This window comes from Staurois parvus, unplaced genomic scaffold (genome assembly GCF_062004578.1).
Source record: "Staurois parvus isolate SC_StPar_1 unplaced genomic scaffold, SC_StPar_1.0 ptg000432l, whole genome shotgun sequence".
NCBI classification, from domain to species: Eukaryota; Metazoa; Chordata; class Amphibia; order Anura; family Ranidae; genus Staurois; species Staurois parvus.
This window is the reverse complement of record NW_028318228.1, coordinates 1102073-1174161: the sequence shown is the minus strand read 5'-3', so window position 1 is coordinate 1174161 and position 72089 is coordinate 1102073. Positions and strand designations below refer to the sequence as shown.

At 43.7% G+C, this 72089-nt stretch overlaps 1 protein-coding gene across 1 annotated transcript; it reads left to right on the top strand.

Annotated features, from left to right (window-relative positions):
- Positions 1-29075: 29075 nt before the first annotated feature.
- On the top strand, positions 29076-61931 carry IDH2 (isocitrate dehydrogenase (NADP(+)) 2). Its single transcript, XM_089687626.1, has 11 exons — positions 29076-29304; positions 48478-48569; positions 50157-50322; positions 51973-52133; positions 52236-52379; positions 52923-53059; positions 54949-55100; positions 57226-57338; positions 58553-58650; positions 61408-61503; positions 61584-61931. The coding sequence occupies exons 1-11, from the start codon at positions 29196-29198 to the stop codon at positions 61669-61671; spliced, it is 1356 nt and encodes a 451-aa protein (XP_089543752.1). The 5' UTR covers positions 29076-29195; the 3' UTR covers positions 61672-61931.
- The last annotated feature ends 10158 nt before the right edge of the window (positions 61932-72089 follow it).

Here is a 72089-nt window from a genome sequence, read left to right as displayed (position 1 = left end):
TATTCCTGCTATTCTTCATACTAAACAGACATATTAAAGCTGAACTCATATAAACATTTATGCTGCATATAAACTTTCAGTTAAAGAAGTTTGGGGTGACTAAAAAACAAAGATGCATAATCACTTGGCCAGCTCTATGCCCGAGTACTGAATGATTACATGACTGCCAATCCCTCAGTTTTCAGTCAGCTTTGAGCAGAGAGCCGTGACTGTCAGTCACTGGCTCTCTGCTTTGCCCCTCCAGCACTCACTGGAGTGCCAGGCTGTGGAGGGAGCAGGAGCAGCTAGCATCAGCTCTCAGCCATGCACTGAAAGCTGGAGTCAACTATCAGTCAGACATCTGGGAGGATCCCAACATTATTGTCAGAGTCCTTCCAGAGCATGGAGCAACCCTGTGACGTCAGCCAACAGTGGACTTTAGCTCACTGATGGCTGATTCTGGGTCAAAGAAGAGCACATGTAAGTGCACTCTTGACCCAAAAGAGAAGTATGATTAAAATCATTTTGGCCATACTTCTCTTTTAAAAATGTTACTCAATAATCAAGGATATAAACCAACATTGTGAACACCAAATGCCTTTGCAAACCCAGTTATTTCCTTGTAAAAATACTAATGATATTATCCCATTTATTTCCCAGCTGCTGGATAATATTATCCTGGATATTTACCATATATTAATATAAAGCAAGAAAGAGTGGCAAGTCAAGATGTGCCATGCTGATAGACTCATACCCAAAAAGACTGAGTCCTTTAATAAAATCAAAAGGTACTTCAACAAAGTATAAGTTTAAGGGTGTGCACACTTATGCAACCATATTAATTTAGTTTTTTTTTACTTCCTACCACCTAAAAGATTTCAGTTTGTTTTTCATTTGAGTTGTACAGTTTATAGGTAACAGTAAAGGTGGAAAAAGCTCTGAAATTATTTATCTTTGTCTCCTTTTTTACATCACAGAAACCTGACATTTTAAAAGGGGTGTGTAGACTTTTATATCTACTGTATATACACACCAGCCACTTTATTAGGTCCACCTGTTCAATTGCTTGGTAACACAAATTGCTAATCAGCCAATCGCATAGCAGCTCATCAATGCATTTGGGCATGTAGACGTGGTGAAGACAACTTGCTGAGGTTCAAACCAAGCATCAGAACGGGGAAGAAAGGGAATTTAAGTGACTTTGAACGTGACATGGTTGTTGGTGTCAGATGGGCTGGTCTCAGTATTTGAAAAACTGCTGATCTACTGGGATTTTCATGCACAACCATCTCTAGGGTTTAAAGAGAATGGTCTGAAAAAAAGAAAACATGCAGTGATGCAGTTGTGTGGAGGAAAATGCCAGAGATCAGAGGAGAATGGGCATTTGATTTCAGCTGCAACACTCAGATGGTAGGGTCAGAATTTGGCATAAACAACAGGAAAGAATGGATCCATCCTACCTTGTATCAACGGTTCAGGCTGGTGGTGGTAGCGTAATGGTGTGGGGGATATTTTCTTGACACTAGCAAGGTGTACCTAATAAAGTAACCGGTGAGTGTATTCTGTATATGTATATATATATATATATATATATATATATAAAAGCATTCAATAATATATGTGGTCAACTATTATTAATTGTGCATTAAAAAGTAATAATTCAATTTGAAGAGATGTGGGAGAGGCCCACCCACTACAGGCTGTGTACAGAAATCTACAGGAGGGGTGGAGACAAGACCAGTCACTCTGTACAAGGTGAGAGAGCAGCAGTGACCGGTCTTTATTACAGGAAGGAAAAGTCTCACACTGGATTACTGCACAGATCTGGAAGAAATATACAAAAAACACCAAGATTCATAGAACACAGATAACTCTTATATGTAGACAGTGTTTGCTTTTTCCACAGCTTAGCTTTCAGTACAATGTGAAGCAGTTTTTAACTTTCAGGAAATTTGTCATGCCTGGTCATTACCTAGACCTGGGACCCCAGGAAGAAGAAGAAGGGGGGGTTGCATGTGCCCAAGGCTCCTGCTCCATGCCCTGTTGTAGAGAGACCACTAAAAGAGCAAGTCGCTCTAGGAAGTTGATTTACTAAAGGCAAATAGATTGTTCACTTTGCAAGGGAAGTTGTACTTTGCAAGGGAATTTCCCTTGGCCTAGTGAATGAGGTGAAGCTCTGCAGACTTATGTTATCCAATCATGTGCAAGCAAAAATGCAGTTTTTTTTTTCTTGCAGGTGATTAGGTGTTCTTTACAACACTAGAACTTCACCATATTCAGTAAACTTTGACGCAAATTCCCTTGCAAAGTGAACAACCTATTTGCTTTTAATAAATGAAACCCCTGATGTCAAGAATGAAATATGACCGACTTATTTGAAGGAGCTAGCATGTACGTATTCAAAGATGGAATGAATAATTTTCTTGCAACTAATAATGTTCAGAGAGATGATTTTGTCACTGTGCTGCTTCTCCCTTCATTGTCCAGTCACAGGCTGGGGCTGGTGTTGGATGACTTGGGCTCAGAGGAAGTGGGTTAATTAATGCTGGTCATCACACTGACGACATCTAAAGGCAAAAAAATATTGCAGAGTAACTTTCTGAATTGAAGGTAAATATTTCTTCAAAAGCTGGTTTTGTTACTGGATCTTTTAATGAGCTATTTATTTTTATCTTGTTCTTCTTCTTCTTATTATTATTATTATTATACAGGATTTATATAGAACCAACAATTTGCACAGCACTTCACAATATAAAGGAAGACAATGAAGCAACAATACAGTTCAATACAAGAGGGTTAGGAGGGCCCTGCTCCTTGGAGCTTACAATCTAATAGGGAGGGGCTGGTGGTATAAAAGGTAATAACTGTGGGGGATGAACTGATAGGAGGAATAGAAGATTCGTTTATTAGCTGAAGGTAGGATAGACTTCCCTGAAGAGATTGGTTTTCATAGATCGCCTAAAAGTGGGCAGAGTTGGTGATAGTCTGATAGATGGGGTAGAGAGTTCCAGAGGATAGGGAGGCTCTGGAGAAGTCCTGGAGATGAGCATGGGAGGAGGAGACAAGGGAGCTAGAGAGCAGGAGGTCGTGGGAGGAGAGGAGAGGATGGTTTGGGTGATATTTGGAGACAAGATTGCTGATGTAATTTGGGGCAGAGTTATAAATGGCCTTATATGTTATTGTTAATGTTTTGAATTTTATCCATTGGGCAATGGGAGGCCAGTGGAGGGATTGGCAGAGAGGGATGGCATATATGGAACGGTTAGTAAGGTGGATGAGTCTGGCAGCAGCGTTCATGATAGACTGAAGAGGGGATAGCCTGCGATGAGGTAAGCCAATGAGGAAGGAGTTACAATAATCAAGGTGAGAGATAACCAGGGAGTGAATGAGTTGCTTAGTGGTTTCCAAGGTTAAGAACGGCCGTATCTTGGAGATGTTGCAGAGGTGAAGTCATGTTATTTTGTAATGGAGCTCACCTTTAAATCCCCACTAAATGCGGTATTCAAACTGAACATAGCTTCAATGGGCTAAGTGAACAGTCTGCTTCTTTAAGAAAATCAACCCAAAGACAGGAAACAGATACTTATTAGGAAGATATATGAATACAAAATCAAACTTAGCAACAGAAAAAGACAAGTTATCAAGAGTCAAAAAACAGAGATAATGAATTACAAAGAGCCTCTGGGCTGCAAGCTGGGCTGTCAGTGTGATAATAGAGGAAAGGATGAGCACTGACACAGAATATTTAGGGATGACAGTTACTGAACTTCACATTAGCAGCTCTCTCATCTCAAAGGAAGAATATTGGCTGAGTAGTGTAAGTGAATATAACAGCCTTCCTTAGTTCTGGTTCCCACTGATGCAGTGTGGAATTCGCAGCGATTCCTGTGCGTTTCCCGCACCAAATCACAATCTCACTTTGTTTATGCGAACTGCTGCTGATATCAATGTTAAAATGATATTAAAAGAAAATTTTTAATTTAAAATAAATAACAAACACGTTATACTTACCTGCTCTGTGTAATGATTTTGCACAGAGCAGCCCCGATCCTCCTCTTCTCGGATCCTCCACCGACACTCCTGGCCCCTCCCTCCTGCCGAGATCCCCTCAGAGAAAGCTTGGTCTGGAGGCAGCCAAGCAGGCTTGCTCTGGGGGCACCCAAGCAGGCTCGTTCCTGAGTCGCTACTCTGTGTGCCCATCAGGGGCAGACTGACAACTCATGGGGCCCCCAGGCAATAGGGGATCATGGGGCCCCTGTGTCCTTGCCCAAACTCAAAAAAGACTATGAAAAAGGTACCAGGGGCATCTCATGGGGACCCTTGCTGGCCCCCCGGGCAATAGGGGATCATGGGGCCCCTGTGTCCTTGCCCAAACACAAAAAAGCCTATGAAAAAGTTACCAGGGGTATTTCATGGGGCCCCCTACTGACCCCGGGCCCTCGGGCAGTGCTCGGGTTTCCAAATGGTCAGTCCGCCCCTGGTGCCCATTCACATACAGAGCCATGGCTCAGCCCCATCCCCTCTCTCTCCTCATTGGCTCACTGGCTGTGATTGACAGCGGTGGGAGCTAATGACTCCTGCTGCTGTCTCAGCCAATGACCCCAGAGAGTCGAGGCTTTTGTGCACATCGCTGGATCGTGATAGAACTCAGGTAAGTATTAGGGAGGCTGAGGGGAGAGCAGTACATAAAAGGTTTTTAACCTTCATGCATAGAATTTCAGTCTTTACAATCACTTTACATTAACAGCACCCAAAAAACAGGTTGCAAACCGCAGGCTGAATCGGATCGCAAGGGTGTGAACACTCATGCATTCTGATTCCAGTGTGCCAAAAAACAGTACCTGCACCTTTTCCGTAAGGGTGTGGTGTGATTTGAGCCATACAAAATGAATGGGCTCAAATCGCACTGCAAAGAATCACGTGATTTGAACAGGAATGTTGTGCGATTCCTGTTCTGAATCACATGCAATTTCCTTACCTCCTCCCTATTGGTTTGAAGTCCGCAAGGAGTAATTACCACCATCTTCTCCCCAACTCCTTCCAGGTGCAAGTGTTGGGGAATCTTCATTGGATGGCATGGGATGGCATAACTCCACATGCACAGGAGCCATTCAACCCAGCACACAGGGACTGTGACCGTGCTGACCCATTGGTCTAAGATGGACATAAATATGTAAAAACTGTCATACCTAAACATCAGCTTTATTTCCAGTTACCAAACTTCAAAACAAAAAATCTATTCCTATTTCATAAAATATTTCACAAACCTCCATATTCATATTTGGCTAACCCTTCATACTCACGTCACCTTATTCCACCTATGCTTGTGTCACCTCCTGTAGTGAGATATCACATATAGAGATGATGACTTTTTTAACTTTGACATTTTGTTCTCAGCTAAGGATTATGTTTATTTGTCTCTCTGCAGCACTGAGCATATTTTGGCATCCATTGTACAGAAAAATGCTGGCATCTGTTCAGCAGAATAGGTAATGATGTTAATTTGGGCACAAAGCCAAAGATCTTCAAATCAACGCAAGAGTAAATTTCTTCATACTTATCAGCATTGCTAAAGGTAGCTGCAAGGTAGGGCTGGTGCAGATGGTGTGGTGAATATGTAGGTGTGTGCTATCAGCATTTGCATCTATATCTAAAGACGAATAATCATAAATTAACCACCTCCTTAATACTATAATTACCCTATAACACAATCAACACCTTCCCCTGAAAGTGTACAAAATTAAATAAGTGACAGTGTATTTACAAGATTCTCCAAAAAACAATAATCCTTCAATCACCTTAATCCCCAAAATTTTGCAAAAAAATATGTAAATCCACTACAAATATAAAGTCCACTAAAATTCCTTTTCAAGTCCACTAAAAAATCCAATCAATTCTTCCAGCGATATTCATAAAGTGTCCACCTCAAAAAAAAAGAAGATTCATATAGTGCATTACCTTTTATAAAAGGTGGAGTGACGTCAAGACGTTTTCCCGGAACCGGAAGTTGCCTGACGGCCATTTTGGATTAGGGAGAGATCGTGCAGGTGCACCTGGACTATTCCCTGGATGACCATGAGATTCCTTTACTCCCTAAATATGCGATTTTAAAGGCTTTTACAATGTGAGCAGTTCTAAATAAAGTCCATGTTGTAAATTACATTGGTGGTATTACACTATGTTTTATATGTTTTTTTGGAGACACTGTGAGCAGAGTGTCTAAGGAGTCCATAGAGTGTTGTGGCTACAGGATACAGCAGAGGAAAGATCCTTCAGAGGTCTAGCCTGTGGAGTTCCTGGATCATTATAAGCATACTATATTGGGATGGTTGGTAAGGGTACCCTTACTGCAAATAGAAGTGCACACTATTTGAATCTGTCTTGGTTTTGATGTGGCACTAAAAGAGTGTTATATACACTGATTTGTTTTTCACTGATTCACGTTTGGTTCACGTTTTTCACTATTTTCACCTATATTCACTGTAGGAAGTATTTGAAAGTTTTTAATAAAGATATTTATAAAAGGTAATGCACTATATGAATCTTCTTTTTTTTGAGGTGGACACTTTATGAATATCGCTGGAAGAATTGATTGGATTTTTTAGTGGACTTGAAAAGGAATTTTAGTGAACTTTATATTTGTAGTGGATTTATATATTTTTTTGCATTATATATTTTTTTGCATTATATATTTTTTTGCAAAATTTTGGGGATTAAGGTGATTGAAGGATTATTGTTTTTTGGAGAATCTTGTAAATACACTGTCACTTATTTAATATATCTAAAGACGCACATTACAGAATAAATAATGTCCTTTAGTGCTACTTGATGTATCCTACTTTTAAAACTTTAAATAAACTTTTTTTACTGTTACAAAAACGAGTGTAAAATCATATAATGTCTGACCCAGCTCAGCAAAATAGAGAGCCCCCTTCTAGAAATGGTATAAGCATTGTATTTTCTTCTGCTATGCCCACTGCATGGAAATCTGGTATAGCCGACCATCTGTTCATGAATGTTGCTGTGTGGGTACCCATATATCTTAGTGGTCAGAATTCAGTCTGCTACATGATGCACAATAGCAGAAAGAAAACTCCTCCTACACGCTTTAACAAGTGCTCTGCTGAAGTCACAAGATTGCTCTAACTGCTGATGAGAAAAGTTAAAGTTTGGGGCTCTACCAGTGTCCGGATCACAGCCAATTTTTGGAATTATCCAACGGGTGTTTTTATCCATCTACCATTGGAGGCCAGTTTGATCCTTTGACATTATTAAGTGTCCAGGTCCATGGCATGCATTTGGATTCTGTATTGCGCCTTTTGATCCAACCTTAACTGGGGGTCAATTTCATCCAGTAAGAGGCAGAATTTTTTGGGTGTTGGTGATGGTGGATTTTCTTCATCTTCTTGACCAGATTTGAAGCATTTATAACAACATTGATGTCCCATTAAAGGAGCTTATTCTACGTTATATCTCCTTCGCATGTGTATTGGACTTGTCATTTGCTCCATGTATTTGCACTCATTTTTTGGTTATATGTAGCGCCGCACTTTTATGTTTTATTACATGCCATATTGTAGTTTAAAACGGAGTTCCTGCCCCCGGCCCCCCCCACCAACAAAATTAAAAGTCAGTAGCTACAAAAGGAGATATTCATCTTTGTATTCCATTCACTTTTGTATTCCAGCGCATAGCCTTTCCGTTGCTTCAGAGCACTGCGCCGTGGCTATGGACTCCCAACCGCATGTGCGGGAGTGACGTCATCACGGCTTGGCCATTCAGACAGGCGGAGTTCAGGAACCCGGAATGAAGATTGGGTGAAGATGGAAGCTGCTGGAGGGCTTAGTTTTATGGTACGTCCTTTATAATGTGCTAGAATGCGATGCAAGGGGAAACTGTTTTTTTTTTAATATGTGACTGATCATATGCTACCTATACCATATACACATCTCCAAGCATGTAACAAGTGAAATAAATTCAAAAATAAAAATTGTAAAATAAAAATAGTCCAAATAAAAATCAGTGCAACCATAAGAAATATGTCCTTCAAAAATGTATTTATTTAGTTTATTTATTACATTTGGTAAGGGTATTCACTCCTTCCACAATAGAAGTGATCACAGTTATTGACACTTGCTGCTGGATGGTTTTTGTTTTTCTTTGCACTTATTTGATTCACTGTCACGTTTGACACAGTTATTCACTTTTTCACTGTCAGTGATCACGTGTTTTTTGTTTTTCCTTTTTGGCATGATACGGCTTGATAAAGTATATTTGCTTATTGAGTGTATTTAATTTATGAGGGATAATGCACTACATGAATTTTCTTTTCTTTTGAGGTTTTCTTTTGTCCAGGGTAGCCATTTGGAAGGCTTCAACACCAGGATTTTTGGAACTTTCACTGAGTGACTATATAATTTTTGAAGGACATATTTCTTATGGTTGCACTGATTTTTATTTGGACTATTTTTATTTTACAATTTTTTTTTTTTAATTTATTTCACTTGTTACATGCTTGGAGATGTTTATATGGTATAGGTAGCATATGACCAGTCACATATTGTTACACTTTTAGGGTGAAGTGTTTTATATATGCTATTGGGTATACTTTGATTTAGATTTATTTAGGGGATATGGTAAATTTAGTTATTATTGTTTTTTTTAAGTGCTGTTTACTACCGCTTTAATTAAATCTTTAGAATGTGAAGGGGCCTAAAGTGTAATTCCGCTTTGTTGAGAAAAAAGCAGTCTCCTCTGGGTGATCAATGTACATTGAAGAGATTTTAACAACTTTGTTGCAGATTCCTTCTATTTGTTGCTCTGCAGGAATAGCGTTTTTTTTCACCCTGTTCTTTATGAAATAATTCTAAATGGGAGGGTCTGGTTCATTATAATCACCTGGTGAGTATCTAACCAAAATTGAATTTCCTATTGAAGAGGATGTCTAAAAATGTGACTTGTATCTTAGTGCAGAATTCTGGGTAAATCAGTGAGCCAATCACACAAGCAGGAAATTACATTTCTGGGGGCATTCCGTACAGCAATAGTGTATATAATGCCTCCAGTTTGCTATACTGCATAGAATTTTGACAGGAACTTACATTGGCTGTAGATTGAAAAGGAAAAGGAGTTTATAAATATTAAAGCGGAGTTCCACCCAAAAGTGGCAGCTCCACTTATGCCGGCCATACATGGTTCGAATTCCGAATTATTTTTTGTCCAAAAATGGAAAACGTTGTTCGTTCGGTAATCCGATGGTGCCATCAATCATTTCGAAAATTGGCCGACCAAGTTATAAAGTTCTCCCCATATAACAAGCGAAGGTCACGGCTCATGCGCATATTCTTTTCGGAAAAATGATCGTATGATTTGACCATCATTGAGTCGAAAATTGGTCATTTTTCCCGAATTTTCCAACATGCCCCATCACCGAAAAGGGGAAGAACCACGAAAATCAGCTGGTGCCATTGACCCACTAACAGAGCAAAAATAGGTCAAATTATTCTTAGGTCCGATTTTTGGACAAAAAGCAGTCGAATTTCAACCCATGTATGGCCGGCCTTATCTGTCCCCCCTCTGCTGCCACATTTTGCACCTTTTTGGGGGGAGGGGAAGCGGATACCTGGTTTTGAAAAGGTACCAGCCCCCACTTCTGGCTTCAGCAAACTGAGCCAGAAGTTCAGGCCCCCTTGCAGTCCTCTGGGAAATTTCACAGGTCCCGGAGGACTGTGGCCCATTCACAAAGCGCAGCGTGCTTCACACATGTGTAGTTGGAAACAGGCTATGAAGTCAAGGCTTCACTGCTGGTTTCCTTTACCCTCGATTCACACCTAAAAATTTTCCGCAGCATTTTGCAGAAATGCACTACAGTCCATTTATCATGATTTCCTATGGGGCATGTTCACATCTCCTCATATTCACCCGTTGGATTTTTTGGAAAGGGTCAAGGACTTTTTTGAATGCAAAAAGTTGCATTTTTGGTTCTATAGACTTCAATGGAAATGCTACAGGTAAGCTTTATTTAAACCTTACCTTTAGGTAAAAATAAAAATCCAGAGTTTACGACCACTTTAACACCCACCACCATACTATACAAAAACTTAACCCAAAGTCCCTCAAAATCCTTGCACTTTCCTTTTTTGTTTCAAGTACTGACTAGTAAAACTGGCAGCACAAAAGAATTGTTCTGGGGCCAAACCATTGCATCATCACAAATTACAGCTGCAGTCGATATTCTGCCTCTTCCCAGAAGATGAATACTAGGAACCACAACCAGCAGTAACCTAGGGAGGCAAACTTGTTCCTGTTCCCATCTACAGGAAATGAGATATGGTGGTCCAAAAAAACAAGGGAAGCATTACCACATTACTTCCATTATCTGCACCATTGACCTAATGAGGACATACCCAAGTCTCTGCACCACTGTGGCTATTTCTTTTTTTACTTATAAAGATGCCTATGCAATTATTCCAACTATTCATGCATTATACACTCTCCAATATTCCTCTCATGCATATTATGTAAGCTTAATGCAGCTTTCTTTTCTCTAAATAAAAATGTTAAGAATGAAACTTCAAAGGATACTATTACCATATTTTCTGGCGTATAAGATGACTTTTTAACCCATGAAAATCTTCTCAAAAGTCGGGGGTCGTCTTATACGCCGGTATACGGCATGCTGACGCTTGGTGTCAGGGTGGCACTTTTTAGGGGGGCGGCGTGGTGCCGCCGCCACCCCCCCTTCCAGCGGAAGGGACGCTAAGTACAGGGGTGGGCAGGGGGTGCTGTTTCTTACCTGGCTCCGGTCCCAGTCCCACGACGATCCAGTCCAGGAAGCGCGGCTGCTCTTTCATTCAGTTCGGCCGCTCGATGTTCGCGCGGCCACTCTGCTCTGCCTCCTCACCGGTGATTGGGCACCAGAACTGTAGCTCAGGAAAGGCACATAGGCGGCCAATCACCGGTGAAGGGGCGGAGCCGAGCGGCCCCGTGAAAATCAAGTGAGGGAGCGGCCGGTAAGTGTGCCGTGCAGAGGTGCTGCTGCAACCACATATGCTGGCTGCAGCAGCACCATGCGGGAACAGGGGTCAGCAAGTGTCATTGGTGTCAGTGGGAGGAATAGTGCCCCATCATTGGTGTCACTGATACTAATGATGGGGCATTATTCCTCCCACTGACACCAATGATGGGGCACTATTCCTCCCCCCACTGATACCAACGATGGGGCACTATTCCTTTCCCCCACTGACACCAACGATGGGGCACTATTCCTCCTCCCCGCTGACACCAACGATGGGGCGCTATTCCTCCCCCCCCACTGACACCAACGATGGGGCACTATTCCACCCCCCACTGACACCAATCATGGAGCACTATTCCTTTCCCCACTGACACCAATGATGGGGTACTATTCCTCCCACTGACACCAATGATGGGGCACTATTCCTCCCACTGACACCAATGACGGGGCACGATTCCTCCCACTGATACTAATGATGGGGCACTATTCCCCCCACTGATACTAATGATGGGGCACTATTCCCCCCACTGATACTAATGATGGGACACTATTCCTCACACACTGACACTAATGATGGGGCACCATCATTGGTGTCAGTGGGAGGAATAGTGTCCCATCATTAGTGTCAGTGGGAGGAATAGTACTCCATCAGTGTCAATGGGAGAAATAGTGCCCCATCATTGGTGTCAGTGGGAAGAATCGTGCCCCATCATTGGTGTCAGTGGGAGGAATAGCACCCCATCATTGGAATACCATACTGAAGTACCATACCATATTGAAATCAAATCTGATGTTTTTTAATTTTTATTGATGTGCGTTGGAAGAGGGATAGTCTTATACGGCGAGTATAGCCCAAACCCTATATTTTAACAGGAAAAGTAGGGGGTCGTCTTATACGCCGGAAAATACATTACATCTGTCAAAACTTCTAGAGGAGTTTTAGCTGTAAAAACTCTTTAATGCTGAAAAACGAAGTAAAACACAGTAAAACGCCACAAAACCAACGTTTTTGGAATTTTTGTGACCCAAAAAAATTTTTTTGGGTTAAAAAATGCTAAAAATGCTACAAACTGCAAATGTGGAAAAACGCAGGAAAACGCAGCTAATCGCAGCAAAACGCCACTAAATGCTAATGTAAAAATGCTAAAATAAGCCTTATCAAAATGTTAGTGTGCATGAGGGCTAAGGCTCCGTTCTCATCTGGGTGTTTTGCATTGTGGGAAGAATCGCAGAGATTCTGCCCATTATTCTAAAATGCTCTGCTAAAATGACAAATCGTACAATGTGTATTCAGGGGGCATTCATTTTCAGTGACACCTAAAACGTGATGCGATTCTGCTGCGATTGTCACGCAATAATTCGGGCTGCAATTGAGCAAACTGCATCACGCAAAGATTATCACCCCAAAAGAGGCTCCTACTCCGTTTCTGGCGACAAGCTTCACGTGATGCAGTTTGCCATGGTTGCAGCTTGATTTATTGCCAATCGCTGCAGAACCCCACTGTGTTTTAGGTGCCTTTGCAAATGAACAGCACCTGTACATGCGTTGTGCAATTTGTCATCTTAGCAGAGCATTTTGGAATTGCGGGCAGTATCTTGGCGATTTTGTTTTTGCGATACAAAATGCCCAGATGTGAATAGGGTCTAACTGATCTATACAACAGCACCCATTTAAATATATACTATAATTTGTAGGGTTCATGCACACTGGTTTAAAAAAACGCCAGTGTTCTTGGCAAAAAAAAAAAAAAGCTAATTTTGAGCTTTTTTTTACTAGCATTTAGGAGCATATAGTATGTTTTTCTGCCAGAAAACTGCTCTCAAAAATGCAAAACAGGTTTTATTTTTCTGCATCTAAACGACCTAATGCACATGGACACATAGGATAACATTGAGCTGCCTCTACAGGCAAAACACTAAACTCCTCTAGGAGGAGCATTTTTTTAGGCCAATGTGCATGGACCTGTAAGCCTCTAATAAGGAGTCTGTCCACCTAAATGTGGTGTTTTTTGTAGGTCTAGGGGAAAAATGTTACTGTAATAGTTTTCCAGGCCCCTGTATTGCATATAGAACACAAAAGTTCTTACATGCACCACTACTGGTTCCTTATTACATGCACACCCTCATACTTACATTCACCACCTCATTCATTATACATGTAGTGACTCACCGCTATGTACTTCACACAGTGCTCCATACCTCTGCATTGAATGCCATGCTTTATACTGCACCTCTGAATTCCATGTAGTGTCCCAGGCCCCTGTATTGCACATATACCTTCATAGCTATTAAATGCAGTGCTACTGGCTTTCCTATTACATGCACCCCCTCATACTCAACGCCTCATCCATTATATATGTAGTGACGTTTCCCTATGTACTTCACTCAGTGTCCTATACCTCTGCATTCAATGCATTGCTTTATACTGCATCTCTGGGTTCCATGTAGTGTCCCAGGCCTCCACTTTGCAGATATAACTTCAAAACTATAACATTTAGAACTACTATTCTCTCTATTACACGCACACCCTCACACTGACACTCAGCAGGTGTAGTAGAGTAATAGAAATCTAACAGACCCAACAGTCATGACATGCATGCTTCTGATTCTGTGTAATTGAATCACTAATTGAAAGGGGCATGTTCAAAATAATAGCAGTGTGGAGTTCTATTAGTGAGGTCATTCATTCTTTGAAAAACACATGGCAATTATTGCCCTGATTTAAGGAAGGAAGGCAGCAAATGTTGTACATGCTGGTTACAGTGCATCTCTCTCTGAAATTCTGAGGAAAATGGGTCGTTCCAGACATTGTTCAGAAGAACAGCGTACCTTGATTAAAAAGTTGATTGGAGAGGGGAAAACATATAAAGAAGTGCAGAAAATGATAGGCTGCTCAGCTAAAATAATCGCAAATGCTTTAAAATGGCAACCAAAACCTGAAAGACGTGGAAGAAAGCGAAAAACTGCCATTCGAATGGATAGAAGAATAGCCAAAATGGTGAGGACTCAGCCAACAATCAGCTCCAGGAAGATCAAAGAAGGTGTAAAGTTACCTGTGAGTACTGTTACAATTAGGAGACACCTATGTGAAGCCAAGCTATCTGTAAGAAGCCCCCGCAAAGTCCCACTGTTGAAAAAAAGACGTGCTGAAGAGGTTACAATTTGCCAAAGAGCACATTGACTGGCCTAAAGAGAAATGGCGCAACATTTTGTGGACTAAATGTTCTTTTTTGGTCTAGTGGCCGGAGACAGTTTGTCAGATGACCCCCAAACACTGAATTCAAGCCGCAGTACACTGTGAAGACAGTGAAGCATGGTGGTGCAAGCATCATGATATGGGGATGTTTCTCATACTACGGTGTTGGGCCTATTTATCGCATACCAGGGATCATGGATCAGTTTGAATACATCAGAATACTTGAAGAGGTCATGCTGCCTTATGCTGAAGAGGAAATGCCCTTGAAATGTTCCAACAAGACAACGAGCCCAAACACACCAGTAAACGTGCAACATCTTGGTTCCAGACCAACAAGATTGACGTTATGGAGTGGCCAGCCTAATCCCTGGATCTTAATCCAATAGAAAACTTGTGGGGTGACATCAAAAATGCAGTTTCTGAGGCAAAACCAAGAAATAGAGAAGAACTGTGGAATGTAGTCCAATCATCCTGGGCTGGAATACCTGTTCACAGGGGCCAGAAGTTGGGTGACTCCATGCAACACAGATGTACAGCAGTTCTCAGAAACAGTGCTTATACAACCAAATATTCATTAAGTGATTCAAAGGAAAGCAAAATCTTCAAAATTTTTCAGTTTATATAGTGAATATTTGAGTTTGTAAAGAAGAATACAAACACTGCTATTTTTTTGAACAGTCTAATATTCAAATATGGAAATAAAAGCTATTAGAAGGATTTTGAGCTTTATTCACTTTTTTCAACACACTGCTATTATTTTGAACACAACTGTACTTTCCTACCGATTTAATAATGCCAGCAGTATAAGGATAAAAATAGTCAATGTTGATTAACTGAGAGAATGAAGTTCCTCTTTAACTACTTGGCAAACTGAATGTACATATTACAAATTTTAGGTTGAAGGTTACTTAAATAAAAATATCTTACAATCAAGATTAAGAAAATAATTAGAAAACACTTGTAAGGGTAATGCCCAATGTTAAGATTTTCTTTAGATTTAACCACTGTGTAGTACAATAGTCTACATAAAAATTCCATCCAGTTTATAGCCATTCAGGTAGTCCATGACTCTACAAATGGTTGTCACTTCCTTAAGAGAATCTAAAAAAATATTCCTGCCATAGAAATCACTGAATATCACTCCTGAAAAATACTGCTGCCCCAGCCACAATGTCTATTGCCTGTATCTTCCACTGGACGCTGTGGTTCCATTTGTTGATCTCTAAGATGAAACTGACTCTGTATTGAAGATGATCCTGCAGAAATTGACACTTCTTGGAGTGTCAGTTTTCTGCTCTCCTGCTGCTGGCTGCTGTCCTGCTCCCTCCCCTCATGTCACCATAGGATAAAATAGATATGCAGGAGCCAATGTGTCAAACCACAGGACACAGTGGCAGACCAGCTGATCTTTTCCTCATTACTGCCTTACAATGTCTTGTTCTGCTTTATGCCTTTGTGTGGATTCAGCCTGCAGAGTAACAGGGCTTTGCTTCCTCATGTCACAGCTGCTCTCCTGATGACTGGTGATCTGATAACTGGTGGTAGATAATTAAGGAGTTGCAGGAGGGCTTCTTCTTACAGGTACAGATTTCTCTCCAGCAAAGAAAACATTGAGCATCAAATCACTCTTTAGGTTCAGGTCCACTTTAAGTGTTAAATATTTTTAGTGTAAAAGCAAATAAACACTTTTACATATATTATCTACAAATAATTGCAGGGGCTGGGAGGATACTGGGGGTATGCAGGGGTTCTGGATGAGGGACTCTGCAGCTGGCTAGAATGCATTGTGAGTGATAGAGGTACTAGAGCAGACTGGAGACTTGTCTGAAGGCATTGTGGGGGATTGAGTTCTTGAGGGGACTGAGGGACTCTAGAGCATGCTGGCGGGGCACTGAGGGGGATTCTGAAGGGAAAATGGAGGGATTTCGGGGGGCTAGGTGATCTGGTTGGGACTGTGGGAGGCTGGGGACACTATGGGAGTTGGTGTCACTCTTCAAGGGGCTGGGCAGAAGGCACTTGAAGAAGGTTGGGACCTCACTCCCCAGAAAACACACATACTGAGAGCAGGTCTGTAAATGCTCTACATTACTGCAGGCATTGATCAATGATGATGCCAGCTGAAGCAGTTCCCCGTGCAGGATTGCTGGGTGCCTGCTGCTGCCACTGCTCTGATCCATGCCAACCTACTGTCAGGAATGGACTCGCCAATAGTGGTGGGACTCACCTGCCTTGTGGGTTGCAGTACCAGGGCTGGCCAGTGGGTGCTCTCAGCAACCAGAGGCTCATTCCTGCAATCAGCCAAAACACCTGAGGCTGATTGCAGGAGGTGCATATAAGGAATGACCAGGCCTGTGATCTGGGCCTTGGTGTATGTTTCCCATGAGCCCCTGTACCTGGTATCCTGTGTTCCTGCCTTGTTGCTGACCCTGCTTTGATCCTGATCTCTGCTGACCATCTCCTGTTGAACCCCTGGCTTGCCTGACCATCCTTCTACCTGATCCTCGGTACCGCGCTGCCCGCTACCTGCTGAACCTGGCTTGTGACCCCGACCATTCTCTGCTTGCTCCTCCTGTACCACGCTGCCCGCACGATACCGACCCAGCCTGTCTGACTACGCTTACTTCACCTGGCGATCCATCCATCCCGCATGGATCACCTTTGGTAAGTCTGCCTGCCTCTTCCCATCAGACTCCGTTCCTTCACTCCCCTGCCAGGACTCTCTACCACAGCCGGACGCACTCAGGGGTCGCAACCTGGTTCCAGTCTGCACCAAGTCCATCCCCACCATCAGGGGCCCTGGTGAATAGCAGGCTGGGACTTAGACCGCGCGCCTTGAGGAAATCCGTGCTGTGGGCTGCTAGAGACACTGCCAGGTGGCACCTGACAGTACCTTACGGCCTGCCTGACCATTCCACCTCTCCAGCCTGACTACGCCTGTGTTCTTGAACCCTGCTACTTCCCTGTGTCAGTCCACACATTTCTGGTCATACCCGGATCCCTAACACCTACAATGCCTAATCCCTAGGAAGATCTTCTTAAAGCTAGTATACCTTAGGCAGGTGTCTAGGTTGTCTTGCTGGCAATCCAGGTGCGCAGAAAGTGTTGTGGGTGGGAAAAAAAAGCACATCAGTACCCAACACAGTGACCACATCAGGTCAAGAGTACCATACCCTAGCTGGACACAATGTCCTCATAGTTGCAATACGGAACACTTACCACTGCAATTTAAAGGTGATCACCAGCCATCACCCAAATGTACCCCTAATTCTTCCTTCTGCCCCTCTTTAGCATATCTCAACTTTAATGTTTCTTTGTATTGTTCTTGCAGCGAGAAACAGCTTTTAATACTCCCTGTAACGTCATCACCAGGCTTATCAAGTTCTTGCAGAAACTACTGTTGGGAAGAGGGCTCAGCAGGGTACCCTACATCAGTTTCTATTAGGCAAGCCCTCCAGAGCTACAACTCTCAAGAGCCCTTTCACTATACACAGTGCTTTGTTGGAAAAGCGATTAATGTATGCATGTGAATAAGAAGATTGGGGGATAGGAAAAGCCAGCATCTGAGGGGCAGAGGAATCTAGATGTTCAGAGTTCTGTAGTCCAGCAGGGCAGAAATCAAGCAGGGCTGACAACACTGCTCTATATACTTCTTAAAACTAAACTGTGATGGCTTCCTAACATGCATAGCGCTGTCAATAATTATCAGTTCTTTAGTAATCTTTTTTGATTAATGACCCATGTCCATTCTACCCTCCATCATCCAATACTGGATTGCTTTCATAATTATACCTTCTGTGCTCAGAACAACCACACTAATCATGCAGTGATACCAGGCTGATATTCACATTCTTGCATAAGGTCAACCGTGACTGGTTCACTTTAAAGTATGATATGTGTAATCTCACAGAACTTTATAACCATCCTCCTTTATACTGATTCTAACCACAATATAGTACTGGGCTGCTTCCTTTCATCCAGGAGGAAAAAACAGAAGGTGTCATAAGCACAGCATATTGTCCTCCTCCCAAAAGACAGCAAACAAGTGCTGGTTGGAACTGGGCTCTGCTGCATCTCTGGGAGGTGTTGTGTGTATGGTGAATCACTGTTTATACGCTAAATGTTGTTAACTTTGTCAAATAAGCTTTCCCTCGTAGGCAAATAATTGGCTGGAAGGTAGTTACTGAGAATGAGGTAGTGTACACTGTACCTGTTTGAGTTGTGGTTGTATGAGGTCTAACGTATATGGATTTGCTGTACACCCATAGTCCTATGCACATAGACATTCGTTGACCGACCAAGTGGCCGTACCTTTCAGATTTGTTCAGTACTGTGAACAGTTAATTCACAATGTGCTGCCTGTAGTTGACATTATGAGATATTGCAATGCCGCTTCTCTATGCGTACTACCATATTTACCTAACCTTAGATTGCAAGCTTAATGAGGGCAGGGACTGATGTGAATGTACAATACATGCATACTGCTACATACATTTTTTTAATATCTGTAATAAATACTAAGGTGTTGGTTAGCGGTTCATAAGACTTAAAACCCTTATTACTATAGACAAGCCATTCTCAACCAGGGTTCTGTGGAACCCTAATGTTACTCCAGAGGTTGCTAGGTGTTTGAGGTGCTAGGAGTAGTGGCTGTCTGACCTCCCATCTGATGGTACCTGCATAGTTCTGGGACCAATGCCACCCTGCAGAGCCAGCTGCATGACACCAATGATCTGTTTAGCCATCTGTAAGGTCCCATTCACACCTAAATGCATTGGAATCATGAGCAGAATTGTTGGATTCTACCCGCGATTCCAGAATCATGGCAAAATGCACAACGGGCTTGGGGTGGCACTATTTCTTAATGGCACCCCAAACATGGTGTGATTGTGCTGCAATTGCCATGCGGCAAAATGCGCAAAACTCTTTGAAAAATGCACTGCATTTTTGGAGCAGAGGGAGGTCCATTCAAAATGAATGATGCTGTGCCATAAACGTGCTGCAAAAATTGTAAAAAATGCAACATGTTAGCGTTGCTCAGGTATAAACAGGGCGTAAGGGTGGTATATTGGCCACCAATGTAACAGGGCCATGCTACACACTAACCACCAATCTACGGTAAGGAGCATCTTCTCAATAACGCTCAATGAATTAATCTCTAAGCAAGGATTCCGAGACCCGAAAATTATGGCATTATGGCCACCATTGTAACAGGACCAGCCTACACCATGACCACCAATGTACGGTAAGCAGCATCTTCTCAATAACGCTCAATTAATTAATCTCGGCAAGGATTCCCTGAGACCCGAAAATTATGGCATTATAGCCACCATTGTAACAGGGCCATGCTACACACTGACCACCAATGTATGGTAAGGAGCATCTTCTCAATAACGCTCAATTAATTGTTCTCGGCAGGGATTCCCTGAGACCCGAAAATTATTTTAAGGGTTCCTCTGGGGTAAAAAAGTTGAGAAAGGCTTCACTGGACAGATGGAAAAAAAACAAAATATAAAATCTTCTGTAAGGGTTCTTTCCAATCAGGTCCACCAGTAAGTTTTTCAAGCAGGCCTGTTCAGATGCAAGTCCAGGAAGATGCAAGTCCAGGAAGATGGATGTAAACAAACGCGTGTCCATTTACATCCACCTACTTTCCAGCCTGTTCAGTTTCCGAAATAAATTGGAGAAGGACTGTGTTCTTTTATTCTTCTCACAACCTAAACATGATAGATTAGATGCAAGTCCATTTACATTTAGCCACCCATAGATCTAACATGGGTCAGCAAATGCCTGCCATCAAAATGTAGAAGAAAAATTGAACATGCGCAGATTATTATTATTATACAGTATTTATAAAGCGCCAATGGTTCGCTCAGCGCTGTACATTACAAAGGGGGACAGAACATGTGACAGAACAATACCAATACAATGCAAAACATGAGGGGATCGAGGGCCCTGCTCTTTCGACCTTACAGTCTAGGAGGGAGGGGATAGTGGTACAGGAGGAGATAGCTGTGGGGCATGGAGTGGTAGGAAGAGTGGAGGAGGTCGGCAGGTTAGCAGGTGGTGGGGTAGGCTTCCCTGAAGAGATGGGTTTTCAGGGTGCACCTAAAGGAGAGGAGAGTAGGTGATAATCTGATGGGTTGGGGCAGGGAGTTCCAGAGGATGGGCGACACCCTGGAGAAGTCCTGGAGGCGGGCATGGGAGGAGGAGACCAGGGAACAAGAGAGAAGGAGGTCTTGTGAGGAGCGGAGTGTGCGTGCTGGGCATATGTCACATAATTGATATCTATCCCATCCTGCTTCAGTTCAGCAGGGAATCTGTTCACAATTAACAACCCAATTGATCAATATTCCACACATGGGAAAGTGAAATTTGACATTTGGAAGACATAATTGTAAGATATGGATCTTATTTTTGTTTTCACCAGGAAACCTCATATTTGATTGGAATGTGTTCAAATTGCTCACCAAATCATCATGATGTTGCTGATTTCTGACCACTGAATCATCTTGAGGTCTTTGATAGATGACCATTAATTTTCCCTCCTGGCCAATTGAGTTTGATTGAATCCAATCAAAACCAAGTCTAAATAAATTGTTTTCTGTTTTGCTGGACCTAAAGGTGATGGTTTAGAGCATTACTGTGGCCTGGGAGAACTGTAGCCTCCGGCCCAAATCCGGCTCACTGTACGATGTTATGGGGTCCTCTGATGCAAGTGGAAACCCAAATATAAGGGGGCATCAACATGTAAAGGGGTTTGATGGATATTCTGGTGTAAGGGGAGGACTCTGATGAGCTCAGATTTATTTGTAATTTCTTTATTTTGTTTTACTGAAGTTTTTATTTTCGTGATTTTGAATCATGTCATGCTGATTACAAAAAACTCCAAGTAAAACTAAATTTGTTCATTTAAATGTGGTTTGTCTAATAATAAAGTTTAAAGTAGTTTAATAAAATTATTTTTTTTGCCTGCAACTATTTCAGTAAAATATATGATGTGGCTTTGTGTTGAAAAGTTTGGAGATGGCCTGATGTAAACTTAAGCAAATCCATTTACATCCGGACTCCCATAGATCCAGCATGGATCTGCAAACCTTCACTGACAAAATGCAGGGAATAAAAAAACTGAACATGCACAGATGTCACAGAAGTGACAGCCATCCTGTTCTGCTCCAATTCTGTTCTCAGATTCCCCTTCTGAATTAACAAGATGCTGTCTCTGATCCAATATATGACATTTGCTTCCCCAACGTCATTGCAGCCTGCTACAGAATTTATCGCATTAGAAATTTGTACTTGACAGCTTTCAAAAACATGTGCTATTGTGGTGGCAACCAGAGAGGTGGCATCTCCGAGCTATATAAATTATTTGTTAATACCACTGGCCGTTCCTTCAGAGCAGTGTGCCGTTGTCTGGGACTCCCACGTGCATGCACGGGAACTACGTCATCATGGCTCAGCCAATCAGACAGCCAGAGATCACAAACCTGGAAGGAAGACAGCCGTGAGAGCTTCACTGGAGGGCTTCGTTTTAAGGTAGGTCCTTCATAATGTGCTAGTATGCAATGCAGGGGATTTTTTTTTTTTGGATGCAGTTTAATACAGCTTTAAAGCTGTATATTACTGGTACTTGGTACCTGAACACCTCTCCAGAATGTACCTGGATTCCTCAGCCCTGTTTTCAGGACTGCGGACAAATGGGCTTGATGTTCCATACGTGATGGTCTTGTTGTAAAGTCAAGTGTTTCTGGATACAAGTTCATGCCCTGATATACTCCTTCACCATGGTAAATATTATTAAGAACCCCAAAACTGATTTACTCAATGAACCTGTTGAGGGGGTGCCAAGACACACCAAGAGTATAATTCTCTTTGTGTTCCTAGCGGCCAAAAAAGCCACTTGGAAAAAGCCACTGGTAAATCTGGTGGTGATGAAGCGCAAGCTCACTTGGATTATGACAAATGAAAAGCTGGTCAGCATACTCAGGGATACCTCTCCAAGGTTTGAAAGAGTCTGGAATCCTTGAATACATTATTTTCATTCTCATTGGTGATGACTCCTATGTTGCTGACCAGGAGTGGTGGCTGGACAGGTCCTGGCTTTTTTTTCCCTCTCCTCTTCCTCATTTATTGAGCTTTTTCTTCCTGTTGGTGTCTTAATATAGTTACTTATATAGTGCTGTCAATTCCCACATGGAAGAAAAATATATTTGAAATATATTTTAAAAATATTGTCCCCAAATATATTGCCATATATTTGAAATGCTACAATTTTGGGCATATTCAATATATTAAAAAAAATATATAAAAAAAAAAATATATATATATATATCAGGGGCGGACTGACCATTCGAGCACTCAGGCACTGCTCGAGGGCCCAGGGTCAGTAGGGGGCCCCATGAAATGCCCCTGATACCTTTTTATAGGCTTTTTTGGGTGTGCTTTGAGTGTGGGCAAGGATACAGGGGCCCCATGATCCCCTATTGCCCGGGGGCCCCATGAGTTGTCAGTCCGCCCCTGATATGTATATATATATATACACACACTGCATGTTGAAATGCATTTTATTTACAAAATACATGAAAAATATTTTTAAAAATAAATTTCAAATATACTGTATGTCTTTAAAAATACAAATCTACATTTTTGGAATGCATTTACAAATATGTGTAAAAATATATGTTAAAATGGCTATTTTATATGTTAACAAAAATTTTAAGAATATATTTAAAAAATATATATATATATTTAAAAATATATTCTTCAGATTTTTTTTAACATATAAGAAAAAAGTCAATGCATTCCAAAAATGGGTTTACACAGCACTTTGTACATTCACATCAGTCCCTAACCCTCAAGGGGTGTACAATCTAAGGTCCCTAACTCACATTCATACATATACCAGGGCCAATTAACCTACCAGCATGGCTTTGGAGTGTGGGAGGAAACCCACGCAGGCACAGGGAGAACATGTAAACTCCAGGCAGGTAGTGCTATGGTTAGGATTTGAACCAACGACCCTAATGTCGCTAGATGGGAGTGCTAACCACTTAGCCACTTCATATAATTTTATGGGCTGCCAATTATTTACTGTACAGGAGATTTTTCTTCTTCCTTTTGATTGGTTACGCTTTTGTGCTTTAGAGGGCACTTGGTACCTCATGCTTTGGATTCGTATCCCCTTATTGGAGGGCCCGCAATTCATCTACCAGATCCCTCTCTTAAGTCCCATTCACACCTGAGTGTAGCGTTTTTGTGCGTTTTGTTGTACATTTTTATGTGCGTTTGTGAACGATGGTGCACAAGTTGTTTAGGTGTTTTCAGGCTTTTTGAGTTCTGGCATTTTTGTATTAGCCAATAGAGAAAATTTTCATCTACTGTACGGCATCAATTGTTGCCATGTTTTACCATACCAGAAAAACTCTGTTGGTCATGCAACAAAACATGCCAAAGTGCATGAAAATGCGTGATTTGCACATTTCCATTTATTTTTATGGGAATTAAAACATACCAAAAATGCTTCAATCTGCCTGAATGGAGCTACAAAAGTAGCTACAAAACTTTTTTGAGCTTCAGATGTTCTACTTCAGGTGACTTAGAGTGGAGATGTGAACCATCTCCATAGAGAAATATAAATTTTTTTTCTCCCCTAGTGTGTTGAAGCTTCATGCCTCAAAAGGCTGAAGTGTGAACGGGGCCTTATATGCATTGCTTTTATGTTTCCACTATGTTCTGAGACATGTAAACTTACATTTATGTACTATTGTTTATTTCAGGTACTTACATAGTGCTGTCAATTTATGCAGTCTTTTACTTATATATATTGTACATTCACATCAGTCCCCAACCCTCAAGGGGCGTACAATCTAAGGTCTCTAACTTATATTCATACATACACATACTAGGACCAATTTAGACCGGAGCCAATTTACCTACCAGCATGTCTTTGGAGCATGGGAGGAAACTCACACAGTCACAGGGAGAACATGCAAACTTCAGGCAGGTGGTGCTGTGGTTGGGATTTGGACCAACAACCCTAGTACTGCCAGGTGGAGGTGCTAACCATTTAGCCACTGTGCTGCCCACTAACACTGCTGCTTCTACTTATTTGTTGGCAACATACTCCCCCTGTGCTGCGGATTCTTCCGTGGACAAATGCTGATATACATGTTTTGGCGTTTGTATCTTTTCTTTGTTTAAAACTTTCAATAAAAATGATTGAAATAGAAATTTGTACTGGAAGATGCAATGCACTGAATTCACTGAAGCGTCTTGGAACAGATGCAGACAAGTGTGTCCTCTCCTAGCTCCCAATATCAGATCGCTCTCTGTCACATGGTTTGGTAGGAAAAGCGACATGTGACTGATGATTAAAGCATCAGATTGTGACCTGTCCTTTGAAGACATGGTGACCTGTTCATGGGACAAAGTGGGCAGGCTGGTAAGAAAAGTCGTGTAAGTTTCCAAAGTTTTTTTTTCCCCTCCCTCCTACAGGCTCCACCCTGTCACAACGAGAAGGTTATGACATTGAGATTCCTGGGGAGTATATAAAAGGTGTTTTACACACCTAGCAACACTAATTCACACCTTCCCAGCATTGTGTGTATAGGAAGCCTCATTCTCCTTTTTTATGACCTGTCATTGTACAGCGTGTGCATGCTTCACCCCCCCCACACTGGTTACAGGAATTAGCAGCCGGGCCCCCTGATCTATGAATGATGCACAGCTGGGGGCCCCATCATGTCTTCCCTTTAGCTTCATCTCTGTGATTGCTGACAGCAGATGAAGAAACACCTCCATTGACCTCTGTGATGAACAGAGATTTTTGTATATACGATGGGATAAAGGTGATCAGTAACAAACTGCACACATATGGATTCCCATTCCCAATAACATACATCAAGAGCTGGCCATACATGATACAATCTGATTGTACAATTTCTGTACAATCTCCTTTACACTTGCGCTTGGGGACAGAGGTAATAAAAATTCGCACCTGAGCCCCCTCCCCTTCCCCCCCTTAACTGATCCTCTTTTAGCTGTTGCACGTGGTTGGCATTCACCTGAATGGGGCACATGACGCTACAGCCCCATGGTATTTAGGGAGTTAAAACAGCCAGTGAGGAGGCAACATAATACATCCTCACTGCCTCTCAAGCACCCTTTGAAGAGCGATCAACAGTGGATTGCTCTTCAGAGGGTGCTGCAAGTGTAAATGAGCCCCTATGGCGGCCATACACATTTTGATAAAAAATCAATTTATTTTCCAATGGACCTCTCCCAATAGCAATAATTGATTGGTAGTCAACATCACAATTGATCCATACGCCACACATGCCAAAGTGGAATTCGATTGATAGTTGGTAGACACAATTGTCAGTCATCGATCTTATCTCTGTTTCCACCAGGCAACCTTATAATCCAGTTGATTGAAGTACAATTGAATTTATGAGTGAATGTCGATGTTGCCAGTTGATGCAGAATGATCAATCATTTTTTCGCTATGGCTGGTCAACTAAGTTTGACCAAATTTGATTTAAAATGAGTCTAAGTTGATTGGAAGAAGTAATGGCTATTCGATTGGTTTCTGATTTGATCGTTTTGATAGAATCGTATATGGACCAGATAATAAAGTGAAAGCAGGGTTGACCACCATTAGGCTGCGTTCAGAAGTGCAGTAGGGGGGGCATTAAAAAAGTGTGGTTCAGCTGCATTTTTAGTGCACCCCAACCACCCCCTCTTTAAAGTGGTTGTAAAGGAATTGTTTTATTTTTAAATAACATATATGTCCTACTTACCTGCTCTGTGTAATGGTTTTGCACAGAGCTGCCCCAATCCTCCTCTTCTCAGATACCCCACTGGTGCTCTTGACTCCTCCCCTCTTGCTGGTGCCCCAATAAGAAGCTGATTCCCATGGGGGCACTCGTGCAGGCTCGCTCCCAAACACTGCTGCTGTGTCCATTGACACAGACAGTGGGACTCGACCCTGCGGAATTCAATGGCTGCTATCAATCTGCTCACTGAGGAGGGACAAAGCCAGGAGAGCTACAGCACACAGCTCTGGATCTTGACGGGGCTCAGGTAAGTATAAGGGGAGGTGAGGGGCGAGTATGTGACACAGAAGGTTTTCTACCTTCATGCATAGAATGCATGAAGGTAAAAAACCTTGAGGCCTTAGAACCACTTTAAGTTGCAATGGCAGCGTATGGGGGTGTTCATATGCCGTGGTCGTGATACTTTGATTCACGCAGAAAACTATTCGACATGTTGCAATCGATGGGTGGCAAGCCTACGGAACACAACCCATTCACCTGAATGCAGAAGCATCACAATCACCCCACAATGGCATGCAATACATTCAGTTGCAGTGCGTTTGTTTAGCAAAGTGAGGTTAAAACAGTAGGTGAAAAGGTGTCACAGCCTCTCCTCTCTGGATCTAGAGGGGTGCTGGGGAGGATTGTGCCACCCCCTAGATTTTAGTTGTGCACCCCCCCCCCCCAGGTCTTTGGAAGTGCATCTACTAATCTATGAGCTAGTCTGATGCAGACAGTTGATATAAGGGGGCACACTGTTGAGGGATGGAGACGCCTTTTGTAAGGGGGCACTCTGATGGAGACACCTGATGTAAAGGGGGACTGTGATGGGGACCTGGAAGTAAGGGGGGCTCTGATGGGGGCCTGGATGTAGGTGGGCTCATATGGGCACCCAGATGTGAAGGGGGACTCCTAAGATAGACTCTGATGGGGACTGTGATGTAAGGGGGCACTCTGATGGGGACACCTGATGCAAGGAGTGCTGTGATGGGAACCTGATGTAAAGGGGGACTCTGATGGACACCTAGAAGGGGGGGCTCTGATGGGGACCTGGATGTAGGTGGGCTCAAATGGGGACCCAGATGTGAAGGGGAACTCCTAAGATGGACTCTGATGGGGACTGTGATGTAAGGGGGCACTTTGATGGGGACACCTGATGCAAGGAGTGCTGTGATGGGAACCTGATGTAAAGGGGGACTCTGATGGACACCTAGAAGGGGGGGCTCTGATGGGGACCTGGATGTAGGTGGGCTCAAATGGGGACCCAGATGTGAAGGGGAACTCCTAAGATGGACTCTGATGGAGACTGTGATGTAAGGGGGCACTCTGGTCGGAACCCTGATGTAAGGGGGCACTCTGATGGGGACACCTGATGTAAGGGGGCACTATGATGAGAACCTGGAAGTAAGGAGGGCTCTGATGGGGACCTGGATGTAGGTGGGCTCAGATGGGGACCCAGATGTGAAGGGGGACTCCTAAGATGGACTCTGATGGGGACTGTGATGTAAGCGGGGACCTTGATGGGGACACTGATGCAAGGGGGCACACTCATATGTGAACCGGATATAAAGGGGGACTCTGATGAGGACTCCTGATATAAAGGAGGACTCTGATGGGGCCATCTGATATAAGGGGGCACAGGGTCTTTTAGATCACCCTAATCTAAACCATCCTAATACATACTAGTGTTTCCCAAGTTGTGACACTGTGTGAAAGACGTGACTCACATACACATAGATGACACCATTGCCATGCTTTTATGCAAATTTTTTTAAAAAAAGGATAGCATGCCACATCTATTTTGCACGTAAATGTACTGGAATGCACATGAACACGTGTAAATACAACTCAGCAAAACTCAAACAAACCACACAAATAATGCTTTAGGTTACATTCACATCTGTGCATGTCAGGAACACGTTCCAAATCACGTGCTTTCCTGACACGCACAGAAACAACACTTTAGCTAATGTGCGGCAGTTCCATTCATTCTTAATGGCACCCACGTGCATCTAATAACGCATGCCAAATCACATGGTCCCGCAGCGTCTTGCCGTTCGGTGTGCCGCAATTTTGCAGAAGGGTCAGGGACTTCTTTTGTGCATTTCTAGTGCGAAGGGCAGCCCATGAAATCATGTCCGTCTCTCGCCTTCGGGGTTTTTTGCGCACTGTGCATTGTGTTGTGAAAACTGCAGCCTACTCTACTGCTGTCAAATGAATGCAACCGCAACGCATTAGTGCGCATTGCACCCACTGAGAAACATTGTGTTCTGGAATGCATCCAAGCACATTTGGCATGAAAAGGCCTGTAAAAAAGTACCGCAACCATGCTGCAACTGCATGTAACCGTGAACACTGAACTCCACATCTTGTGAACACGCAGTGTATCATGCTACACGCATTGCGCAGCCTAGTCATTTGAATGAAATGCTCTTAGCACCACAAACGCGCCACAGAAGCTCCTGTACCATTTTGGATGTTCAGCTTTGTGCATTTTGACCATTTTGCAAACATGCAAGTCTGCTGGCTGTGTTTGGGGGGCCATTAACAATGAATGGTGATGAGGGGAGATATGAGGGGGTACAAGGAGCTCCGGCAGGGAAGAGGTTACAGGGCTGGGCCTGAAGACCCCGTTTCACCAGTAATGTGGCTTCTGGGATGACTGGTGCCTCCAGTGTGGAATGTGACTCGGTAAGGACATCCTGTCAGGGAAGGGTCAGGCCTAGGTGAGTGTAGGCCGGGGGGTAGGACACATTGGTGAGGTGAAGGTCGGCTGTGTAGGGTGATGAACACTGAACTTTATTCATCAATAAATGATATTTATTATCAGGACTTCATTCCTCATCAGTGTGCAGTGTGTGATTGAACGTGCACAGCGCCGGCAGTGCACGAGTCACCTCGCGCGCCCCGCTCCCATAAGCGGAGCGCGCCCCCACACTCGGCGCGGGGGAAATGAATGAATGAAAAGTAGATCAGGCGCGCCCCCGGCTCCCCTCTTGGTCCCGCCTCTTCCTAATAGTCGCCGCTGAACGTGACGTCACCGCTGCTATAAATTGCCGCGATGCTGACGTGTGCGCCCTTGAAGCCGGGCGGCTGTGCGGGGGTGAAGTGTCGGACGTGTGCGCGTTGATTAACCCGGGGCCCCCCTTCCAGTCTCCTCCGTCTTCTTCTCCCCCGACCTGAGGAAAACATGGCCGGCTACCTCCGAGCTGTCACCTCCGTCTGCCGCTCCTCCGCGGCCGCCTTCGGGAAGAACCCGGGAGCCCTGAGCCCGGCCCTGTGCCAGCAGCAGAGGAACTGTGAGTATCCGCCGGAGAACCCCCCCATCCCCGGTACACGCTACTGCGGGCCCCGTGTGGTCTGCATATCTCCATCCTCCCTCCGTCCCCGTCCTCCCGCCCGGGGAGGTCATCTCCTATCATCTCCATCGGTTTGACCTCCACAGCTCCGAAAGAGGGGGAGGGTGGGAGATAAGGGCAGTGCGGGGGTCGGAACTCCGCCCACAGGGGGAGGAGGGGAGTTATTATTAGAGGACCACGCGCTGCCAATGTTAGATCAGAGACAGCTGCAGCATCCGCCTGTGTACCGGGACAGCTTCACTGAGGGCATGCAGGACATCACTGCTGCTGCGCTTCTGCCTGCCTCACAGTGCATTGTACAGATCTGGGAAGCGGGGGGGCGCCTGGGGTTCCGCGTCCCTGAGATCTGGGAAGCGGGGGGCGCCTGGGGTTCCGCGTCCCTGAGATCTGGGAAGCGGGGGGCGCCTGGGGTTCCGCGTCCCTGAGAGCTGGGGGGCGCCTGGGGTCCCACTAATGCCATGCTCCACCCTTCTGTCAATCTGCCAGGTGCTGTGTACAGGGCTCAGGTCTGGGCAGGGCTGGTTGTAGACTTCCCTAGTAGCAGGCACAAGGTTGCTTCACGGTCCCCTGTAGGATACAGATCAGGGTGGAGGGCCTGGCATACTGTATTCCATCATGCAGCACCTTTCTGCTGCCGGCAGGGCATTGATTTGGTGTATTACCTGGGATCCTGTATTTCACCAATGGCATGCAGCACCCCTTCTGCTGGCCAGGTGCTGGGTACACATCTAGGTACAATATCTGTAGATTTCACCTTTTGCATGCAGTACATTGTCCTGCCAGGAACACAGGCATTCTATTGCATGCACTTGGTGAAATCTGTGGAAAGTCACTGCACCCGATCTGTGCCCTGTAGAGAGCAGAAGGGGTGCTGCGGCCATTGATGAAATGCAGATTGTCAGGCATTGCACCCAATCTGTCTTGTCCAGGTGGCAGATAGGCAGCAGACAGGTGGTGCATGGCATTAGTGAACTCAGGATCCCAGGCCCTGCAACCAGACATGCAGAATACAGGACACAAATCCTTGCACCCACATCTGTGACCTGTACAGTCCAGCTGGCAGATGAGCAGCAGTGGGCGCTGCATGACATTAGTGACATACAGGATGGTAGGCCCCCCAATCTGTGTCCTGCCATGAATGGAGATTCATAGGTCAGGGTGCATTACTTGGGATTCTGCCTTCAGGATTTCACTAGTAGCATGCAGCACACTTCTGCTTCCCATCTGCCGGGTGCTCTGTACAGGGCACAGGTCTGGGTGCCGTGTCTGTTGTAGATTTCGTCATGCTTTAGATTGTCCTGCCAGGAACAGGAAAGCCATCTATTGCATGTAATTGGTGAAATGCACCACAGATATTGCATGCAGATCTGTGCCCTGTACCCCGCACCTGGTGGATGGGTGATTCATGCCAGTAGTGAAATGCAGAATCCCAGGTATTCCCGATCTGTCCTTTCTAGCTGACATATGGGCTGCAGAATGGTGCTGCATGGTGAAATACAGAATGCCAGGCCCTCTGCCCTAATCTGTGTCCTGCCAGGGACTGAGAAGCAATCTATTGCATGCCATTGTGAAATCTAAAACAATCACTGAACCCAGATCCGCATGTTGTACAGATCACTTGGTACATGCACAGCAAATGTGTGCTGCAATCCATTATTGAAATACTGGGCCACAGGCCTGGCACCCCATCTGTGACCTGTACTGTCCAGCTGGAAGATGGGCAGCAGAAGGGTGGTGCATGGCATTAATAAAATATAGGCTACTAGGCCCTGCATCCTGACCTGTGTCCTGCCATGAACTCCGAAGCAGATCAGGGTGCATTTCCTGGGATTCTACTTTCTATATTTCACGAATGTCATGCCACCACCCTTCTGCTGCCCATCTGAACTGGAGTACACAGATCTGTGTGCGGGGCCTGTTGCAGGTATCACTACTGTCACTGTAAATGCTGACCGTGTGACTGACCTGCAGATCAGGTTCAGGGCCTGGGATCCTGTGCTGCAGAGTTCAGTAAAGACATGCTTACAGTAGCTTGCGTCTGCTGGCTGCCTGTGACTGCAGCACATGGATCCGGGTGCAATGCCTGGAAAACTGTACTGCAGACGTCTGTACCTGAGGTCCTGTATTCTGCAGTACACATCTGCCAGCTGGACTGCACAGGGCTCAGATCTGGGTGCAGTTTGTTGCAGATTTCACCAAATGAATGCAATAGATGTCTTCTGTTCTGTACAGGACACAGATCAGGTGCAGTGCCTGGCCTCCAGATTTTATGAATGCCATGCAGCACACTTATGCCACCGAGATGCCTGCTAGACTGTACAGGACCCAGACCTGGGTGCAGGGCATTCTGCAGATTTCACCAAGGGCATGCAGGACATTGCTTCCCTGTTCCTGGCAGAACACTGGCCTGGAAACCGTGCCTGAGATCCTGTATTCTCCATTTCTCTAATGGCATGCAGCACCTATGTTCTGCAGCCCATGTGCCGGATCTGGATGCAGAGCCTTGGATTCTATCATTTGGACTTTACCAGCACCAGAACACCTCTGCTGCCCATCGACCAGCTGGACTGGGCAGGACTGAGGTCTGGGTGCAGAACGTATGACAGATTGTAATATTGTAGATGCTGACAGCCTGACTATCAGATGCAGATCAGGTTCAGGGCCTGGGATCCTGTGCTGCAGATGTCACTGAAGACATGCTTACAGTAGCTTGCTTCTGCTGACTGCCTGTTTATGTGCAGTGCCCCGAAGACTGTGCTGCAGATTAAGTGGCATGTAATGGACTGCTACTGCTGTTCCTGGCAGGACAGATTGGGGGTGCTTTACCTTAGATCTTGCTTACAGGAACAGATTGGGTGCAGTCCCTGGGATCTTGCCTACAGGAACAGATTGGGGGTGCTTTACCTTAGATGTTGCCTACAGGAACAGATTGGTGTGCAGTCCCTGGGATCTTGCCTACAGGAACAGATTGGTGTGCAGTCCCTGGGACCTTGCCTGCAGGAACAGATTTGGGGTGCTTTACCTTAGATCTTGCCTACAGGAACAGATTGGGGTGCAGTCCCTGGGATCTTGCCTACAGGAACAGATTGGTGTGCAGTCCCTGGGATCTTGCCTACAGGAACAGATTGGTGTGCAGTCCCTGGGATCTTGCCTACAGGAACAGATTGGTGTGCAGTCCCTGGGATCTTGCCTACAGGAACAGATTGGTGTGCAGTCCCTGGGATCTTGCCTGCAGGAACAGATTGGGGGTGCTTTACCTTAAATCTTGCCTACAGGAACAGATTGGGGTGCAGTCCCTGGGATCTTACCTACAGGAACAGATTGGGGTGCAGTCCCTGGGATCTTACCTACAGGAACAGATTGGGGTGCAGTCCCTGGGATCTTACCTACAGGAACAGATTGGGGTGCAGTCCCTGGGATCTAACTGTACAGGACACAGATCTGGGTGTAATGCCAGCACTGCTGGCATCCAGATCTCACAAATGGCATAGTGCACTTCTGCCCACTGGCCAGCTGAACTGTGCAGGGCCTGGCATCCTGTGCTCTAGACTTCACTAATGACCATTTACAGTGGCAGTAGATTGCCTCTGCTAGCTGCCTGCTTTGTGCAGCGCACAGATGTGGGCGCAATGCCTGCAAATCTGCATTGCAGACTTGAGCAATTGTATGCAGTAGATTGCTTCTGTTCCTGGCAGGACACAATCTGTAGGGCCTGACATCTTGTACTCTATTTACAGATGACATACAGCACACGTTTCTAGTGTCCATGTGCCTGTTGTCCTGTATAGGACTCAAATAAGGGTACAAAGCCTACAAACCTCAGCAATGACATACAATAGGCTGCTTCTACCAGATACGGTGGACTTTTTTTAGTGTAGGGACAGCTCCATTGTTTTTGGGAGGAGACCTCTTCTACTACTTTTGCACACTTGGATAATAAACTACCATATGTCTGTGTAATCTAATAGCCCGCTGTAGTCATGGGCTTTCTTTCAGTGAGCACTAGGTTAAAATCAATTTTCTCTGGTGGGGGAAGGGGTGAACCTTTTGTCTGGCTTTTTTTTTAGTCCCTGTTGGAGAATTGTCCTGTCATGTGATCATTATGTGGGCAGAAATTAAAGGGGATCTGAGCATTTTGCACATCTAATCTGAATATATTTAGAATCATTTTTCTTTAATGAGAATGCCTGATGAATGTCTTATGAATTCTCTCCTCATTCTGTGATTAGAGGAAGGAGATTGGAGGTGTAGATAAAATTCACAATCTCGGCAACTTGCATTAATTGATAAGAATGCAAGCTATTCTATGAATAGGAGGCTCTGAACAATCCAGTGATTAGTGTTCAGCCGGAACCCTGTTCAGTGCCAAATGAATGCTTCATTATTTTTTACTTTGCAAATTTGCAAACCTATTTGACCATACTTTTAGCGTTAGGCCCCTTGCACACTAGGCTAGCTCCTGGGTCAAATCCTGGCATTTTAATGTGCCTGGGAGACAGTAGTGTCCAGTCCTGCTGCCTGTAGGCTGTTGGGGTGATATGCTGTGGCCGGATGGGTTAGAACCCTGTACTGAATATGTATGTTTAGGGCCCTGTGGATTCAGGAATGCACGCCCAGAATGCAGAATATCTGCATTATGGCACTTGTTCTTCAGTGTGTATGGTGCGAAACACGAGATTCCTAAAATTACAGGTACCACATTTTGGCAAAGGGTGGGATTCCATGCTTGCATTAGATGGAGCCTGATCCCTGGTATGGTAGCTAGTTTCTGGGGAATTAAAGCACAACTATACTGACCTTGGCTTCAGCAATGTGACATTCTGGAACTCCCAGCCACTGACACCTTCAAGTGGCTGGCTTCTGGGTATCTGGCACCAGCTGCTTTCATTGCCTGGTCTGATGACGTCACTCCTGCGCAGGAGCTCAGTCTGCTATAGCATTTCCAAATCTCTACAGTGAGCTGAGCGCAGCTTGCTGTACAGGGGAGGACAGGAAAGCTTGAAGGATAAAGTCAACTTTTGACCAAAGATAATAAATGCACTTGTTTTTTGCAAGTAAAAATGTATGTATTTTGGTTGCAGGAGCCTGTAAAGCATTGCACCAGCAACAAGTAGATCGCTGGTACTATGCGGGTCTGCAGACCTGTCAGTATATCTGCTTGTCTGTATGGGATGTAGTTCACGCATTCACAGAACGCCGTGGGGGGCAGAGCCCTGCATGGCAGCACAGTTTTTTAAAAAGTGACAGCTTGTGCATGGTAACTGTTAGAGAAGGGGGGGGTTTGGGCAGTGGCTGCAGCATTGGGAACATGTTCCACCCTAAAAATGTGTAACGCATAACATGTTCCCAAAGGTGAAATTATCCTTTACTCCCTGGTTCACATACAGGTGAAACTCGAAAAATTAGAATATCGTGCAAAAGTTCATTTTATTTCAGTAATACAACTTAAAAGGTGAAACTAATATATGAGATAGACTCATTACATGCAAAGCAAGATAGTTCAAGCCGTGATTTGTCATAATTGTGATGATTATGGCTTACAGCGCATGAAAACCCCAAATCCACAATCTCAGAAAATTAGAATATTACATGCAATCAATAAAACAAGGATTGTACATAGAACAATATTGGACCTCTGAAAAGTAGAAGCATGCATATGTACTCAGTACTTGGTTTGGGCCCCTTTTGCAGCAATTACTGCCTCAGTGCAGCGTGGCATGGAAGCTATCAGCCTGTGGCACTGCTGAGGTGTTATGGAAGACCAGGATGCTTCAATAGCGGCCTTCAGCTCTTCTGCATTGTTCGCTCTCATGTCTCATCTTTCTCTTGGCAATGACCCATAGATTCTCTATGGGGTTCAGGTCAGGCGAGTTTACTGGCCAATCAAGCACATTAATCCCACGGTCATTGAACCAGGTTTTGGTGCTTTTGGCAGTGTGGGCAGGTGCCAAGTCCTGCTGGAAAATGAAGTCCGCATCCCCATAAAGCTCGTCTGCAGAAGGAAGCATGAAGTGCTCCAAAATGTCCTGGTAGACGGCTGCGTTAACTCTGGACTTAATGAAGCACAGTGGACCAACACCAGCAGATGACATGGCTCCCCAAATCAACACAGACTGTGGAAACCTCACACTGGACTTCAAGCATCTTGCAATGTATTCCTCTCCATTCTTCCTCCATACTCTGGGTCCTTGGTTTCCAAATGAGATACAAAAGTTGCTCATCAGAAAAGAGGACTTTGGACCACTGAGCAACAGACCGGGTCTGTTTTTCTTTAGCCCAGGTAAGACACTTCTGACGTTTGTTGTTCAGGAGCGGCTTGACAAGAGGAATGCGACATTTGAAGCCCATGTCCAGGATCCGTCTGTGTGGTGGCTCTTGATGCACTGACTCCAGCCTCAGTCCACTCCTTGTGAAAGTCCCCAACACTTTTGAATGGCCTTTTCCTGACAATCCTCTCCAGGCTGCGGTCATCCCTGCTGCTTGTGCACCTTTTTCTTCCACACTTTTCCCTTCCACATAACATTCTATTAATCTGCTTTGATACAGCACTGTGGGAACATCCAACTTCTTTTGCAATTACCTTTTGAGGCTTTCCCTCCTTATGGAGGGTGTCAATGATGGTTTTCTGCACAACTGTCAGGTCAGCAGTCTTTCCCATGATTGTGATTCCTACTGAACCAGACTGAGAGACCATTTAAAGGCTCAGGAACCCTTTGCAGGTGTTATGGCTTAATTTGCTGATTAGAGTGGGACACTTTGAGCCGAGAATATTGCACCTTTTCACAATCTCATTTTCTGAGATTGTGGATTTGGGGTTTTCATGAGCTGTAATCCATAATCATCACAATTATGACAAATCACGGCTTGAACTATCTTGTTTGCATGTAATGAGTCTATCTCATATATTAGTTTAACCTTTTAAGTTTTATTACTGAAATAAAATGAACTTTTGCACGATATTCTAATTTTTTGAGTTTCACCTGTATATGCGGGCTGCAGTTTGCGTGGGCATGAGAGCCCATTCATTTGAATGGACTCCCGTTCCCTGTGACACACGGAAGAAGTCCCTGCACTTCTGAAAACGCAGCCTGTGCGGGAACCTCTGTTCCCAGTACGGTTGCATTTTCCAATGTGGGCAGCATGCCATTAGAACTAATGGCACCCACCCGTGGGTCTGCATTCCTCTGTGCGGGTGCACGGATTTTCGTGCGGATCCACAGCGGCACCACCCACACGTGAGCCAAGCCTTAATGCAGAAGATGAAGCATGTCTCCATTAAAAATCCTGCCTGTTCACACACTTTTATTTATATAAAGTTTCACTTTAAGGAAAAGTAATAGATTGGGGATTGGCAACCAGTCAGTATCCATGGATTTCTGCAAATGGTCCAGTGCAGGTTTCCCAATTGTTTGCAGCTTTGGCAACTTTTGTTGCCGTAGTGTAACCGGAATCTGTGTTCTACAACTACTTTCCTTTTATATTGTGAAATGTTCCCCTACACCATATGACCAAATGTAGAATGGAAAATATTCCACACTCAGGCATTGCAGGCATGTTATTGTTGGCTGCAGACTGGCAGAGTAACTGAATCCTATCTCAGTAGTGCATTCTTGTACTTTATATGGGAATATTCCCATACCCATGGTGTCGGGAATGGCTGCAGTTTTATATATTGCAAGTCTGCTTGTTGCATTTTCAAATGCCTTGACACCAATTGTGCTGCACATGGTTGGTATGCTAGGGTGATGGTGGTTAATGAAACTTTGTTCCATTGCTTGGAATTTACAAAGTGATGGTCTTTTAAAAAAAAAAAAAAAACTTTCCATCTCTGTACAATGGTTTTGCACATAGCAGCCTGGACCCTCCTCTTCTTGGGTCCCACCAGCAGTCCTGACACCTTGACACCTTGCTTCTGTTGGGTGCCCCCATAGCGCACAAGAGCTGCGGCTTGGCTCTGCCCCTTCCCTTTCCTGATTGGCTCACTGGCTGTGATTGACAGAAGCAGGAGCCAATAGCTCCCCCTGCTGACTCAGCAAATCGGACGTGAGTCTCCAGAGAACCAAGGCTCTTGTGGACATCGTTGGATCAGGATGGGGCTCAGGTAAGTGTGTGTATGGGGGGGGGGGGGGGCTTCTACACAGCTTTCTTTACCTTCATGCATACAATACATGAAGGTAAAAAACTACAGCCTTTAGAAACACTTTTAGCCTGGGTTCACATATGTGCGGTATATCGCATGTGAGCCGCTCAAGAACCGAATTCCTGTGCAAATCACATGCACTTTGTGTGCGGTGCGATAGGAGCCATACATTTTGTAAGGCTCTAATCACACTGCACCAAAACATGCAGAACCCTTTTTTGGGTCCACACTAGATTCGGATCGCATAGATATTCACACCTCTGCGATCAGATTCTGCACAACACACCGTGTTTTGCGGACCACTGTCGGGGTATGTTAACTCAACATACACACACCCAGTGGTTTGCATGAACTGGGTGCGATTCTGATGCAGTGCAGAATTCGCACTAAACGCAAATTGTACACCATCAGTGTGAACCAGGGCTAAGGGCCAGTTCACACTACATGGGTTTCAGTTGCTTTTTTTCTGTATCCAAAAAGTACAGAGTCAGTTATATGGTTATCAATGTCATAGTTCACATCAGTGCTTGCAGTTCCAGTGCATTCCAGTTGCAGAAAGTGGAACAGGCTGCATTTTTCTGTACAGAACTGTACTGGAACATGGTGGAACGCACCAAAAACAAACAAATGCACATGTCCCTATTTACATTTAAGGAAGAGGGGAAAAATTTACTAGAATACATAACACATGCACCGGAATGCGTCAGCAACATGCATGTAAAAACTCATCTGATGCATCTGCGCTGCATTTCTATAGTGTGAACCGGCCCTAAATGTTCCCTGCTGGCAATGCCTTCTATAAGGCAGATGGATATGGCGAGGCCTAGTCTGGAGTGTCCTTGGAAGGGATGTTGTCAAGGTTGATGCAGAGGTCAGTTGAGTGTAGTTTACAAAGGCAATCTTAAGATCTGGAATGTGAGTTGGCTGGCGTCCAGGACAGGCAGTTGGTGTTCTTTGTATTCAGTGGAAAATTTCCATTCTTCAGTTGCCATTACTAAATTAAAATTCTAAATGCTACTTGTTAAAATCCTAGTAAGGCACAGTAAATGTTTTATGAGCAGAAGCTTCACTGATCAGCACGTTCTAGGGAAGGCGTTTGAGACATCCTAGTTTGCTGAAATCAGCAATTTTTACTTGGATTGTTTTCTTCCAATTGGATTACAAATATCATTCAGCACAGGTGTTGGGGACTCATTTTCTGTTAATCTGATTTTTGTTTTTTGAGTTTGTGTTTTTAAGCCTTTTTGGTCTTTTGTGTTTTAAGAATCGGCTTTACCTGATTAAACCTGAAGTCCAGGAAGATATAAAACGTGTTATGGCAGCTCTATTACTACACCATTACATTTTATATTTAAAGCTTCAGTCACCCCAGCACCAGCTTTATGATGCTCTGTTGGACTCCAGATTGAGGCCCTGGCAAAGCCCTTCACCACATCTGCATATGCACAGGTGACTTGCCTTGTATTCACAAAAGGCATTGGACTTCCCTGATATCCATCTCTGCATGCGTGGGAAATCCTGCATGAACAGATCGGAAACCAGCGCATGCGCTTCTGTACTGCAGGGCTTACTTGGGTTTTAAAGTCCTGCAGCACATCTGCACGGGGCAAACCAATCTTGGTATTTACTAAAGTGAAAAAAAAGGAATTAAAATGACAAACAATTTATACTTGCCTGCTCTGTGCAGTGGTATTGCTGAGTGTCCTGATCCTCTTCTCTGGTCCCGCACCGATGATCTTGGCTCCTTTTGTGTCCCTATAGCGAGCAGTTTGCTATGGATGCACATAGTGCCTGCGAGCGCCCCGACTGTTTACGGATCCACGATCCCTAGACTTACACAGCAGGACTTGGCCCCACCCCTACTTCTTCCTTGCTGAATTTGACCGCAGCAATGCATTATGGTAAATGTTTTTAACTTTATCACTTTACATTTGTGAAAGCTGAAGGTTTTCACCGTCATGCATTTTATGCATTAAGGCAACCCTGTATAGCAGCCCCCCCCCCTAAAACTTGCCTGAGCCCAATCCAGCAATGTGCACAAGAGCAGTGGGACACTCCTTCCTCATTGGCTGAGACATTGGCTCCCGCTAGGGTCAATCAGTGAGTAGATGGCAGGGGGGTGGGGCCAAGCTGTGCTGTGTGAATGGACATGTAGAGCAGTGGCTCTGGAGTGAGCATGCTTGGAAGGGCCAAGAGTGCCCACAGGGAACCTGAGAAAAGGAGGATTGGGCCTGCTTTGTGCACAACTACTGCACAGAGCAGGTAAGCATGACATGTTTAAAGTGATAAAGGCTTTTTTAAAAACTTGGGGCTGGAACTCTAAATGGGAAAACTGAGAGGAAATTTAATGCAGAGGATATGTGCTTTATCTCCCTTAACCCATTCACGCCAGCCACACATTTGCGTTCATGCAACAAAAACCATATGTGATGAGCGCGCTCCCTGCACGCTCCCAGCACACATGTGCAGTACTCACAGAAAGGTCCCGGTCCGCTCTTTCGATCAGGACCTTTCCCGATCATGTGACCGGCCGTGCTGTTACGGCGGCCACATGACACTAAGCCCCGTCCACCTCCCGGCGCAGGAACTCCTCTTCACGCTGAGACAATCCGGCGTGAAGGGGTTAAAGTTACTTGCCTGTCTGCCCTTGTACAGTGAGTCATGCATGGGTAGCTCACTGTACAAATTCAGCAATGCCAGATCTGAGCTCCCATGCAGGAGTCATGTCATCCCCACTTGGTCAATAACAGCAGGAATTGCAGCCCGGAAGCCAGCCCCCAAGTTGCTCACTATGGGGGCACCCAACAGGAGGGGCCTGGAGTGCTGGCAGGGTATCTGAGAAGAGGATCCAGGCTGCTCTGTTCAGAAAATCAGAGCTACTAGAGGCCAATATGCTGACAGCCTAAAGATTTACTGCTGCTCAGGGGCTCTGGGTTTCAGCAAAAATGGCAGCTTCCTGCAAGAAATAGGAACCATGCTGGAGGCAATCTACAGCACACTAATTTGGTAGTATAAGTAATGTTGAATGTACCTTGCTAAAGAAATTATGGGTAAAGTTCTGCTTTAAATGCCAGCACCTGAATCTGACCTGGTAACACTCTAGTGGTCCCTGTATAGCAGGCTGGAGTGAGGGGAAGAAGCGGCAGTCAAACTGTTTGTGCTGGTAAGACGCATGCTGATATGAGAAAGCAAAGAGATGACTATGAGCTCATCATTGTGCCGTTTCTTTTCACTGTCCAGTCATGGGCCTGGGGGTAGGTCCACGACACCGGGGCCCAAAGTGAGCTGAATGATGCTGGCCATTAGTCTGAACACATCTAGTGGCAGAAAAGTACTGTGGAGGAAATCTCTTTACTGAATATTGCAGTAAAAGCCAGTTTTCATTTAATGTGCGATTGATTTTTACCTGTTTGACAGGAGTTCTGCTTTACTCCTATGGACATTCAATACTTGGAGACTGAGTGCGGTGCACGTACACAACCTTTCTTGGCTTTTGGACAGAATTCTGTAGTCATAGCAGTTCTCTATATGTTGTGTACATATGAAGCACTGTAAGGGCACATCTGTACAACATGAGGACAATGGGGGGGTTAATGGTTTTGTATTGGAAAAGTCATCACTGAAGATTACAGCTGGAACAGATCCCATTCCTATAATTTGGACAGTTGAAGTAGAATTAACATCAAAGTTAGGTTTGAATACATCATTCATTTTTCTTTGCAATTAGAGAATTACCTGCCTGTTCCCAATGTATGCTGCTGACCTGATTATGGTGTACAATCTTGGCGCCTACCAAGAAACTCCCACGCATGCGCAGAAGTTGCATCATCCTGGTATACACAGTTACAATGGCTCTGGATGCTGTCTGGAAGAACTTGGTGAAGATGTTGGCGACCTGCAAGGGGATTCAGACATCCCATATCAATGCTGGAGTAGAGTATATAGTTTTGCTTGAAAGTGCACCTCCAGGAAAATCAGTGAATCTACAGTGGAAATTGTGAAGTCTTCTACAGAATGCAGGATTTGCATCGCTGTCACTCTTGGGATTTCTGCCATGTCACCATATTGCAGACACTTTAGTGTAACCGTGTTCATCATATGTCTTGGGCTTCGTACACGTGGACATGAGGCCTGTTTGAGTCAAATTCTGGCATATCCGGCACCCAGGAGGCTTGTGGTCATGTGTCCCTGAATGCTTCTGCTCGGTAAAGCATCCTTCTGCATATTGCAGCCAGTCATGGATTTTGAAAGGCTGTTGGCCAGCGCAGGATGCTGTGACTCCCATGTGCCCACAAATGCAGAAATTGACACGGATGGGCCAGACTACCTGTAACCTGAAGCATAACCAGAATGAACCTCCATCTTTCTGTTGGTTCTATACCCAGCAAACAAGTTGGTGATGCAGGAAGCCAGAGGGACTTGGCTCACACCAGAGGGACTTGGCTCACACCAGAGGGACTTGGCTCACACCAGAGGGACTTGGCTCACACCAGAGGGACTTGGCTCACACCAGAGGGACTTGGCTCACACCAGAGGGACTTGGCTCACACCAGAGGGACTTGGCTCACACCAGAGGGACTTGGCTCACACCAGAGGGACTTGGCTCACACCAGAGGGACTTGGCTCACACCAGAGGGACTTGGCTCACACCAGAGGGACTTGGCTCACACCAGAGGGACTTGGCTCACACCAGAGGGACTTGGCTCACACCAGAGGGACTTGGCTCACACCAGAGGGACTTGGCTCACACCAGAGGGACTTGGCTCACACCAGAGGGACTTGGCTCACACCAGAGGGACTTGGCTCACACCAGAGGGACTTGGCTCACACCAGAGGGACTTGGCTCACACCAGAGGGACTTGGCTCACACCAGAGGGACTTGGCTCACACCAGAGGGACTTGGCTCACACCAGAGGGACTTGGCTCACACCAGAGGGACTTGGCTCACACCAGAGGGACTTGGCTCACACCAGAGGGACTTGGCTCACACCAGAGGGACTTGGCTCACACCAGAGGGACTTGGCTCACACCAGAGGGACTTGGCTCACACCAGAGGGACTTGGCTCACACCAGAGGGACTTGGCTCACACCAGAGGGACTTGGCTCACACCAGAGGGACTTGGCTCACACCAGAGGGACTTGGCTCACACCAGGTGCACTAGGCAGGCTAGTCCAGCACAGTCCCAGTGAAAGACAAGGCATGGGGCCAGTTCACACCATCACTTTGCTGTAGTGGGTGCCAAGTACTGCAGGCAGTTCAGCACAATGTGGGGCAATGCAGTCCACCTCCTGGCACTGTGCTGCTGGCAATAGAAATGAATGTCGCTTGTGACATTAAAGGTATGTTAAACTGCAGTTCACCGGGTTCAGCATATCAGAATGGTTTCCTGTCAGCCCAGCTTGCTGGTGTGAACAAGCCCTAAAGCAAAGTGAGAAATAGTTGCGTCACCTGCCTTAACTGGTTAAATCTTTTGACAGATCAGTTTGTGGACCATGTTTTGCATAAATATTCACCCGGCAGCTGGTTGAACAAAAAATGATCTGATTCCTCTTGTCCACACTCTGTGGGTGGGGGAATCACTCCTGCTGAGCTATTGTGTTCTGATGGCGAGACAAATTCCCTGCTGGCAGAATACACAGATCAGTACTGCCAACTGGTGGCGCTGCTCATGAAAACCCAACAGGGTGGTTGTACAGTTATTGGTAGATTGATGTTTGTACAACCACTCTCATCATACATGGATTGAAATTCAGTCCGTTCCTGCTGGACCAGCCCAACGCTGATCCCTGTATGACTGGCTTAGTTGTGGAAGCAGGTAGGCTGTTGCAGAAGACATTCTATGTCTTATAATATAGCTTGCCTGTCTGTTCCCAGTCTTCAGAATATTCTGAGCTGCATTAGCATAGCATGGGGTATACACTTGGCACAGTGCCTTTGTGCCGGGATGAATGAACTCCTGCACATCCCATGCTGGACAATCAAGGTGAGCTGAAGACCCGGCAGCCAGAAGTTAATGCTGGTGAGGAAACTTGTGAACACTAGTACAGAGAATCTGTGGCTCTAGTTCACGTTACCAAAGCAATTGTACATCAAAGGTTCCAGAATTCGCTTTCCTTTTCCCACTAACAGTAATAGGACATCTTATGGTGGGTTCATGAAATTCAGTAAGGGGCATTAAACGCTCACCTTATCTTAACCAGTTTTCTGCGGCAAGCTAGGCATTAAAGTAACTAAAGGCAAAACTTTTGGGTGGTGGAGAGGGATTAGTACACTTTGTTTTGTTTGCTGTCTGTGGCCCCCATTAGTGAGATTCATCCGCTTTGTCCTGTTTACCATTGACCGTGAAAAATCCCAAATTTTGGGTTGACCCCAGAAGAGTGGGGGGAGGGGGGGACTGTTCCAATGGGGACACAGTTTGATGACTTGGGGAGCCTCAATGGATTCTCTTTGCAGGGATTACCTCACTTCCTGTTTTGGCAATGGGACTGGAAGTGAATGTTAATTTCCCCAGTGAGATGCCAATGGCAAAAAATCTAATGGGGTTATAACCCTCCTTTAATCCAAAAAAAGCCTTTAGTCCTACTTTAAACCCTCAGCATTTTTAGTGAATGTTGAGCACAATAAAATATTGCCCAGGAGAACCACTTAAAATTCTTACCCCAGCACCTACAGATTACAACTGTGAAATGTTTCTAGATCTTGTACAGAGTTGGATCCTAGAGCAAGTAGTTGTCTGCACTTCAATTCTAGTTAGCTGTGTGCCTGGAGTATTGCTTTAGCTCCTACCATGTCATGTGCTGACAGGAGGAGGCCTTACACCTTCCAGGCTGCTGCAGCAGCTGGGAATGCATGCAAATGCCACCAAGCTGACCGCTTTCAGATCGGATGAAAGCAAGAGATCAACGGGAGCCATTTTCATGCTCCCCAAATGGGTGCCTCTCGCCATGTTTCCTGGATTCTACTATCCCACCTGTGGGGAGGGAGATGGTGAACATCCAGCACAAAAGCTGCTCCTACACATCTGCTGGCTCCACTGAACTTTACTGCAAACTGCACTGCAGGAGCTTGTAGTGTACCGCCTGTTACTCCAAAACATTGATTTCTGGAAAATCTAAACTCTGCACAGCCTCATTGTGTTGTATTTTAATGCAAAATTGGTGTTAATAAATTGCAATAAAACCAGAGGGACTTGGCTCACACCAGAGGGACTTGGCTCACACCAGAGGGACTTGGCTCACACCAGAGGGACTTGGCTCACACCAGAGGGACTTGGCTCACACCAGAGGGACTTGGCTCACACCAGAGGGACTTGGCTCACACCAGAGGGACTTGGCTCACACCAGAGGGACTTGGCTCACACCAGAGGGACTTGGCTCACACCAGGTGCACTAGGCAGGCTAGTCCAGCACAGTCCCAGTGAAAGACAAGGCATGGGGCCAGTTCACACCATCACTTTGCTGTAGTGGGTGCCAAGTACTGCAGGCAGTTCAGCACAATGTGGGGCAATGCAGTCCACCTCCTGGCACTGTGCTGCTGGCAATAGAAATGAATGTCGCTTGTGACATTAAAGGTATGTTAAACTGCAGTTCACCGGGTTCAGCATATCAGAATGGTTTCCTGTCAGCCCAGCTTGCTGGTGTGAACAAGCCCTAAAGCAAAGTGAGAAATAGTTGCGTCACCTGCCTTAACTGGTTAAATCTTTTGACAGATCAGTTTGTGGACCATGTTTTGCATAAATATTCACCCGGCAGCTGGTTGAACAAAAAATGATCTGATTCCTCTTGTCCACACTCTGTGGGTGGGGGAATCACTCCTGCTGAGCTATTGTGTTCTGATGGCGAGACAAATTCCCTGCTGGCAGAATACACAGATCAGTACTGCCAACTGGTGGCGCTGCTCATGAAAACCCAACAGGGTGGTTGTACAGTTATTGGTAGATTGACGTTTGTACAACCACTCTCATCATACATGGATTGAAATTCAGTCCGTTCCTGCTGGACCAGCCCAACGCTGATCCCTGTATGACTGGCTTAGTTGTGGAAGCAGGTAGGCTGTTGCAGAAGACATTCTATGTCTTATAATATAGCTTGCCTGTCTGTTCCCAGTCTTCAGAATATTCTGAGCTGCATTAGCATAGCATGGGGTATACACTTGGCACAGTGCCTTTGTGCCGGGATGAATGAACTCCTGCACATCCCATGCTGGACAATCAAGGTGAGCTGAAGACCCGGCAGCCAGAAGTTAATGCTGGTGAGGAAACTTGTGAACACTAGTACAGAGAATCTGTGGCTCTAGTTTACGTTACCAAAGCAATTGTACATCAAAGGTTCCAGAATTCGCTTTCCTTTTCCCACTAACAGTAATAGGACATCTTATGGTGGGTTCATGAAATTCAGTAAGGGGCATTAAACGCTCACCTTATCTTAACCAGTTTTCTGCGGCAAGCTAGGCATTAAAGTAACTAAAGGCAAAACTTTTGGGTGGTGGAGAGGGATTAGTACACTTTGTTTTGTTTGCTGTCTGTGGCCCCCATTAGTGAGATTCATCCGCTTTGTCCTGTTTACCATTGACCGTGAAAAATCCCAAATTTTGGGTTGACCCCAGAAGAGTGGGGGGAGGGGGGGACTGTTCCAATGGGGACACAGTTTGATGACTTGGGGAGCCTCAATGGATTCTCTTTGCAGGGATTACCTCACTTCCTGTTTTGGCAATGGGACTGGAAGTGAATGTTAATTTCCCCAGTGAGATGCCAATGGCAAAAAATCTAATGGGGTTATAACCCTCCTTTAATCCAAAAAAAGCCTTTAGTCCTACTTTAAACCCTCAGCATTTTTAGTGAATGTTGAGCACAATAAAATATTGCCCAGGAGAACCACTTAAAATTCTTACCCCAGCACCTACAGATTACAACTGTGAAATGTTTCTAGATCTTGTACAGAGTTGGATCCTAGAGCAAGTAGTTGTCTGCACTTCAATTCTAGTTAGCTGTGTGCCTGGAGTATTGCTTTAGCTCCTACCATGTCATGTGCTGACAGGAGGAGGCCTTACACCTTCCAGGCTGCTGCAGCAGCTGGGAATGCATGCAAATGCCACCAAGCTGACCGCTTTCAGATCGGATGAAAGCAAGAGATCAACGGGAGCCATTTTCATGCTCCCCAAATGGGTGCCTCTCGCCATGTTTCCTGGATTCTACTATCCCACCTGTGGGGAGGGAGATGGTGAACATCCAGCACAAAAGCTGCTCCTACACATCTGCTGGCTCCACTGAACTTTACTGCAAACTGCACTGCAGGAGCTTGTAGTGTACCGCCTGTTACTCCAAAACATTGATTTCTGGAAAATCTAAACTCTGCACAGCCTCATTGTGTTGTATTTTAATGCAAAATTGGTGTTAATAAATTGCAATAAAACTAAGTGAGTTTGCACAGATGTGACATGAAATTGGCCTTCAGACTACACTTTAAGGAGCTGAATTAATCTTCAGGGCTAAATCACTTTCACTGCCAAAGCAGTTTTGTAGTAATGTCAGGTATGAAAAGGTTCTACATATAGAAGCAATTTGCAGAAAGTCTACTGTGCTGCACTTGTCGTCCAAATACTAATGCTGGCTGAGGAACTGTCCACTACATAGTGATGTAAATATCTGGAGCCAGGATGTTGTCTATGGAGCCAGCTTCAGTCATCTGTCCAATGACATTCTGTGCAATTCTGGGTTCCAGGATATCCACTCCTAGTGGAGGCCTTCCGGAATGTATTCTGGAGACTGGTCTTTCAGCTGTTCAACAAATTGAGGATTCTGGTATTCCCCAAATCTAGTATTGACATTGGGATGCTGTGCCAGTGTCCATTTTGCAGCTTGCACTACATTACTAGTAAATGGATTTTTGACAGTTTATTGCTGGGTACTCACTCCAGACGTTGCCTTTTTATATAGCCTGGTCGGGGATAGATCTGGAAACTAACTGGTTTTGCTTACATAGGGCAAAATGCCTTTTCAGGGCTGTTTAACATGGAAAACCTTTAGGTCAGGTCATGTTTTCTTTAGGACTAGTTTACCAACCAGGAACTTTGGTGCAGTTCCTTTGTAGACCCCATCCCCTCCACCCCCCTTAGTCTTGTACTTGCCTGTCCCTGTTCCAAATGTGCGCTGGACTAACCTCCTAGAAATGGGATGGAGGGTTTAGAGCACAGGCCTGGCCATGGAGAATGACAAATTGTGCAATCTAGACAGTAAGATCTTTCTGGGACAAGGCAGGAGAAAGACGATTTGATTACTTGAAAATGTCAGCTGTTTTGTTGTTCAGTTCTTTGGCGCCATTGACTTGTGTGCCTACTGTGTAAGGTTTCACCCCTCTGGTGCACTACTGCACATTAGCAGATGCACCGATTGGGTTCTGGTCCCAGTAGAGCCTGTTGGTGCATCTGCACACCGGAGATGTTCCATACACATACAAAGGGAAGGTTTTAAACTTGCCCCTGTAGCAGTCTCTGTGCACAGATGTCACAGGGCTCCCTTGGGCCACGTCTCGGCACGTGCAGGGAGATTGTCTAGGCAAGAATTGCAGAAGTGCTGCTTTGTAACACAAAGTACATGGCAAAAAATCCCATTTGTAAGGAGAGGTGAGGAAGCCGGGCAGCACAAGATCACATTTAGGGTGAATTTCCACTTTAAATACTCCTATAACCTTTAAAGACGTAACTGCTTAGCTCTTTATTACAGGTACATACATGTGTAGGATAATGTGATTGTGCTGGTCAGCAACAATATAAACCTTTAACTGCTTATTACAGCCCAGTATAGAATATTCTGTAATTTTTCGTCTCCTGACAATACCGGCAGATGGGAGAGCTAGTACAGTTGAAATCCTGTTCATTGTTATGAGCAATGTGCTGTAATGTATACAGACCTATCCCTGTCATGTTTGGTGTTGACCTAATAAATGGACTAAAGGTTTGTGTTCTCTATCTACAGATGCAGACAAACGTATCAAGGTCGCAAACCCGGTGGTGGAAATGGATGGGGATGAGATGACCCGTATCATCTGGGAGTTTATCAAGGAAAAGGTGAGCGTTTGGCTATGTTCAATTAGGTGATTGTAGTGACCATGTTAAATGCGGACATTTCACACAGTACAGTAAGACATCCCCCTGCCGACACGGTCTGTCTTATGCTGATTATCTCCCATAGGAGCATGTGCCTATAGGAGTGTGCCTCTAACTAGCGTGAAGTGCTCAGCAGCCAATCACGGGAATTCATACTCTTTAGATGTACCTCTGTATGACAAATGCCAGTGTAGGCGATAGTCATGTACCTGTTGCAGAGGTGGAGCCTGATGGGGATTCAGACACTGGTTCCCCATCAGGTCTACTCCTATTATGATTGTCATTTGGCAGATCCTTAGCCAATAGACAGCCTGCTATTTTCTTTAGAATCACCTGCTGGCAATGACAAGGCAAGAGCAGATTTGTAGAGCAACTAGAACTTTCCCATCAGGCCATGCTCACTACAGCAGTACTGGTTAAGAGGCTGTCGGCTGAGAATGAATGGCATCCTAAACCAGTGACTGGGAGGGCAGGGGCAGCAAATGGTCAGCACTGCATACAAGGAAAGGCACTCTTGCCTGTTTCTGTACGCAGTTAGTGTTTGTCTTGATTACCTCAAGTTTCATTGTCTATGAATTGGAGGGAATCTTGTGAATTTGATGCATTAATCGTGCCACTTTACCAACACCTGCAGCAGATCGCTTTATAAAGTTAACCATATCAGTAGGGGTTTTTACTCTGATGCAGACCATTTTAAAAGGGCCATAGCATCTAAACTGTTGGAAGTGCTTTTTGAACTCCCCTGAATGTGTTCAGATCGTTGTACAGCTGAAACTACCTCAATTCTTGGGTTTCAGGATCTGAGCAGACTGTACCCTTAAAGTGGAACTAAACATCTTGGCCTTGTCAACTGTTTGACGACGCATGCTGCCAGCTTCTTCCAGGCTGCGGCTGTTTTTCGTGGTAGTCACGGGATGACGTCCATTCAGTTATCCTGGCACACAGGTATGTGCCAGAATGTAAAGTGAGCTCTGCTTGCACAGCTAAGTGTACATTCCACAGAAGACTGCGAACAGGCAGTTCATTGCAGAAGACATTGCATGTCATCTACTGTGACAGCCTACCTGCTCATAGTCTGTGTTCAAGTGGTTGGGTCATTATGTGTTTCAGCAATTAAGGAAAGAGCGAACAGGCAACCTGTGAGGATACATGAACTGTCTTGATGCAGAAATTAAATGTTATAAAACTATCTGTACCTCTACTCCTTTCCAGTGAAGACAAACTCCTCAATGTGTGATTCATCGGACCTGAGAAATGTTGTTATACATATTCTAGGACAAAATTTGAAGGTAGTTTGGCGGTGTCTGATCCTGGTATATTTTGGCATGTTTTTCCCCTTCTCTATGAATGGGCACCAGTCAGGCTGAGCAAATACACTGGAATCTTGGGGTACAAGTTGGCAGTTGATTCCCCCATAAGTGGCCACCCAAAAGTTTTGTCTTCCGCTATATAAACCTATTGAGCATTGACTGAGTTGTTGCCCTCACTGTACCTTTTCTACTGCCGTTCACAAAGCATTTTTTTTCTCCTTTTTTTTTTTTTTTGTAGTTGATTTTGTCCAATGTTGATGTTGAACTGAAATACTTTGATCTTGGGCTTCCATACCGTGACCAAACAAATGACCAGGTCACCATTGACTCTGCTCTGGCCACCTTGAAGTACAATGTTTCTGTGAAGTGTGCCACCATCACTCCTGACGAGGCTCGAGTGGAAGGTAAAATCTTGTGCAGCATATTCTGGGTTGTAGACAGGAAGGGTTTTTCACAATCTGACTTGACATGGGAGCATCACATTTCATTTGAGTTGAATTTTAAAAATGAGTGACAGTGGAACTAAAATCCTGCAGAATGTGCCCTTTTGCAAACATCTAGATTACTGTAACTGTCTTGCATGATAAGCTTTCCACTTGTTCCTTGCCATTTTTATACAATGCAGTGCATGCGTGATGGAGTTAGTCCATCCAGTGCCTGAGAGGTACAGTGGGATCTAGCTGAGTAGATGGCAGTAATAGGTACAGGAGGGGGAGCCCCAACTGGTCGCCAATGGAGGAGTGACTTCCTGACAAGTGACGCTCCCCACACTTTACAATCTAATTATACAATCTTTGGATGTACTGCCAACAGTGTAGTGCAGGGGCCAATCTGATTGGAATTGGATTGATAGGTCCTCATATTGCGTAGTTTTTGATAAATAAGTTGATTGGTCAGATTGTAACATGTATGGTGACCTTAATTGTGCAAGCATGCTGTGCATCTTTTACATTATAGTAAAAGAAGCCCTATACCGATTAGTGTCTTTGGTCCTTTGACCTCTTGCTTCTACTTTTTACATAGTCTGGCTGAAAAGACAAAAGTAGATCCAGTTTAACAAAAAAGTAAATCATATACCCACAATTGACAGTGTAAGGCAAAAAACCCCAGCAAAGCATGATCCAGTTTGCTCATGCAGGGGAAATTTCTTCCTGATCCCCCGAGAGGCAATCAGATTTTCCCAGGATCAACTTTACCTATAAATGTTAGTATCCGGTTAATAATCTGTGTATCAAAGAAAGATTCCAGGACTTTTAAAAGCAATCCACTGAGCTGTGGCCAGGTAGAGTAAGCATATGACTCAAGTTCAAGGAACAGTTCAAAATAAAGTTCTACATTTATGCAGCCTAGTCAAGTGGGTGTTGGATAATTCATGTTTTATCTGTCTACAGAATGGCAGATGGTCTGTCTGCATCTGAGGCCTATCTGCTTTCCATAAGAGGTTGTGACCTGCTATGCCTAAACATAGAACTCATTGACACACCCCAGCTCATCTCTACAGTGTTCTACCTAACATTTGTATCTGTGCTTAAGAGCATTGCTGTTTGTAATTAGTGAGCCTGTCACCCTGGGGTTACTTGTAAAATACAAATCTGCAAGTGAAGCTGTCATTTTCTGGTGTTTGAAATGCCACTACTTTTTGGCAGCTGGAGGTGTTTGATGCTGGAGGTGTTGAATACATGTTACAAATGGGTTCTGAAAGCTCCAATGTTCTGTAGTGACCTGCTAGCTTGCCGAATGAACACAGCACATGGCAGGGGTGCAGGTATTCACAATGCTGAGGTGTGCATTGCAGTCACCAGTTAGTCCTGTTGCCTTTCTTTAGACAGAAGGGGTTAACAAAAACGTAATTCGAACATGGGGTGGGGGGAACCTGATGTGGCAGTTTGTCTGATTGGGGTGCTTTAACTTTCCTCTTAGAGGGCAAAAAAAAACCTGTCCCCATTCAACTTTTCCTACTTTGTCAGATTTTTTGGATATATACTTAAACAAAAACGTGACCCATTTGCTTTCTTGGTATGTTAGACTAATTTACCTGGCAATCTTTGTCTTAGAATTTAAGCTGAAGAAGATGTGGAAGAGCCCCAATGGAACAATAAGAAATATACTGGGCGGAACAGTCTTCCGTGAGCCAATCATCTGCAAGAACATTCCACGCTTGGTTCCTGGGTGGACGCAGCCAATCACCATTGGCAGACATGCACATGGTGACCAGGTAGATTGTTGGGTTTTTTGTGTGGTGGTTTTTTTGTTTTCCCCCTTTTTTAACTGTCGCTTTTAATGTTGCTCATTTGCCTTTACATGCTTTTCTTTCTAGTACAAAGCTACAGACTTTGTTGTTGACAAAGCTGGAACATTCAAGTTGGTGTTCAACCCAGCTGATGGTACCGCTGCTAAGGAATGGGAAGTGTTCAAATTCCCTGCAGGAGGTGTTGGCATGGGAATGTATAACACAGATGAGGTAAAGATGACTTTCATATGGACATTTTTTGCTTGGAAAGAATCTTGTTAAATCCTTATAGCGCTGGTCAGAGCTGGCCTTTTTAAAGTTTGTAATGGTGGAGGTGGTATACAGGCCTCTGATGTGACTGCTGTTTTCGGTGGGTGATCAGGAGCTTTCCCCACAAGCTCCTGATCATCCTAAACTGGCTGTACACTTGTTTGACCCGTGCTGTGCTGCCACACATGCATATGGTTGGTGTTGGGTTAAACATTGCTTGGTGGCCAATGTTTCTGTGCTGTGAAGGCACTCTTCCAGCACAGATAAAAAGCGGTTAAACTGCTCTTGGTCCAGACTAACAATTGGTAGCCAGTAGGCCTGGCTCCAGGTCATCTGACCACTGACAGCAAATCGGTGGTCACATGATTGCTGATCCGTCCTCTCCCCAGGTGTTCAGAACTTTTTAAAAGGGGAAAGCAGGAGGAGTTTAACCATGTATTCTAGTAACTGAGGATGAATACGTCTGTATATTGACTTGTAACATTTTTTTTTCCCCTTTTCTAGTCCATTTCTGGCTTTGCACATAGCTGCTTCCAGTATGCTATTCAAAAGAAATGGCCTCTGTACATGAGTACAAAGAACACCATCTTGAAGGCTTATGATGGCAGGTTCAAGGACATCTTCCAAGAGATCTTCGAAAAGTAAGTTCAGAATTCCTTCTTTATATAAAGACCTCTCTCCTTAAGCTTGTTTATCATTTCCATGTTTTGGCCTGCGTTCTTGTTATAGATTAACAAGTGGGACCCTCTTTGAGAATTCAGAATGTTGGCATTTTTGATTTTCATTGTCTGACCTCAGATTACACTACTAACCTCTATGTAGTGAAGGGTCTACTTGGCTGGATATGAATTGTCCCATATCTTGGTGACCATTTAATTTTGATACCCTAAAACTAAAATGTACTCTGTTCAGCTAGTCCACTTGACAGGCAGAGTTGCTCTAATCAGTATATTGATGCACTGCTAACCTGGGACAGAAGTGAGGTGCTGAATGTAGATTAATATGAATGCATAACCCTTGAGTTTATTATTCAGTATTTATATAGCGCCAAGTTTGCTCAGCGCTTTACATTACAATGGGAGACAATACAAAAGACAGTACAGTTACAATACATGAAGGGTTCGAGGGCCCTGCTCCTTGGAGCTTACAATCTAGGAGGGAGGGGATAGTGGTACAGGAGGAAATGGCTGTGAGGGATGGAGTGGTAGGAAGAGTGGAGGAGATTGGCAATTGGGTGAGGGCGGGGTAGGCTTCTCTGAAGAGGTGGGTTTTCAGGGTGCACCTAAAGGTGAGAAGGGTAGGTGACAGTCTGATCAATTTGGGTAGTGCGTTCCAGAGGATGGGGGAAGCCCTGGAGATGGGCATGGGAGGAGACCAGGGAACTAGAGAGTAGGAGGTCTTGTGAGGAGCGGAGAGTACGTTTTGGGTGGTATATGGATATCAGGTCAGTGATTTAGTTTGGGGCAGCGTTATGAACAGCTTTGTACATCAATATTAGTAATTTGAATTTTATGCGTTGGGCAATCGGAAGCCAGTGGAGGGATTGGTAGAGGGGGGTGGCGGATATGGAGCGGTTAGTAAGGTGGATGAGTCTGGCTGCAGAATTCAGGATAGACTGAAGCATGGATAGCCTGTGTTGGGGTAGGCCAGCGAGGAGGGAGTTACAGTAGTCCAGTCGTGATATTATAAGGGAGTGAATGAGTTGCTTAGTTTCTAGGGACATGGGGTAACTACAGGGAAGGGTAAGCAGAGCCAGAAAATGGTGTGCAAGATGGCAACACAGCCCTCAAACAGTGATTTAAAGAGACATGGGTGGAAGAATGTAGCCAGAAAGGAACACTGCATTCCCAATATGTGTAATTCTCAAGGGAAGGGGGAAGTATTAAGTAGATTTGGTATTTTAAGAGAAAATGATTTGGTTTTTATGCTTTAGCAGTTTTTATTCACTACTTTGTGTCACTTCTGGAAATCTAGTACTATTTTTGGGTAGTTTGCATTTTTGCCTGTTCTACATATTTCTTTTAAATGCACTGCAGGTCTTGTATGTACAGGTTGCTGAGCCACCCTGCTCATACAAAACCACTATACTGAAGTGAACTAGTTTGGGCACAGGCTTCATTTTATAGCTAAAGGCAAAACTTTAAATTTTGGATAGATAAGGGAGGATTAGCCCCCGTCACTTTCTGTCCCATAGTCACAACAGGAAGTGACCAAATTTCTCAAGTGAGGGAATCTGGCCCTCAAAACTAGTGTCCCCATTGGAAGATTTCCTCTTACTGTTCTGAGGAAAACCCAAAATTGGGATCCCCCCACTTTTGGTCATAAAGGTAAACGGGCTGAATCTCCCCAATGGGAAAACAGACAGCAATAAAAACCTGACAGGTGTTCTAATCCTTCTCCATTCTATCCAGAACTAAGTTTTTTGCATTTAGCTAACGTTAAACTTTTATTCTAAAACTGAAGCATGCAGGAACTAACAACTTGCAAAATAAGTAACAATCCTAACAAAAGATCCCGTGTTTCTCTGCAGACACTACAAGCCAGATTTTGATAAGCTGAAGATCTGGTACGAGCATAGGCTTATTGATGACATGGTAGCACAGGTCCTCAAATCCTCTGGAGGCTTTGTGTGGGCGTGCAAGAACTATGATGGAGATGTCCAGTCTGATATTCTTGCTCAAGGTAGGTTTTGTTAAGTGCTAATCAAGCATATAAACTTTATGTATAAGGTTCAATCAAATGGGGTGCTACACCAAACCTAAAGAAAAAAATTGGAAGCAGCTCTTTACAGTGTAAGCTACTGTCAAAATTTCTAAAGCGCTCACCCAAACTACAAATTCAGTCCCTATCTGTGAAAAGCATATCACATACACCAAAGTGCTAATATTACATGATAAACATTAATCTAAATGTCCAATAAATCAACATTTCATAAATTAAAGTGTCCATAAATAACATTCCATCCATTTATGTGCCAAACACGTGTAAATTCCATTTACTTCCACTGCACTGGTAAATATGAATGTGTGTTTTTTATCCTTTAACTTTTGTATACTTAATAAAATTTGTATACTTAATAAAATTTGCTACGCTATGGGAAGTATCTTTGTTTCAAGTGTGTATTGTCGTACTGGTTCATTCAAAAAAAATACTGGTGTAGTCTGCTTCCTCCTTGATTTTGGGATATGCATGAATTATGGATCTGGTAAGCCTTCAATTTTAATGCATGTGGTGGTGAATCAGCAGCAAGTGGAATTTACACAAATGTTGAACACACAAGTGAATGAAAAATCAGTGGATGGACACTTTATTTCATTAATAAAAAAAAGTTCATGTATTGGACATTAAATGATAAACCTTCATCTAAATGACTATTAGCACTTTGGTGCATTTGTGATCTGCTTTTCACTGATTGGGATTGAATGTATTTGTAGTTGGGGTAAGCATATAAACTTGTGCAGGTTTTATAGCGGTTTTCACAAGCAATAGATGTTAGGATAATGAATATAGTGGATGGTGCATGCATGGGGTGCATGGTAAAGTTAATGTACAGTGCATCAAATGAAGTCTGATGAAATTCATAGAATGTCCAATCCACCATTGAGGGAATCCTAGTGCAAACATATGATTTTGTATCAACACCAGCTTCTACCAACCCTCAAAATGGGGTAAGACCTCGCACCATAGAGGTCCGTACACATGGTCTATCATTCCAGAAAGTTCCTCTCCTCCCTCCTGGAACTTGTGCAGGTTTTCCCATGCTCACCATTCACAGGAAACAAAAGGCACCAGATAGCGATACCATCTTTTCATTTCCTAAACTGATGGTAAACTGCACCCAAGAAAAAAAAAAGGGGTTCCCGGGTGGTTTTCTTCATAATGTACTAGTTTGTACCGCATATTGGCACACTGACACGTGCCTGAAACCGAAGACCTCCAGTGGTGCACTGTCATGGTGCTTTAATCTTCACCCAGTCTTTCCAGGTTCATGGGCTTCAGCCGTATGATTGGCTGCGTTGCGATATCACTCCCGCTCATGAACAGCTGTTCTGGAAGAATGGCACGGGTATGCCATTCTGAGCGCATGTGCTGGTGACATCACTGGCTGCTGCAAAAGTAAGCAGTGAATACATTTTACTGTAACTATAGGCAAAAATCAGTCTTGCCTATAGGTAAATATCGGTAGCTTGACTTCCACTTTAATGTAAAACAAGCCAGCTCTGCGCTTCAGTGAATACTGCTGGTGAGCTCCTGACAGTGACCTCTCCTGTTTTCCTTTTATGCAGTTATAATGCTTTTATATATTGGTGTGGTTTGTGTTAAATCTATAAAGATTTCCAATAACAAAATAAATAGAATGGACTTGGTGTTTGCCATGTTTTATCTCCTCTTGAAGAGAACAATGGCTTAGTCCAGGCTAAACATGAAAAGTTTAAGAGGCATATCTTCCATGGCCATGTAGAGTAACAAGGAGATTACATGAGTAAGGCAGGTACATTAAGTGGTTGTAAACCCCAGACAAATCAAAATTGAAATGACCAGTCTACCTCACACAGCATAACAGCAGAAGTCATTTGTAGTCTGGCCAAGAGGAGCAGCCAAGCATCTGAAATTCTCAGCTTTCCTACATTGAAAAAAAAATTGTCACCACCCCCTCTTGTGGCTTACAGACTAATTGGGAGTCTCCTGCATGAGAGAATGGGGCTTGTCCCACTGCCATCCACACAGATCACTCAGCCCAGCTAATGGGCATTCAAAATGATTGGTTTGTTGCATGAACACAAATTGTGCATTTTTATTTCTTTAGGATTTGGTTCCCTTGGAATGATGACTTCTGTCCTGGTGTGCCCTGATGGAAAAACTATTGAAGCTGAGGCAGCCCACGGAACCGTAACTCGCCATTACAGGGAACATCAGAAGGTATGTTTTTCAGAGTAAATATTATTGGACAAGTAAAACAGAACTGGAGAAACACTCAAAGCCTATACAGTGATCAGACAGAATACAATCTAGTGTGGGGTGAGGCGTCAAGACACTTCTGGTCAACAGCTATCATTGGTTTTGAGCTGTTTGGTCCAAGTATGTTGCAGGTTTGCATGTGTAGCAGTTGCTGAGTCTAATTTGGTGGTTGATGGGAGTAAGTGGAGTTGGTCTCTTAACTGCCTTCCGTCTGCCATATAGTAATGATGGACACAAGGTGGTTCTCTCGTTCTGGGAGGATGTCATATGACGTCCTTCCATTCTAACCGCGCATGCATGGCTCCCAGAGCGTGTGGCGATTGGCGGTGTGCTGTGTCCCTCGGACACAGCAGATCACCGATCCATGGAAAGAGCCGAAGATGTCAGCTTGGTCATGTGATCAGCTGTATCCAATCACAGCTGATCACATGTAAACAGGGAAATATCAGTTATCGGCATTTCTCTCCCCACGAGCTGTCACGCTGACAGAGGGGAGCCAGTAATAGTCATTCCTCGGAGGGGACATGTACACAGATCAGAGCACTGATGATCTGTGTAGCCTCAGCAGCGCCACCTGTCAGTGTCCATCAGTGCCAGCTCTCATCCATGCCACCTATCAGTGCCCATCTGAGCTGCCTTTCAGTATCACCCATGAGTGCTGCCTTTCAGTGCCCATCAGTGATGCCTGTCAATCCTCAGTGTCCATCACTGCAGCCTCATTAGTGCACATCAGTGAAGGAGAATCACTTATTTACAACATTTTATAACAAACTAAAACTTTTTTTTAAATATTCAGTGGTTTTAAAAATTTCATATGGGTACAGTGTTGCATGACTGCGCAATTGTCATTCAAGTGCAACAGCGCTGAAAGCTGGAAATTGGCCTGGGCAGGAAGGGGGTATAAGTGCCCGGTAGGCTAGTGGTTAAAGTAGAAAAATGCATATATAGGCGCTGGTCCTGCTTATGTAAAATCAAATGGCTTCTAAATTGACTTTACTAGATTTGGTTGTAGTAATCTACTATACTGATTGGATAACTTCATGTCTGGAAAAGGAAGACATGGTATATGCAGATCAGTGATTTGAAGCATAGCCAATACATGGAAGACTGCAGTGTTTGCTATCAAGTAGTCTTGGTAATCATCTTAACATTGCTCCTGCTTTCTCATTACAAAGGGTCGTCCCACAAGCACAAATCCAATTGCCAGCATCTTTGCATGGACACGAGGCTTGGAGCACAGAGGAAAACTTGATGGAAACAAGGACCTTATTGAGTAAGCTTTCTCAGTTAACTACAACACCTTTCACGAATCAGAATGACTTTGGTTTTCAGCTATGGCTCTTCTGATTCAGCAATAAGACCTCATGTACAAAGGGTGTTTACATTTCTCTTGAACACATTTTACTCCCTGCAGGAAAAAGCTGCTGTATTGGACATGCATTTAGGTGCATCAAGCATTTTGAGTGTATATGGTTTCTATTGGCCAGAATATTATGGCAATGGAATGAATGCTGAATTGCTAAACATGTCTAGTGTTTAAGTGCGATTAGATGTTAATGCAGGTCAAGTGTTCTGCCAAAAGTGGCTTTTTTTTTTCTTTCAAATTTTTCATTACAAAACAATTTATCATTCATCCAAAATACAAACATTTCACTTGAATTTTTTAACCCAGTCCCCCCCCCCCCCCCCCAACCACGTATCAAGCTATTTCAGTCCATATAACTCTTCCTGTCTTTCCATCATTCCAGTCCATGTCCCTTCTCTTTGATCATCTTTTCCTACGCTTACTCTTTCCATTCTTTCTCTCCAACCTTTCTTTTCCCTTTTTCCTATTGCTGCAGCCCTCCAGATGTTCCATTTTTAATTCTCCTGCCTCCGACCACCTGGGACTCCCACTATTTACATATTTTTTAGATGTCTTGAGGTCATGCCATCTACCCCATTACTTTCTAAATTTTCCCATTTTATCTTCATCTATACGGTATAACTCCATCTTATTATATTCAACCGTCTATCCAGTCTCTCATTGGAGACTTCTTACCTGCCAGAATTTGGCAAGAAGTCCCTTAACTGCACTAATTATATCAGTGAAACACTATAAAAATAGTGCATTATACCATCTATCTGACCTGCAAAAGACACACCCAGAGATTGTTCTGTATAGTGCTCCCCAATATCTCTTGTATAAATTGGATTATATGTTGCCAAAACCCCTGTATTTTTGGACAATCCCACCATGTTATTTGTTCCCTTAATTCCATATCCCCTCCAACAGTGAGATTTCTACTGTTTATGTGCAACACTTGGGGGTTTATTTACTAAACCTGGTTGACTCAGAATCTTGTCCACTTCTGCATAAAAACCAATCCGCTTCCAGGTTTTATTGCTGAAGCTTAACTGAACATGCTGAGGTTAGAAGCTGATTGGCTACCATGCACAGGTGCCCAAGATTCTGAGTCAACCAGGTTTAGTAAATAAACCCCTTGGTGTCAAATACCATCTCGTTAAACATTTTATTCATTTCAACTGTGTTCATGTTCATCACCCCATGTGTTCATTTAAACATTTTATTTTTCTGTTCACTCATTTTTGTTCCCTTTCCCATTTCTAAGAACGACTGAGGATCTGCTCCCTTCAATTCAATAAGAATTTTAGATATCCTTGAAGTAACATGTTTTGGAGCTATATCACAACTAACGTTTTTTTCAAATGGGAGCATGTCCTCAGGCATCCTCAGTGGTTGAGGCAACTTTGAAAAAAAGTCTTGGATGAACTGAGATATTGTCAATTTAATATGACAAAACTCTTTAAATCCTGAAAAGTGCACAACTTCCCCTTAACTACTATATCCATTTCCCTGAATGTTGTCTTTCCCTGGCGGAAGAAACTCCGTACCCACCAGGGGCATCAACAGTGAATTATACTTCCAACCCGTTTGCTTGTGCATTCCATCCCATACTTTTAACACCTGTGTCAATGTGCTACTAATCTCATCCATAGTACGAAACGTTCGTGGTATCCAAATCTTCTCCAATCATGTATTACTCAAAATGCCTTCTTTTAACCCAACTTTTCCCTTGTGAATTATATCCAATCCACAACTTGTGACAGTATCACCGCTATATAATAATTCCTAATTTTGGGCAGATTTAGTCCCCCTTTCTCTTTATTACACAGAACTTCATATTTCTCGGTTTCTTATTAGCCCATATATAAAGTTTTGTTTTTTTATTACCTAAACTAGGTTTGTTGTCCAAGCTTGTACTTATCACAACAATAAATTCTGGCTCATTGGGTTTTCAAATCTGCATCATATGTGGTGTGAGAATGTGTCCCCAAATTCTTAATGGCTTTCACTTTGACTAGTTTGTGGTACAGTGCCTTGAAAGTATTCATACCCCTTAATTTTTCACATTGTCATGTTACAACCAAAAACATGTAGTTTATTGGGATTTTGTGATGGATCAACAGTGGCACAGAATTGTGAAGTGGATGGAAAAAGGATTATGGTTTTCAAAATTTTAAAAATATTTGAATTGTGGCATGCATTTTTGTATTCAGCCCCTTTACTCTGATACCCAGAACTAAAATCTAGTGGAACCAATTGCCTTCAAAAGTCGCCTCATTAGTAAATGGAGTCCACCTGTGTATAATTTAATCTCTGTATAAATACAGCTGTTCTGTGAAGCCCTCAGAGGTTTGTTAGAGAACATTAATGAACAAACAGCATCATGAAGGCCAAGGAACACACCAGACAGGTTGGGATAAAAAAAAAAAAAAAATTTTAAACAATTTCTAACTTTCCTTTCATTTCACAATTTTTGTGCCATTTTGTGTTGGTCTATCATGTAAAATCCAAATAAAATAAATTTGTTTTTGGTTGTAACATGACAAAGTGGAAAATTTCAATGGGTATGAATACTTTTTCAAGGCACTGTACGTTCACTCACATGAAGTGTGGTTCTGCAGATATCTAATTGAACGATGCTTGTGTTTTTTTTTTTTTTTTTTGTTTTTTTTTTATATTCAGCTTCTCCTTGAAACTGGAGAAGGTTTGTGTGGAGACAGTGGAGAGTGGTGCAATGACAAAGGATTTGGCCGGATGCATCCACGGAGGTTTCAGCAAGTATGTACCAGTTATTGACTATTTTAGCAACATGTCGCCAATTTGTACTGAGGGTTGTAACATTGTATTTCTCTCCCCAGCGTCCGACTGAATGAACATTATGTAAATACAACAGACTTCTTGGACGCCATTAAGAACAACCTTGATAAAGCCCTGGGGAAGAAATGAAGTGTGCACTAGTTCAACTGCCAGACAGTTCTTACCTCATTTTTAACCGTTCAATATAGGAAGTCACCTTGGTGTGGCTGGAACAAACTTTTTAACCCTTCTAATGCTGGTTTTACACTTGAACACCATGCACAACTGCAGAATGGAGGCAGATCAGTTGTCACTTGTAGAATGCTGGACTTGGTTTACTGCACCTTGTGTCATCGTAACCTGATGGTGCCATTTGTAGCAAATAAACCTCCACAAACTTCTCCTTGTAATTCTGAGACCTGTGTTGTCTGTACTCCTTAGGAAATTGCTACCTGTATCATTTTGCTGTTTGTATGTGATAAAGGCTCCCAATGCCAGGAGCCATAAGGCAATAATCAGAATGCAGCAGTACATGCTGGCACTTGGAGTGCCAACTCCTATTGGTGGAAGAAATAATGCAGTCACCTGACACACTTGTATTAACTGTGAAAGCTGCCCTTAAAGGACTTGTATAGCATTGACAGTTTACACAGTGCACTTACATATTGCACATTTATTGAAAGGAGGCACTAAGCAGGTAAATCTGATCTGTCAGGTGTCAGAAAACATGAAAATGTCCACACACTTGGGCCATGGATAGTTTGCCTCAATATGCCATGTGCATGAGCTGCTACTGGCATGCAAAGAAGCCAAAATAAATTTCTTCTGTGCCCAGGGGCCATAGGTTTTGCATACAGTAGCCTGTACAAATGAAGAGATGCCAGTATAGCCAGCTCCAAGCTTAAACATGCAGGGCTTTTCAGTCAAATGTTCCTCCAGCTCTTCTCCCTGCTCACCTAGCGGTTTGCACAGATCCCTCCTTTTCCTGCACTCTAGCACAATCCAGAACTGTACATGGTGTGTCCCTGAACCTTGCACTTTGTACATAGCGCACCTCCAAGCCCTGCACTGTATGGAGCACACCCCTGAGCCCTGCACATGGTGCACTCCTGGTTTTTATTGCTCATTTTGGACCCTCCCACTGTTGGTGCAATTTGGCCACACTCACCATCCAGGGGCAGGGGACATGGTTGAGTTCTGCACCTATTTTGAAGGAAAGCCCTGTAAATTTTTCACAAATGTTTATGCTTGGAGCTGTGTATCCTGTAATTGGCACAGATGGCTGCACACAACAGACTCCCAGATGGCTAAGTTATAGGTAGGTTTAGGTAAAACACAAGTGGGTGGACAGGCAGGAATTGTAATGCAGAGGAGACATGCTTGGCTTTGCTGGAACTGAGTATACTTCTGCTTAGGTTTACAAAGTTTTGATCCCCAATGTGTGGAGAAAGCCTTGACGGCTCATACACACTGTAAGTTGAACTTCATTAATAAATGCAGGCTTAATGCAAGGGCACAGAATTTATTTTCTTAGTGCCTTGTTCACACCACATGGTTTAGGTTGTTACTAAAGCTGTCCATACACTTAGAATGTAACCCCATTCTTCTAAAATGCTGGAATAAGTGAATTACTCAATCATCTTTGTCAAAGTAGTTGGACTTTTTGCAGGCAACATTTGGCTGACAATTTCCACCCCAACTGCAGGCATGTTTTGGGTATTCTGACAGTTGACACTCACAGCTGTCAGGAAAAAAGCCTGGCATGTGATTTGTCTGTTCATATTAGTTGGATATGTTTTTTCATTCAGCCTTGAGGATTGAATGGAAAGTCTATTGGGGGTGTGGTGATCTTAATGCTGTGGCTGCCTATTGCTTGCCCCCTGGGAGAATAATCCATCCGGCAACAGCTGCCACCTGGAACAAAGGTGTCCTGCATCCAATACCCTGTGAACACACCCTAAAGGTAAATCCTGTGATATAGTTTAGTATGGATAATTTAATAAAAGCTGTACTTGCACAGTTGTGCCTATAGTCTGTATCTGGCATGTCTGTTAAGCTATTGGATAAACTGACTGCGGTCTACACTAAATATGATCTGTTATGTCATGCTGTATCTTTAGTGTTGGATGCAAACATACTAGTTTAACCCCTTGTGACTTGAGGGTAAAACAAACAATGCTTGAACACCATTGTGACAGTTTAGTAAAACTACAAATCACAGCTACTTGTGTATCCAGGTGGCTTATACCTTATCTTCAGAACAAATGAGGTTTTCTTTTACTAAAACTGGCTTAAAATGGTTAACAAAGCCTTAATTCCTTCTATTTACCATAATTTTACAACCAAACAACCCAAAAAATTCTCCTACTCCTGTCGATTGCAGTGATGCCACATACGAATGTTGTACCTGTTTGGCCTAGAAATGAGTGGGGTTTTTTTTTCTTAATACGGATTTTATTTTTGAAACATTTGACTTTTTTTTTTAAACCCGTGCCCTTAATGCTCACTGACCTAGTGCGAGGTTTGATCTAGCCATTAATTTTTTTTCACACTGCATCTCTCTCCATTCAAAAGACATGGGCAGGTTTCACAGTGACTGAAAACTGATCTGCTAATTGGAGGCGATTTAGGTGACTTGGAATGTGTAGTTCTGGTCCCGGTTCTTAGGAGACCCAGAGCGCCTGGTTAGAACCCAGTCTCTGCTGGGCATATGCTGTGCACTCTCAACACACCAGTACGTGGATGTGATCTCAGATAAAGGCCCACTTCTGTAAGACTGCATTTCTGCACACCATCAGAAATGCCTTTCCCTCCAGAAAGGCATAGATGGCGCTCTGTTAGTGCTGCAATGTGTGGATATCTTGTTGGCTCACTTGGCTAAATTTGTATATTCTGTTCTAGGCTGTCCTATAAGGCACAACTGCATTTATAGACCCAAAAATGGGCCTCAATATGATTGTGGAGTTTTGTTCAGAAATGCATGACTGTAGTGTATCTACAACCCAACTTAATTATACAAGACAGTGGCTCTATATAGACACTTGGGATATAGGCTGGTACCTTCAGGTAATTGAACACTGGCAAAGCTTTGAAGGCCATGCCTCCATGCTCCTACTTCTCAGTCCATTTGCTGATGTTCCAAGGTAATAGTTCTATTGAAGAAATCCCTCTTAGACAGTGAGGAGTTTGAAAATGTCAAACTAGTTAACACTTCAATAGAAGTGGTGCAACCTTGGAAATGTATGCATACCCCATGAGGTGGGGCAGCCTGTAATGTTGCTATAGATGCCCACCTTGGCATGGGTGCAATGCATGTAGTTAACCATAGACTGCTAGAACATATCTAGGGTCATCCTTATAGAACACAATCCTGAAGACCCCTTCTGAGGTATGATCAGTGATGGACAGAGCCCAGACCCCTGATTGGGGGTCATGGACAGGTAAGATGGGGGTCACCTTGTATGACAGTTTCTATCATCCCCATTGCACTGTTTCTTGAATAGTTGTTGTGTTTATTTTTATCAGGGAAACTGAGGGTGTTGGAATTTGGGTTTACAATGTAACTTGGTGAAAAAATTCAACCACTCAGCTCACTGAGGAGTGGATGAGCAGGTGTTGCATCACACCACAGCTTGCATACTTTGCAATTTCCTCCCTGAACCCTTAGTTACCAAGGTGCTTCCTTGTGGTTTTCCATGGTTTATTCCATTCCACAAGGGAATACCCTCACCCCTACTAATGGTAGCAAGCAGGTGCAAGGGAGTCATCGTAAAAGGTCAGGCAAATGTGCTGCACTGAGGGCCAACACAACTGTTGCAGAGTGCCTAACACCAGTCTCTACATCAATTCTAGCTCTTTCAAGCAAGCAGCCTGCTTAAGCTAGACTTTTCTGCAACTATGTTATGTGTAGGACCACTGATTATATATAGTCATCACATGCCAGGCTCCATATCTTTCCCTGATATTGACCCTAATAGGCTGGCCTGGAAAAAGCTGGAATGAAGAGGACCCAAGGATGGTTGAAAGACGAAAGTCCATCCATTAAAAGTTTATAATCCTATACCCACAGTTTTTCCAGAGGAAGGCAAAAAAAAAACAATCCAGTAAAGCATGATCAATTTTGCTCTGGTGGGGGGGAATTCTTCCTGATCCCCTGAGAGGCAATCTGCTATTCCCTGGATCAACTTTACCTATAAATGTTAGTATCCAGTTATATTCTGTGTATCCAAGAAAGAATCCAGGACTTTTTTTTAAAGCAATCCACTGAGCTGACCAGAACCAACTCTTGAGGGAGTCTATTCCACATCTTCACAGCTCTCACTGAAGAAACCTTTCCATGTTTGCATCTGGAAGAAAAGAAATTGAATCTCAAGAGTGCCCCCTTGTCCACTGTGTAGAGTTCTTCACCCTGAGGTCATCACAGAGTTTACTATATGAACCACTGATTTATTTATAAGTTGATCATATCCTACCTTAATTTCTTGAGAATAAATTCAGTTCCTCTAATCTTTCCTCATAGCTGATCTCCTCCATGCCTCTTATCAGTTTGGTTGCACTTCTCTGTACTTTCTCCAGTTCCCCAATGTTCTTTTTGTGAATTGGTGCCCAAAACTGAACTGCATATTCCAGATGAGGTATTACTAATTTGTACCGGGGAAAAATGTTATCTTGCATGCCATTATTAACCACAACCCTACAGGGCACTTATACCCCCTTCCTGCCCAGGCCAATTTCCAGCTTTCAGTGCTGTCACACTTTGACAATTATGCGGTCATGCAACACTGTACCCATATGACATTTATCTTTTTTTTTTTTGTGACAGCTTTATTTTGGTGGTATTTAATCACCTGTGGGTTTTTATTTTTTCTTAAACCACTGAATTTTGAAGATTTTTTTTTTTGGTATACAATTTTGTTAAGTGATTTTTTTCCTTCACTGATGTGCGCTAATGAGTCTGTAGTGATGGGCATTGAAAGGCAGCACTCAAATATTGCACTGATGCACACTGATAGGTGGCACTGACTGGCATTGATAGGTGACACTGAAGGGCAGCTCAGATGGGCATTGAGATGTGCACTGGTAGGCACTGATGGACACTGACATGTGTCACTGCTGGGGCTACACCACTGATCATCAGGGCACACTGATCATCGGTGCTCTGATGATCTGTGTACATGTATAAAAGACAAAAATAAAAATGCAATTGGCGCAAGAGAATTTGTAGTGGATATAACATTCACTCAGTAAATCTTAAACAAAATAATCCAGTAAACAGAAATTAAGATATATAATCATATATGCTAGTAATAAAGGGACAACAAGTAGATGATGCAGCTTTAGTAGTGAGGAAAGGGAAGGGGGGATTGGAGGGGGGTAGGGAAAGGAGGGGAAAAAAGGCCTTGTGATGCAAACAGTACTGGATTGAGATAGATGGTATATATATGTGTATACATATATATACAACGCTGCAATGTAGACACCGTCGTGAGGCTTGCACTTTCTAGAGTAAACCGGACTCTGTGGTAAATGGAGAAGAAAGAGAAGTGCGCCAGACTAAGTGCAGTATGAATATAAAAGTTTATTGCACACAAGATTATAAAAACTCACAAGACGTGGGTAGATATCAGGCATCAATATATAAGGAGGAGGATGTCATCTGTGCTGCACCTCACAAATGGATGGCTGTAATGCCAAGGTGTTGCGTGGCTGGCGCTCTAGGCGGGTCCCACAGGAGGAAGCGAGGATGGCAGGCGCAGTAACCGGGAGTTGCGGCGCAGATAACCGGGATCCAGGGCAGGCACTGCTGATCTCTCACATCAGCGTGGGTACAGTAGCCAGCTTGAGGCACATCCAAGATGGCCGCCGGGCAGGAAATGACATCAGGACGTTGCTGGGAATCCTCCAAGGGGGCGGTGACGCGTTTCTAGGCAACCTGCCTTTTCATCAGACCTGATTGGCTAGTGAGATGAGCCAATAAATAAGGAGAGGAGGAAGGGGCGGGGTAGTGAAATTAAAAAAATGAATAATGCATACAGGCTTAACAAGCAGTGGTGGAAAACATAAGAAATAAACGGTGAGCAGCTGCTTTCTGTAGAACATGTGAAAGATAGAAAGAATAGAAGGAAAGGAAAGGAAAGAAATGGAAAAAAGCAAAAAAAAACAAAACGCATGTGGAAGATAAAAGATTACACAGGGAATATTAAATTATAAACGTTATTACTATGATGTGGATTATAAAGGGTAAGATGGGCGGGTAAGAAGGTGGAATATGAAGGGGGGGGGAGACAATCAGGGGGAAAAAAAAACGCATGTAAAAAAAAAAAAAAGATTATACAGGGAATATTTAATTATAAACATTATTACTATAATGTGGATTTATGAAGTGTAAGATGGGCGGATAAGAAGGTAGAATATGAAGGAAGGGGAGGGGGAAGGGGAAGTGGTGGGAATTGAAGTATATACTATAAAAAATAAATAATAAAAAGATATGAAGAATAAATTAAAAGAATTTTTTTTTTAAAAAAATTAAATAATCGTGTGTATCTCAATCTCCTCATTGAGGCCCCTAGGTGCAAGGGTATCTAAAGTAAAAATCCAATAGGTCTCCTGTTGGCATAATAATTTGAAACGTTCAACTGGGGGGAGATGGTCTGGTATAGCCTCAATGACCCATACTTGTAGATGGAGAGAGGATTTAGAATGAAACTCTGAAAAATGGCGGGGAACACTGTATTTGGTAATGCCATCATCAACTGACCTCCGGTGCTCTCCAAATATTTTTCGCAGTGTTCTAATGGTACGTCCCACATATAAAAGGCCGCACGGGCAGGACAAACAATAAATTACATATGTGGAAGAACAATTATAAAAGGCTTGGAAGGGATAGACTTTTCCATTAATTGTAAAATTTTGTTGGCCATGCTTCACATGGGCACACGTGAGGCAGAGCGGTTTATTGTAGCGGAACATCCCAGTAAGTGGGATTAGTACCGGTCTATTGTGAATAGGAGGGGATTTCAGGGGGGGAATTTTACTAGGTGCAATTTTATTCTTAATGTTAATTGCTCTTCTATATACAAATGTGGGGGTAGGAGGCATGATCATTTTAAGGTGTGGATCTTGATGTAAGATAGGCCAGTGTTTCTTCAGGATGGATTCCATTTTGTGATGTTTAGAATGGAACTGTGTAATGAAACGGATATTGTTGTTGTTCGATGATTGCGGCTTAGGTGGGGGGATCGTATCTGATAAGTAGGTGAGATATGCTTGTTCCACTAACTCAGAGGGATATCCTTTTTCTGTAAATTTTTGTTTTAATTCAATGCTTTGGGCTTTGTAGTCCTTAAGTAAGGTACAGTTGCGTCGAAGTCTGCAAAACTGTCCTTTGGGTATATTTTTGAGCCATCTAGGATGATGACAGCTAGTATAATGAAGAAAGGAATTACCAGCGGTTGGTTTGGTGTCATTTTTAGCTATAATATTAGAGTCCGAGTGGCTAAGTTCCAGGTCAAGAAAACTTAGTGAGGTAGGGTCCATAACGTGGGTGAAAGAAAGGTTGAATGGGTTATTGTTACAGTGTTGAATGAAAGATGCAAGAGAAGTGACTGGGCCGTCCCAGATGATGAATGAGTGTACCCTCGGAGGAAAGCCAATTACCGGCTCTCCTCACGAGTTGTCAGCGTGACAGCTCGTGAGGAGAGAAATGCCAATAACCGGCATTTCCCTGTTTACATGTGATCAGCTGTGATTGGACACATCTGATCACATGACCGAGCTGACCTCTTCGGCTCTTTCCATTGATCGGTGATCTGCTGTGTCCGAGGGACACAGCACATCGTCGTACTCCTGGAGCCTCGCATGCGTGGTTAGAATGGGAGGACATCATATGACGTCCTCCCAGAACGAGAGAACCACCTTGCGCTCGTCATTGTACTATATGGCGGGAGGCGGTTAAGCTTGTGATCTACCTGAATTTACAGATCCTTTTCCACTGGTGAATCCCCCAGTTGTACCCCCCCTAGTATGTATGATGCATGCATATTCTTATCCCCCAAGTGCAGAACCTTACATTTATCAACATTAGACCTCATTTGCCACATAGTTGCCCAATTACACAGTGCATTGAGGTCGGCTTGTAAATTGGAGACATCCTGTAAGGACGTTATTCCACGGCACAGCTTGGTGTCATCTGCAAAGACTGAAATGGGATTTATAATCTCAGACCCTACATTGTTTATAAATATATTAAAAAGTAAGAGTCCCAACACTGAACCTTGGGGTACACCACTGATGACCCCAGACCATTCAGAGTATGAATCATTAACCACTACTCTGTAAATGGATAGAAAACTGGCTAAAAGATCATTCATACGGATTTTTCCAAGCCTGTAGACTTTACCTTACACATTAGCCGTGTGTGGGGAACTGTCAAAATCCAAGTATACTACGTCCACCCCTCTCTCCAAGGTTTTGCTCACCTCATAAAAAGAAATCAGATTTGTTTAACAACTTCTTTCATTCATGAATCCATGCTGTCTGTTACTGAAATTATTTTTTCCAGCAAGAACTCCTCTATGTGGTCTTTTATTAAACTTTCCAGTATCTTCCTAACTATAGAAGTTAAACGAACAGGTCTATAATTACTTGGCAAAGATTTTGACCCCTTTGTAAATATTGGCACCAGATTGGCCTTGCGCCAATCCAGTGGTACTATGTCAGTCATTAAAGAGCCCCTAATAATTAGAAACAATTGCTTTGAAATGACAGAGCTCAATTCTTTAAGGACCCATGGGTGTATGCCATCCGATCCAGGTGCTTTATTAACCTTTAGTCTGTCTAAATATTTTTGGATCATATCAATTGTGAGCCAATGTGGATCATCTGGAGCTGTGTCAATACCATGCCCATCATGGACAAGAGCTCCCCCATGCTCCTTTGTATACACAGAGCTGAAGAAGGTTTTAAATAAATTTCCCTTCTTTGTCCCCAGTCACCCAATCTAGATTATTTTGTAAAGGGCCTACATGCTCGGACCGGACCTTTTTTACTATTAACATATTTGAAGAATTTTTTGGGGGTTGGTCCTGCTATCTTTTGCAATCTGTCATTCGTTTTCTATTTTTGCAGCCTTTATTTCCTTTTTTGCATATTCTGTTATTCTTTTGTAATGTTTAAACGATGATATCGTTCCTTCATTTTTATATTTTATAAAAACTCTCTTCTCTATAGCTTTTTAACTGCTGTAAGCCACATAGGTTTGATTTTTAGCCTTTTAAACTTGTTGCAGTGTGTTCACATGCAGTCTTTTTGAAGAACTCCCATTTCTGTGTTGTTCATTGATGCCAATATTCCCTCGCAGTCTAAGGCTTGGAGAGCAGCTCTCAGCTTTAAAAAAAATGAGCTCTCTTAAAATTGAGCGGTTTCATTTTGCCTGTATGCTTGTTTACAGCTAATAAATGAAATCATGTTATGGTCACTGCTACCCAGATGTTCTTTTATATGGACATTCGTAATAAGCTCTGCATGGTTTTAGATTACCAGGTCCAGCAGAGCATCATTCCTAGTAGGGGCTTCTATGAACTGTACCATAAAATTGTCCTGTAGTAGATTTAAAAATGTTTGCCCTTTAACTGTTCTTGCAGTACCATTTTATGGGTTGTTAAAATCCCCCATTATTATCACTGTTCCAGCCCTTTCGATCTGTGCAAGGAGCTGAGTCTCCACCTCCTCATTAACACTGGGAGGCTTATAACAAACTCCAGTGACAACCTTTTGTAGTATGCACCCGCTTGTGCAGTTCCACCCATAATGCTTCAGCCTCATCACACTCCATCAACTAGGACCTCTTTCACACTCACTCTGAGATCACTTCTCACATAGAGACAGACACCACCACCTTTCCTATTTACCCTGTCTCTCCAAAAGAGAACATAGCCAGGAATATTAAGGGCCCAGTCATGTCAAGAATGAAGCCAAGATTCAGCAATACCAATTCAATCATAGTTTTCTTCATGCACCAAAGCTTCCAACTCACCTATTTTGCTTGGCAGACTTCTGGCGTTGGTGAACAAACACTTTAGTTCACTGATACCTTGTGCACGTCTTTTGCATATTTTTTTTATTTTCATACAAATGGTACCAAGTACACTGGTTATTTGCAACATGGGAACCTTCTTATCGTCTGCTAAAGCCTTACCCCCCCCCCCCATATCTTTCCCCATTCCACCCACCAATAAGTACTGACCCCTGTCTGAGGTATCTACCCCGTTTTTATAATCTAATTTGCCCTCTTCCCCAGCACAACAGACCCCCTTCCATTTAGGTGCAAACCATCTCTAGCCTATAGGTTGCACCCCAATGAAAAGTCAACCCAGTGCTCTAGACACCCCAATCCTTCCCTCTTACACCAGGTCATTAGCCATGCATTGAGTTCTCTAATCTGTCTATCTTTCCTGAGTTGCGCATGGCACAGGTAATATTTTGGATAATATCACCTTGGAGGTTCTTCCCTTCAAATTGCAGCCTAGTTCTTTAAATTGATTCTTTAGGAGCTTCTACCATCCATGTAT

Coding starts and splice junctions, on each gene's coding strand:
- IDH2 (XM_089687626.1), top strand. CDS start 29,196: ATGGCCGGCTACCTCCGAGCTGTCACCTCCGTCTGCCGCTCCTCCGCG. Junction 53,060..54,948: donor TTCCAAGAGATCTTCGAAAA/GTAAGTTCAGAA, acceptor GTTTCTCTGCAG/ACACTACAAGCCAGATTTTG. Junction 58,651..61,407: donor GGAAACAAGGACCTTATTGA/GTAAGCTTTCTC, acceptor TTTTATATTCAG/CTTCTCCTTGAAACTGGAGA.